At 46.2% G+C, this 71,658-nt stretch overlaps 1 protein-coding gene across 3 annotated transcripts; it reads left to right on the forward strand.

The window, feature by feature from the left end:
* Nucleotides 1-1,808: 1,808 nt before the first annotated feature.
* On the forward strand, nt 1,809-55,625 carry MMADHC (metabolism of cobalamin associated D). Of its 3 annotated transcripts, XM_030209343.1 has the most exons (8): nt 1,809-1,915; nt 5,369-5,513; nt 12,714-12,785; nt 12,873-12,931; nt 19,361-19,469; nt 39,160-39,293; nt 51,977-52,063; nt 54,625-55,625. In XM_030209343.1, the coding sequence occupies exons 2-8, from the start codon at nt 5,369-5,371 to the stop codon at nt 54,817-54,819; spliced, it is 801 nt and encodes a 266-aa protein (XP_030065203.1). In that variant the 5' UTR covers nt 1,809-1,915; the 3' UTR covers nt 54,820-55,625. The 3 variants fall into 3 exon arrangements, with proteins under 3 accessions (XP_030065203.1, XP_030065201.1, XP_030065202.1); XM_030209341.1 differs by having other exon boundaries at nt 12,714-12,931; XM_030209342.1 differs by lacking the exon at nt 1,809-1,915 and adding an exon at nt 2,174-2,255 and having other exon boundaries at nt 12,714-12,931.
* The last annotated feature ends 16,033 nt before the right edge of the window (nt 55,626-71,658 follow it).

The following is a 71,658-nucleotide window of genomic DNA, read 5'->3' on the forward strand; positions in this document are numbered from 1 at the left end:
TCAATATTGAGAATGTGGAATGAAATGAAGAATTAAGAATTTAAAAGTGAATTTAACTCGATAAAAAAAGAAAAAGATATGAGGATCGATGAGGATTGCGGTGGTGCCCCTTGAAATCTGCATGGCTCAGTTAGCCAAAACAGAAGCACACACACTAATCTGATGACCCCATATATATAAAGACAAGCCTATAAAAATCTGTATTGCATGTTATCTTGAGTGATTTGAAGAAGAGCAATGTTTGAAGATATTGATTAAAGCTCCCTTCTTTATATCTAATTATATATGCCGTTTTGTTAACATTGACTTGTATCATTCCATGCCATGACCAGACCAGGAATACTGTTTGTAATTCTGGTCAGCGCATCTCAAAAAAGATATAGTGGAATTAGAAAAGGTACAGAGAAGGGCAACAAAAATGATAAAGGGGATGGGGCGACTTCCCTATGAGGAAAGGCTAAAGCGGCTATGACTCTTCAGCTTAGAGAAAAGATGGCTGAGGGGAGATATGATAGAGATCTATTAAATAATGAGTGGAGTGGAACGAGTAGGCATGCATCACTTGTTTACTCTTTCCAAAAATACTAGGACTAGGGGGCACACAATGAAGCTACAAAGTAGTAAATTTAAAACAAATTGGAGAAAATATTTCTTCACTCAACGTGTAATTAAATCTGAAATTCATTGCTAAAGAATGTAGTAAAAGCAGTTAGCTTAGGGGGGTTTTAAAAAGGTTTGGCTAGCTTCCTAAATAAGATGGCCATAAGCCTTTATTAACATGGAATTCGGGACATATCCACTGCTTATTTCTAGGATATGCAGCATAAAATGTACGATTTTAGGATCTTGCCAGGTACTTGTAACCTGCATTGGGCACTGTTGAAAACAGGATGCTGGGCTTGATGGACCTTTGGTCTGTCCCAGTATGGCAGCACTTATGTTTTTATGTTAATAATGAGGGAAGAACTTCCTTCATGCAGTAGTTCTGGCCAGAGTCAGTCTAAATGTGTCAATATTGTCCAGTTCTGTTGTATACACTTCTTTCTTTCTTTCTGTATTTTTAAAACTCTTTGTCTCCCTGCTGTGTGTTTGTATATAGATGAGTACGATTTTTTATGAAGGCAAACAATATACCACCATAATACAGTAGTAGCCAGCAACACCTTAGTAAACAGGGCTCAAAGGTAATTATGTTTATTTTTATAATATACCAAAGCAGTCCAAAAAAAAAAAGGCGCTCTGCCCACATGCCATCTTTTTCTTTTTGATTCTAGGCACAGAGAAAAAAATTAAATGCTCCCAGGTTTATACCTAATTGATGTTTGATGTGGGATATATACATGTCATAAATAAGTAAATAAATAGACAGAAACTCTAAATGTTGAGCACCTGATTCTCATAGCATGATGTCTGTTTTGGTAGCCCTTTACCAGGAGAGAAAAATCTGTGCACGAATATAATATGTGCTAGGGTGTCCCTACAACTAGCACCTCCAAATGACACACTGATCACAATTTATAACAAATTACTACTCTACTACCTATGAAAAGCTATTATACTTCATCTGTGTACATCCGTATGCTGCTGGAGCTGGCATGTTTGAAAATATAAGTGCGATTAAATAAAAATGCTACCAACGATAAAGAACGACATGGATGCAGCATCTTATAGGTTTCTTTACTTTCTTTTGAGTGTACTGGGATGCCGGCTGCGCGGGGAAGGGGAAATAGAGACTATCCTTAGTAGATTCAACCTTTAGACGTCATCCCATCTCCTGTTTTCATCCCGCCGGGAAACAGGAAGTTACGTTTGATGGGTGGGACGCTGAACAAGGAAAGAATGCTCTGGGGCCGGTAGCACAGGAAATCTGTATGAATTGCTGTCGCTACCGGCAACCTCAAAAAGAATTTTGAAGGTAGGATGATGTTGTTGAGGGGAGGGGTTAAGAATGAGGGAGCGATAGGAAGTGGAGGGAGAGATACTGGTCAGGGGATGGGGAAGGAAGTGGAGAGAGACCTGCTGCACCAGATAGAGTTAGAGGAGAGGGAGACATACCATACTAGGCTCTGGGGGAGGGGGTCTGGGTCTCAATCTGTGTATGAAAAGGCATGAGGGTGGGCGACTTGCTATTTCTGTTGGGACGGTGCTGTGAGAGCGGTAGAAACCTGATTGGTCCAGGGCGGCTCAGCCCCTTCCTTTTCCTGTAGAAAGGATTTTGAAAGAAAAAAAACTATTTAAGCACTGTGTATTCAAAGGTAAGCGTTGAAGGTGAAACACAGGGAAAGAGTATCAAAGAGATGAAATTTTTTAAAATTAAATAAACAAGCTCCCTCTAGCAGATATAATTGTTCCTTTGGGTAATGGACCATTCCATGGCATAACCACCCTGCACTTATGCCAAAGTCATGAAACTGACTAAACATAGTTGACTATGGGGCTTTTTTGCAAAAGTGCCATAAGCATTTAGGAGGTAATTCTCAAAAGTCCCCGAAAGTTAAGTTCCAGGATGATATGTGAATTTTATATTAGCAATTACATGTGTAATTGCTGATATAGAATACTACTGTAAGTCCACAGTTTTGCACCTAAGTTTAGCCTTGAGCACTTATGCTAAGCTCAGTGGCTGTGTAAATGGTCATGCCTAACTGCTGTCAGATATGAGTGTGACTAATAGTATTCTATAACCTGTGTGCTGGATCCTTTTCAGTGAAATGTATAGGATCTGGCTCCCTTTTCTTGTCTACGTTTATCAAGCTACTGGCTCTGCATTGGGTCCTCTGAGTGAAATCTGACGCTCTCTTTTTCTGTACAAACAATTTACCCAGTTGTCCCCCAGCCCAGTGGCTATCTGAAGCCGTAGGACAATTGTGTAAACTGCGAGTAGAGAAGAAGAGGGAGATCCTCCAGAAAAAACCCAAAACAAGAAACCCTGCTTATACCATAGAACTTGTGCACTGACAATATAACAATTTTGACCACTATTTTCCTGTGTATTCTGTGCCCCCCTCCCCTCAATGCACTTTTTCTGGTAGGGAGGGTGTATTTTGGTGAAAAGAATTGGGCCCTGTTTACTAAGGTGCACTAGCATTTTTAGCGCATGCTAAAAATTAGCGTGTGTTAACTCTAGACACATGCATAGGGATATATGGGCGTCTAGCGTTAGCGTGCACTAAAAATGCTAGCTCGCCTACTGCGTGGCTTAATAAACAGGGCCCTACATGTGTTATTTTCTTTGAAAAGAGTAGAATAAAGTAATACTAGGAGAGGGTTGAATAAACTTTGAGTCCTGTTTACTAAGATGCGCTAGTCTCTAGTGTTAGCGTGCACTAAAAACTTTAGCTTGCCTACAGCGCAGCTTAGTAAACAGGGCCCTCTGTTTGTTTTCTGTAGGTTCCCTCTATTGAATTAGTACCTGGAAGTTGTTTAAAAAAAAAAATGATATTTGAACAAATTGAGTGTCCCATATCAATATAAGATCTCCCAGTTGTTGATTAACTCACTTACCACAATCTAAATACACCATTATTTATAAAAATGCTACTATGCTATAGACTGCCTTTCTCAGGTTTTATTTTGGCCAAGAAGTTAAATGCCATCAGCTTTGAAGGTGAGGGTTTTATAATGACCTCTGCCTTTCTACTTTACTTAGGTCTTAGGACAAAGAAAAATTTAGGGCCTTCTACTAAACTACAGTAGTGTTTTTGGCATGCGCTAAATGTTAGAGATGCCCATATATTCCTATGGGTACCTCTAGCTAATCATTAGCCCGTGATAAAAATGCTACCATGGCTTAGTAAAAGACCCCCTCTGTGCGTAGTCCAATTCAGACACCATTTCCTTTTTTTCTGTAGTTTCACATCTGGGTGTGCAAATGTCTTCACGTACTGTAGGTTCTCTGAACTTACTAGGGATGTCTAGAAATCATATCACAAATGTTTTATATTAGTTCAACAAAAAGTTGCTGCATACAACTTGTGAGCAGCAACTTGACTTAAACGTCAACATCTCAGAACTCTGTCTTCCAAAGTAAAAAAAAAAAAAAAAAAAAATCACCCAATGAGGTTTATGCTTCTTTTTTGTAACCTAAGGTTTAGGTCATTTTGAGTACAGTATGCTTTCCCTGCTGGGTGTTACTGACTACAGAGCTACATTGGCACCTCTAGAGGAACATTCAGCATGAATGGGTTTTGATGTAATCATGTTTTTTAATATTAACTGGTAAAATCTGGTGTTAAGCTACAAAAAAATATTAAGTGCAGACTCTAAACATGTGTGGTGATGGGCTAATCTTATTTTTATTGTCCTCTTTAACACAGGTGACTCCCTTTTTTTCCCTCCATGGTGTTCTGTGTAAAAGTTTTGAAAATTTAGCACATTTGATTTTAAAATTCTTTAAATATCTGTATGCCTTATTTGCAATTTTTTGGTGCTGGATTCCCCCATTAGAAGCCTTGGCCTGTCCCCACCCTAGGCCTGACATGCCCCAGCCTTCTCTCTCGTTAGGCTCAATCCTCTCTAGCTCTCTCTATCTGCTACGTAGCTCAAACCGTTTCCTATGATCTTCCTTTCTCTTCTTCAACCCCCAACTTTCTCTTACTGTGCCCTAGTTTTTTTCCCTCCTTGCTCCCCAGTTTTCTTTCTTCTCTGCTCCTCATGTTCTCTTTATGAGGAAGACCCCAGCTTGCTCGCTAACTCCTTGCAAGACCCCCCCCCCCCCCCCCGGTTCTCTTGGCCCAAGCAAGCCCTCCCGCTTTCTGCTTTTGTAATGGAAAAATCCTTCAGCATGTTCTTTCCATCCCTGCACCAACCTCTCCCATTCTCATTAAACATAGCCCTAGTTTGCTTATTTTTCTCAGTTTTATGTACTACCTGTCTTCTGTTCAAACTAGCAGTCAGGCCTGTTGTAGCAGAGGAGTAGGCAGCCTGGTAAGCAGCCGTACACCACCTCCTTGTTGCATATTGCCAACACAGCAAGCTGGGGTTGTAAATAGTGGAAATGAAGATGGGAGTAGTTGCCACAGGAGTGGAAAGCAATTCACGGGAAGGAAAATTCTGCACAGGAATGGAGTTCTGTATAAATTCTGGATTGTGCAGAGTTCCCGCAGGTGCATAAGTTATAAAATTCAAGTGCTTTTTGTTTAGTTCATTTAGCCACTTTGGAAATAGTGTGATATGAAACAGACTGATCTTTTAGTCTTTTCCAACAGATAGAAAATGTTACGGAGTTAATCAGTTTTCCAGCTTATGTTCCCAAAGTGCTGTGTTTGCTCTGTTTTGTTAATCTATGCCATTAATTCAATACTGTATTGTAGATAATAGCTAGTGACTATTTAACTTTTCTGAATTTTTTTTTTTTTTTTTTTTACAGATGCTTTGTGGCAGGGGCAGACTGGTTACTTATCTCCCAGGTTTTTATTCCTTAGTCAGACGAATTGCAAATTCTAAGGATTTTTCCACAGCAGGATCTTCAGGCTCAGACGAGCCTTCTGTTGCTGCCACACCACCTGATATATGTAAGTGAGGGTTAAATCTGAGAGCCATATTAAGATATTGTAATTGCATGTACTCATTGACTTCCATGTGTCTTCATCTAGATTATCACAACCCTTTTACTAATCAGAGGCTCCTGGTGGGAAAAATGTTTCCGAATATGTTGGTCAACTGACCCCTGTATTGTGACCACCTAATAATGACAGTTAAATGGATTACTACTGCAGGACCATAATAAAGGCAGACTATTAAAATGTGTATTTCAACAAAAATAATAATTTTGTCTGTCTTTTACCATTTTGGGGGTTGGAGAGCTGTATACTGTTCTGGTTTAGAACTGAGCTGTCAGTAGATAGACTCTATCAACTCTATCTCCTGATAGGCTCTGTCTACTCAGGAGATTAGCATGCACTTAACCAGATTATAGCACATCACTATGAAGACTCAGGACTCTTGAACCAAATCTTCTTTAATGCAAATTCAAACAAAGGGAAGTAACTTACAGTTCTGTAGTGGTGCACAAGAGTCTCTGCCCTACAGATTGGGAATCTGTTCTCAAGTAGCCCCCGTCCTCCAGCATGCATGGAGGGGCTAGGAGACCTAGCTTTATGCCGGGAGTGAATATTGTCAGTACTTTTAAACTTGTAAAAGCCTGGTTATTTACAGTAGCTTGAAGGAGTAATATGCAACAGGTACAGCAATCAGCTTACAGTCCTTTGAAAACCATGCCTCAGACACACTGAACCCCAAAATGGCAAGAGAAGGGGCGGGCTCCAACCCACATACACAGGGACAAGGCCAGCCAATAAGAAAAGTCCCACAAGGCATAGGGAACAGGGACAGGTGTTCAGGAAGAACCTATCACAAGAGAACTACAATTACATCACTTTGTAGTCCTATCGTACTTAAAGAGCACAGGACACATATAAACAACAAGCACCCTGCCCCCATGAATATGTGGGCAGAACAGTCTGTCTTAATGCATTGAAATGACAACCATGTGCAAAACCTGAGTGCAGATTTAGGGGCAGATTCTATAAATGGCACCAAAAATTTGGCGCTCAGTACTATTCTATAAAGGGTGCTTCTCCAAATTCGGCTCTCCATTTAGGAAAAACAAACAGGCCGTAGTGAAAGAACCAGTGAAAAGAATAGTATGAGCCAGAAAACAAATTTTATTTGTATTCTGCCTAAAACTAAGTGCATCACGTTTTTTTCTTCTTTTCCTTCTTTGTGTGTGCGCATTACGATTGACAAATATAAAATACTATATATCTACAGAGCTCACCATAAAAATATCACAAGACATTAAAAGAATATTTTATTTATACTCGTTTATACTACATTTTGAGCCACCTGGTGTAGCAAAGCAGTTCTTAAATGTTCCAGTAAGGATAGGAAGAAATAAAAGAGGAGGAGGGAGAAAGAAGAGGAGATTAGATGGAGATGAATATGAGAGAATAGGAGGGCAGGAAGGAACAATCAACTGCCCACCATACACCAGAACGGAAGGAAGTGGAGCAAATTCAGCAAATGGTGGGCTGGAGAAGAGCCAAGTCTTAAACCTCTTTCATAAATCTTGGGAGGGAAGGCTATTGGTCTAGTTGAGAGTGGAAGGGAATTCCACAGCAAGGGACATAAATAAGAAAAGAGTCATGAGAAATAGAGGCAAAGCCAAGAAACGGGAAGTGGCAGAGGCAGCAAAGAAAGCATAAGAGGAGCAAAGATAATGGCCAAGGACATAAGAGTAAATCTGTTAGGAGGGAGTGTTCTGGAAGAGGGCACGATTTACAGACCCAAGACTTTGAATATCATAGAGTGGATACCAGCTACCAGTGTGCCAAATACAATAGCAGCATAACATAATCACAGAAGGAAGCATTATGCAAGAGTTTAATTGCTGCAATTTAATCAACTGGAAACATTTAATAGACATCATTGGAAACCCATTGCAAAGAGCATTACAGTAATCAGTAAATGTGATTACTACTACTACTACTTAACATTTCTAGAGCGCTACTAGGGTTACGCAGCGCTGTACAAGTTAACAATAAGGACGGTCCCTGCTCGGAAGAGCTTACAATCTAACGGACGAAATGTCAAGTTGGGGTAGATAAGTTTTCTGAGAAGAGGTGTAGTGATTAGGTGCCAAACATATGTAGTTGACTGGAGGTCAGATATCATCTAATGACCTTGATAAAATGTATGATAAAGGAAGAAGAGCAAACAACTGCATTTGTTTTTTGAAAGCGAGAAGGAGTCGAGCAATATCCAAAGAACTTGCAGGGTGCTGAAAAGCAAATGCAATTCCATTCACTGTAGAACAGTGAGGAGTAAGTGACTGTAAAGAGGGTAGACTGGTTCACATTTTAAAATGTTAAGAAAATAACAGTGGTACCTCAGCCACTTACCCTCCTGCTGGAGGCAGGACTGTAGGGAAGTGATGTCTGAGGAAGAGGGGTCAAACAGTGAATCTGAATGTCATCCACATATTAGCAGGGGCTACAGCTAAGGAGCATACCGATGGAGGTAAGAGGGCCAGGAAAATGAAAAATACTAGAGAATAGGGGAAAGCAGTGAGCCTTGTGGAACACCTCCCAAAAAAGGAGTGAACCTTGGGAAAAAGTAGAATCCAAGGAGATCTGAAAGGAATGACTTACCTCAATGACACAACTGTGGAGCCAAGGCCTAGCTCCTGAGAGGAGGAGGGAATGATCTACCAGATCAAAGGAGGATGGAAGATCCAGTGATACAAGAATCACAGATTTGCTTTCATTCAATATGGTAGTGAGGAGAGATGCTGTGTTATCCAGCTCGGAAGCCTGTCTGCTTAGGGTGCAGCACAAGTAACTTGTTAAAAAGGTTGTAAGTTGAGACGGTATGACCTTGGTGTAGAAAAGAAGGGGAGGTTAGAGTGAGAGAGAACAGAGGAGTCCAGAGAAGGCTCCTACAAAAGAGGGAAAATCACTGTGTTCTCAAACTGAAGGAACTGCCCTGGGAGAAGCTAGATTGTGGCAGAGGCAAAAGACAGGCATCTGGAAGAGATTCCACACTGCATCACAGATCAAGAGAAGAAGGGTAGATCTAGATTGCAAGTTTATCTTGGCAAAATTGAGATAAGGGATGCAGTTCAGACCAGGAAGAAGAGAAGGGTAGAGGGTCAGGAGTAGGAACAAAAGACAAAGGAGAGGGGGAGACAGAAGTAGGGAGGGAGCTTGAAGAAGAGGAGGCATATAGAAAGGATTGATGAACAGTTGCAATGTTAGTGTTCCAGAAGACAGCAAACTGATTGGAGGAAGGCACAGCTGTAGCGACAGTTGAAAGGAAAGCAGTAAGAGGAGCCCAGGAGTTCAGGATGTCAAAGAGCTTTTGATGTTTAATTCCTCTTTAAACAATCTGGCAAAAAAGGAAGGCTCTCTTAACCTCTCTCACTGCTCTTCTGTAATCCAGCATCCGGGCTTTACAGTACTGAAGGAAGATGGGGAACGGTGTTTGCACCACAAATGCTCAGTATCAGGCGTGACTGACGCTTAAGGAGGCATAGGCCACCATGAACTGTTGAGAATGCAGGGGAGAGATGACAAAGATCTTGCATAAAGCAGCAAAATGATCACGCGCAGAGGCTAGAGAGGTATTTAGGAGCAAAATCTGTTCATCCACACAAGAGCCTGACGGTGGTGGGGGGGGGGGGGGGGGGGGGGGGGGACAGGAAAATCAATGGACTTCTGCTGATCTGTGTAAATTGAGGAGAAATTCCTGGAACAGCATGTTACCCCAGCTTAGTGTTTATCAAAGGACTAAGAGAAGACCAGATCCAGAGTATGGCCCTAAGTGTTGGTAGGGAAGATGACATGCTGACAAAAACCTGGGTTAGATAGAAAAGCCAAAAAAAAGTATCCAAAGGACCATTCCTACCATAATTAAGTGGAATATTGAAATCCCCTAGCAGAAGGATGGGGGAGCAAGCAACAGATCAGCAATGGAAAAAGAGAGTTCTTCCAGGGAGGAGGTTGAGGAGGGTTATAAATCAGCACATTATAGAACGTGGAAGAACCAGAGGAAAGCCATGCTACACAGGCTTCTGAGCCATAAGGGAGGAGCTAAATAAAACAGCTACCCTTTTAGACACATAATCTCAGTGTAAGAAATGAGCATTACAACAAAGTGAAACAAATACATAGGATAATTCTGTAACTGGGCACCTGTAGTTTCTTGCCCTTTTGTGTGTGTAGATTTACAGAGTATTAGCATTAAAATGCGTAAGTGCTACTAGTACCCAAGAGGTATTCTGTACGGGTGCACGTAAGTGCAGCATAATGCGTAGCTGCATGGGGAATATTCAATTATTTGTATAACTTGAGTACTATAAGTTATTTATTTATTTATTTATAGCATTTATATCCCACATTTTCCCACCCATGGGCAGGCTCAATGTGGCTTACATCAGTCTGCAAAACATACATCAATTCAGCAAACAATCAAAGTCATTGAAGTAAAAAGATTAGCGAGTAACAGCAAAGGAGAGGAAAAGGAGAAATAGTAATAGAGTTCAATATGTCGTTACGACTGCAGCAGTTCAGAAATTAGAGATGCTAGGCGGGTCTGTAGCGTAAGCTTTTCCAAATAATAGGGTCTTTAGAGATTTTTTGAAGGCCAAATGATCTTGAATAGATTTTACAGATTTTGGTAAACTATTCCACGTGTGAGCGCTAACATAGGAAAAGGTGGATGCGTAGGCAGTTTTATACTTGATGCCACAACAGGCTGGGTAGTGAAGATTCAAGTACGTGCGTGACGATCTGGAAGAGTTCCTAGGTTGTAAGCTGATAAGAGCATCCATATGTGCTGGAGCTTCACCGTAGAGAATTTTATGCACCAAGATGCAAACTTTATGAATATCCCTGCCAATTATGCACCTGCAGTTACATCAAGTCTATGGCTGGTGTGAATGTGAGGCACACTTATATCAGGTTGCACTAGTATTCTGTAACGGAATCTGAGCATACCACTTGTCTTCAGGGAGCCTAAGCAGAAGCGCCTAGCTATAGAATTACCCACAATATAGGGGGGGAATGAGCCAAAATGGGGTTGGCAGAGCTGTGGAGTAGAGACTTGCAAGGGAATGGGGTTCGCGGGAATCCCACGGAATCTGCGGGATTCCCGTAGGGACGGAAGCAGTTCCTGCGGGGTTCCCGTGGAAGTGTATGCTGCACCTGCGCCAGCCTCTCACCTACCGAGTACCAAGTTCTTTGAGTTCTGTCTCCTTCTCCTTGCTTTAACAGCACAGATGCAGAAAGTCTCCTTTAACGAGGTGGTAGAAATACAAATGGGGATGAAATTCAAAAACGCATCTCTAATAAGAAAATGGAAGTTATAAAAAAAACTAAACTTAAATGGCTGCATGTGTGTGGGTGTGCCGAGTGACACTTAGATGGTGACTCTGGCTGTAATGAACTAGGGCCTGTACGGTCTGTGTCTCATGGCAGTCTAGTTGGAAAGGGTTTAGACCAGGGGCGTATCTGCGTGGGGCCTCAGGGGCCTGGGCCCCCGCAGATTTCGCCCTGGCCCCCCCTACCGCTGCCAACCCTCCCCCTCCGTTGCTCGCCTACCTTCGCTGGCGGGGGACCCCAACCCCCGCCAGCCGAGGTCCGCGTCCTCCTGCCGCTGCCGCTGCCGCTGCCGGCTGCCTTTGGTCCTTTCATTTTTCCATTGAAGCTGGCGCCGACGAAAGTTTCTTTTGAATCTGACGTCGCTGCACGTTGTACGTGCAGGACGTCAGACTCAGAAATTGTTTCTGAGTCTGACGTCCTGCACGTACAACGTGCAACGTGCAGCGACGTCAGATTCAAAAGAAACTTTTTCGTCGGCGGCGGCGCCAGCTTCAATGGAAAAATGAAAGGACCAAAGGCAGCCGGCAGCGGCAGCGGCAGGAGGACGCGGACCTCGGCTGGCGGGGGTTGGGGTCCCCCGCCAGCGAAGGTAGGCGAGCAACGGAGGGGGAGGGTTGGCAATGGCAGCGGCGGGGGGGAGGGGGATCGGCAATGGCGGCGGCGGCGGCGGCGGCGGGGCTATAATGTGCCCCCTCACTCTGGCCCTGGCCCCCCCTACCGCCGCAGGTCAGATACGCCCCTGGTTTAGACAGTAACTGTAGTGGCTGGAACATGAGGACAGTGCTGGACAGACTTTTATGCTCTATATCCCGCAAATGAAAAGATGGAATAGGCTGGAGTGGGCTTCGAGGGCAACTCCAGCAGTTGGAACATAAGGATAGGGCTGGGCGGACTTCTATGGTCTATATCCCAGAAGTGCCACAGAAAGACCATAATCAAGTATATAATATCACATTCATTGTTGATTTAATCAGGAATTCATAACAACTGTGACTATTGGGCAGAGTGGATGGACCGTTCTGGTTTTTTTATCTGCTGTCATTTACACTGTTACTATTAATCCTCTCTGCTCCCGGGCTGAAGTGCAGACCTCAGCTCTGACATAGGCACAAGCATCAGATGTCACCTGACTTCCTGGTGTGTTCATATGGCGATCTCTTAGCACATAGTGCCAGTGAATCAGAGACAAGTTTTACATGTGCGCACCAGAGTGTTCCAATTTCCTTTCCTTCCTTGCCTGCAATGTTGCGGCTCAAACCCAGAGAGCAGACAGGTTAGATTCCTTGCAGGGACGGGTGGGGATGGGTTAGATTCCCTACGGGGACAGGTTAGATTCCCTACGGGGACAGGTGGGGACGGGTTGGATTTCTGTCCCCGTGCAACTCTCTACTGTGGAGTCAGTACACCAAATTTACAGCTTCCACTCATCTATTTTTCTACTATCCAACCCTGACTCTGACACATACTATATATAGTAAATATAAGACAAATTTGCTTAATTACAGAAACAGGATATTCTTTTATGTACAAAATTTATTTGAAGTTTGAACAAAGAACCTAAACTAGAAAAAAAAAAGTATATATATATATATATATAATGACAACTTTACTATATTGTAATGTTGTAAGTTTATTTTGAAGCTAAAGTCTGAGATGCTTCTGACTCTACAGCTGGAATACTATAACCATGGAAATGTGATCATCCTGTTCTCCCTTAGTACCTGTAGATGTACCCGCTTTCCCATTAAGAACTGCCTCAAATGTAGAGGAAAACAAAAAACATACTTGAAAATGTATTCATATTTTATGTACAGGTAATTTTTTGTTTTGCAGGGCCAAGGACCGTGTGGCCTGATGAGGTCATGGGACCTTTTGGTCCTCAGGATCAGAGGTTCCAGCTACCTGGTAATGTAGGTTTTGACTCGCATGTTAATGGTACTGCTGCTCAGAAGAAAATCCAAGTCCATAAAAATCTGTCTGATCTTTTAACAGAGCCAGCAGCAAGTGACAGGCATGAGTTTGTAACAGCACAATTTATCAATGAATTTCAGGTATGAAATCAATATGGTGTTAAGTGAGTACAATTTCAGGTGTAAATTTAAGGTTATAAATAGAAATAAAACAAAACCTGGAAAAGAAAATAAGATGATACCTTTTTGTATTGGACTTAATACACTTTTGGATTAGCTTTCGAAGGTAGCACCTTCTTCGAAAGCTAATCAAAAAGTATATTAAGTTGGTCCAAGAAAAACAGGTATAATATTTTCTTTTCTAGGTTTTGCTTTATTTCTGTTCATTACCTTTTAAAGGTGAACTATTACAGCTTCCACACCACTTTACTCAAGGTGCAAACTGAGAAACTTAAACTTTTACAGAATGTTTTAGTTCGGAAATAAATGCTAAATTTGTGTTAATTTGCTTTCCTTCTTTTTGTAATTTTCAGTCTTACTATTGAATATAATTGTAGGCTTTCATTGGGCATTACACAAGGATTTTTTAGACATTACATAAAAACAGATAAAATGATAGCAGATAAAGACCATATGGCCCACCCATACCATCTTTTTCTTCCTGGTTTTTAGATATCCCATGTTGTCCCATGCTTTCTTGAATTTAAATAGTCTTGGGGGAGTGGGGGTGTCAAAATGGGCTACTGTTAGGATGTGTTATTTTACTGTTAACCCCAGTTATTAGTAACTAGGTCTCATTACTTAAAATGGGACCAATGCTAAAATAGCACAAGTTAATGGTAAAGTAGCACATTTTATTTATTGCATTTGTATCCCACATTTCCCCACCTCTTTGCAGGCTCAATGTGGCTTACATTGCATCATGAATACTAGAAGTATGTAAGAAAATATACATTTAGTATTGCATATAGTATTTTCATAACTACACCCCCTATGCATCCACCACCCTTTCCTTAGATTATTCCTGAGTCTATCCCCTTTCACCTTCATTCCAGAGCTTCCTTTCAGCTGAAAGACTGGCCACGTTTATTTATGCCACAGGTATTTAAATGTTGCTAACTCACCTCTCCCACTTTTCTTTCAGTGTATACATATTGAAATCTTTGTCCTCATATACCGTTTATGAAAAGACTACTGTTCATTTTAGTAGCCGCACTCTGTACCAGCTCCTTGCTATTTAAGGTGTAGTCATAAGTACATAAATATTGCCATACTGGGACAGACAGAAGGTCCATCAAACTCTGCATCCGTTTCCAACAGTGGCCAATCCAGGTCACAAGTATCTGGCAAGATCCCAAAACAGTACAATACATTTTATGCTTCTTATTCTAGAAATAAGCAGTGGATTTTCCCCAAATCCATTTTAATAATGGTCTATGGACTTTTTCTTTAGGAATCCATCCAAACGTTTTTTTAAACCCGGATAACCTAACTGCTCTTACTACATTCTCTTGTAATGAATTCCAGAGTTTAATTGCACGTTGAGTAAAGAAATATTTTCTCCAATTCATTTTAAATTTGCTACTTTGTAGCTTCATTGCGTACCCCCTAGACCTAGTATTTTTGGAAAGCGTAAACAGATGCTTCACGTCTACCTGTTCAACTTCACTCATTATTTTATAGACCTCTATCATATCTCCTCTCAGCCGCCTTTTCTCTAAGCTGAAGAGCCCTAGCCGCTTTAGCCTTTCCTCATAGGGAAGTTGTCCCATCCCCTTTATCATTTTCATCGCCCTTCTCTGCACCTTTTCTAATTCCACTATATCTTTTTTGAGATGCAGCGACCAGAATTGAACACACTATTCGAGGTGCGGTCGCACCATGGAGCGATACAAAGGCATTATAACGTCCTCATTTTTGTTTTCCATTCCTTTCCTAATAATACCTAACATTCTATGTGCTTACATATTTTGAATGGTTCCCAGTTGGGACTTTCCTTACTCCTTACTATGGGTTTCAGAAGAATCCACAGTGGATTAGTTTACACCTTTGGCTTCTGAATCCTTTGCAATTTGTACTCGTTTCAGTCCTGCAGTAGGGTTTCTCTCCTCCCTGACTCTTAGTGGAACGTACATGCACTTTCCCTGTTCACTTCCCGCTGGAGTTTGCTGTGGTTTCAATTACCCGCATATAGACTGGGTTAATGTAACATCTGTACACGCAAGGGACATAAGATTTCTTGATGAAATCAAGGACAGCTTCATGGAACAGCTAGTTCAGGAGCCGACAAGAGAAGGAAAAATACTAGACTTAGTCCTTAGTGGTGCTCATGATCTAGTGCAGGGGGGTAACGATACGAGGGCCGCTTGATAACAGTGATCATAATATGATCGGTTTTGATATTGGCATTGAAGGAAGTGAAACTAGGAAATCAAGTACGCTAGCGTTTAACTATAGAAAAGGTGATTACGACAAAATGAGAAAAATGGTAAAAAAAAGACTGAAAGGAGCAGCTCGCAGAGTAAAAAACTTGCATCAGGCGTGGATGCTGTTTAAAAACACCATCCTGGAGGTTCAGGACAAATATATTCCACGTATTAGAAAAAAGGGAAAAAAGACTAAACGTCAGCCGGCGTGGCTAAACAGTAAGATAAAGGAAATCATTAGAGCCAAAAAACAATCCTTCAGAAAGTGGAGAAGAGAACCAACTGAAAGTAACAGGATAGATCATAAGGAATGCCAAGCCAAATGCAAAGCGGAGATAAGGAGGGCAAAAAGGACTTTGAGAAGAAATTAGCGTTGGAAGCAAAAATACATAGTAAAAATTTTTTTAGATACATTAAAAGCAGGAAACCGGCCAAAGAGTCGGTTGGGCCGCTGGACGAAAATGGTGTTAAAGGGGCGATCAAGGAGGACAAAGCCGTAGCGGAGAAATTAAATGAATTCTTTGCTTCGGTCTTCACCGAGGAGGATTTGGGGGGGACACCGGTGCCGGAAAGAATATTTGAAGCGGGGGAGTCGGAGAAACTAAACAAATTCTCTGTAACCTTGGAGGATGTAATGGGTCAGTTCAGCAAGCTGAAGAGTAGTAAATCACCGGGACCTGATGGTATTCATCCCAGAGTATTAATAGAACTAAAAAATGAACTTGCGGAGCTACTGTTAGAAATATGCAATCTGTCCCTAAAATCGAGTGTAGTACCGGAAGACTGGAGGGTAGCCAATGTTACTCCGATTTTTAAGAAGGGTTCCAGAGGAGATCCGGGAAATTATAGACCGGTGAGTCTGACGTCGGTGCCGGGCAAGATGGTGGAGGCTATTATTAAGAATAAAATTGCAGAGCATATACAAAAACATGGACTGATGAGACAAAGTCAGCACGGATTTAGTGAAGGGAAGTCTTGCCTCACCAATCTAATGCATTTTTTTGAGGGGGTAAGCAAACGTGGACAATGGGGAGCCGGTTGATATTGTATATCTGGATTTTCAGAAGGCGTTTGACAAAGTGCCGCACGAAAGACTCCTGAAGAAATTGCTGAGTCATGGAATCGGAGGTAGGGTATTATTATGGATTAAGAACTGGTTGAAAGATAGGAAGCAGAGAGTAGGATTGCGTGGCCAGTATTCTCAGTGGAGGAGGGTAGTTAGTGGGGTCCCGCAGGGGTCTGTGCTGGGTCCGTTGCTTTTTAATGTATTTATAAATGACCTAGAGATGGGAATAACTAGTGAGGTAATTAAATTCGCCGATGACACAAAATTATTCAGGGTCGTCAAGTCGCAGGAGGAATGTGAACGATTACAGGAGGACCTTGCGAGACTGGGAGAATGGGCGTGCAAGTGGCAGATGAAGTTCAATGTTGACAAGTGCAAAGTGATGCATGTGGGTAAGAGGAACCCGAATTATAGCTACGTCTTGCAAGGTTCCGCGTTAGGAGTTACGGATCAAGAAAGGGATCTGGGTGTCGTCGTCGATGATACGCTGAAACCTTCTGCTCAGTGTGCTGCTGCGGCTAGGAAAGCGAATAGAATGTTGGGTGTTATTAGGAAGGGTATGGAGTCCAGGTGTGCGGATGTTATAATGCCGTTGTATCGCTCCATGGTGCGACCGCACCTGGAGTATTGTGTTCAGTACTGGTCTCCGTATCTCAAAAAAGATATAGTAGAATTGGAAAAGGTACAGCGAAGGGCGACGAAAATGATAGTGAGGATGGGACGGCTTTCCTATGAAGAGAGGCTGAGAAGGCTAGGGCTTTTCAGCTTGGAGAAGAGACGGCTGAGGGGAGATATGATAGAAGTGTATAAAATAATGAGTGGAATGGATCGGGTGGATGTGAAGCGACTGTTCACGCTATCCAAAAATACTAGGACTAGAGGGCATGAGTTGAAGCTACAGTGTGGTAAATTTAAAACGAATCGGAGAAAATTTTTCTTCACCCAACGTGTAATTAGACTCTGGAATTCGTTGCCGGAGAACGTGGTACGGGCGGTTAGCTTGACGGAGTTTAAAAAGGGGTTAGATAGATTCCTAAAGGACAAGTCCATAGACCGCTATTAAATGGACTTGGAAAAATTCCGCATTTTTAGGTATAACTTGTCTGGAATGTTTTTACGTTTGGGGAGCGTGCCAGGTGCCCTTGACCTGGATTGGCCACTGTCGGTGACAGGATGCTGGGCTAGATGGACCTTTGGTCTTTCCCAGTATGGCACTACTTATGTACTTATGTACTTATGGTTGCGTTTCTTGGAGGCCATTCTCTATTTGGATGCATATCTTCTGCCTTTCCACATCTCCAGGACATTTTTCTCTTTAGGGCTTGGTGGTAGCGACACCCTTCCTTTGCAGTAGTAAGTTACAGGTTCCTTCATGCCTTCCTTTGGCTAGTTTGTGGCTCTTCTGCTTATGAGAGTCTGCCAGTCTCTTCCTGGATGCCTGATTTTTCTTCAGGTTTTAGGTTGACCCTTCAATTCTCCTAGAGTCATTTTCTTCGCACCTCTTGGAGTTTCAGAAGTAGTATCCTCTTTTGGCTTAGGGTAGGCATGTCTTCCTGTGGCTTTTCATCCAAGTTTAGTTCTACTTCTGGCCCAGGTCCTGGGGCCTGGAGATCTGTTTTAGGTCTGGGGGCAGTGGCTTCTGTCTTCGGCATTCTGACTTGTGCAAGATTCCCCATCAGGTCACTGCAGTGGTTCCAGCGCTACATCCTGCTATCATTAACGTATTTTTAAAAATGTCTTATGCCTCAATTTTACCATATTGGCTATTTTTTTTCCTTTTTCAACTTTGTTTTCCTGACTACTTTACCACCTCTTTTGTAGTTTATGAAGACTAACCTCTTATTCCTCACTTTTTCAGCTACTGCTTTTGAGAACCAAAGTGGCTCCCCAGCACCCCCCCCCCCCCACCCCCAGTGCATACAGTACCACCCTGGTGGTGTAGTGATGAGTAAGGGCAGAAAGATTCCCCACTCACTCCTGCCTGTGCCAGCTCCATGATCACTGCCGCTGGAAGTTGTGGCAGCCATTTTGACTGCAGAGACAACATAAGTAGGAGCCAGTGGTGATCACTCTTGCCCCAGCTCGCCTCTAGAGCAGTATGATAGGCCTGGGGAGGGAGAGGGGGTTGCTTCTGTTTGGGGGGGGGGGAGTGGGAGCTCTTTCAGTTCATGGGGGATGTGGCAGTGGAAGAGGGACACCATGGGGGAGGGAGGGAAAGGGAGGAATGCCGGACACCATAGGGGAGGAAGGGAAGAGGAGTGCTGGACACCATAGGGGAGGGGGAAGGCTTATAAGTAAACCAAAATGTGGTATTTGATGTGTGTGTGGGGGGGAGGGGGGGGGGGGGGGTTGCCAAAAAATCTGTTTATATTCGAGTGTACTTTTATCCCTTTTTATTGATGTTTTATTTTGGTTGGGCAGGATTAGTATTACAACACTAGTCCTCCAACAATTTTTATTCTCCCATATTCCCATTGCTATAGTTTGTATATTTTTTTGAATCCCACAAAGACTTATTGAAATAACTTCTGGCAGGGGTAAATGACAAGAGTCCGCTATAAAATTGTAATCATTCCTAGAGAAGATGGAGGGATTGGTTTTCCTGACTTGGTTATATTATTGGAACTCCTGTTTGAGGGACCTTTTATTTCTTTTGTAAACCTACAGGCCTATTAGACAAGTCTAGATGAGTATTAGTGTTCCCTTTATTTCCATTTGCATGTATCTGTGCAGAGTTTACGAAAAGAACAGCTAGACTTATCCTGAAAGCTCACTTCATTGAAGTGCTAGCCCCATTTCACCCATCAGCAGCAGTAATATAATGGGAAATGTGGATTTATGTTTACATGTTCCTTGATAGAAATAGCTTTATCAACTCGCCATCAGTGCTGCTTACAATTATTTTTATGTAATATCAATTTAGTTCTTAAGTTCAAATGCCATCTCAGTCAGTCAGTAATACTTCCAAGATGATGATGATATATCAGTGCAACAGTTTATTAAATAAAATAAACAAGCAAGATTATATCTTGTGAGCTTGAACATTTACCAATTTGTTTCCTTTTTGTTCTTTCCCAGGGCAATGAAGTCCCTCGTCAAGAGCAGCCCATTAGCAGCGTTGAAACGTACTTTGAAAATGCAAAGGTAGAATGTGCAATACAGGCTTGTCCAGAACTCCTACGTAAAGGTATCATTTTTAACTCTTAGCTGCCATATAAGGAAGTCATTTTAAAAGCCTTATGAGACTTTTACACAGGTAAATAGAGGCATTTCATTGGTAAATGGTTTCAGTATATGCAAATCAAGTTCATTCATATTCATTGTGGATATCCTGAAAACCTGACTGGCAAGGAGTACTCTAGGACTGGACTTGGGAAACACTGCCCCTAAAAGACCCACAGGATAGGAAGCTAGAAGGCTTACTGAAACAAGCCTTTGACGTGGCCTCATTGGGCCTTCAAGCAACAGTGTGGAGCTTGCTCGTGGCTAGACATGCCTGAAGTGCCACAACACAAGAAGGGTGCCATAATACTACACTAGAAGCAGGGTTGGCCTACTTGGCAGATGCTATTTATGACATTATGACCCACATTATGTCTTTGGCTGTCACGGCACGTTGGCAATTATGGTTGCAGTATTGGGAAGCAAATACAGCATTTGTCATGTCTGGTTAAATTGCTCTTTCAAGGCAAGTGGCAATTTGGAGAAGATCTCAGTAATTTGGTAAAGATTTGGGGGGAACCTAAGCCACAGCGGTTGTTGGAGGATAAGCTGAAAACCTCTGTTCGTCCATCTTCAGGGGGCTTTGAATCTCAATTTTGTGACAGCAGACGCTACTGGCCTGGTCATCAGCAATACAGTCAGAAGTCTGAGTTTCTCCTTACTGCATGTCTCCATAAATACTGAGGAACTGGACTGGATGTTTCAGCTCAGTGCTCAGTTTTCAGTTCTTTGTCTCCTTAATAGACACAACTAATCCCATAGGTTCTGGAATAGTGGGAAGGACTAATGGAAAGAAAATGTATCGGATAAGACCTAATTTCTTAATGTACGCTTGCTTCAATTGAAAAAATTGCTTAATAGGCAGAAACCCTTTTGAGCCTCATCTGTGACCTGGTCCTCAAATATGAAATGGTAGTCAGAATCACTGAGTATTTAAGTGTATCTGATATAGACTGCTAAATAAACGTGGGCTAAAGCAGAATGGTCAAGGTACTCACATATACCCCACATGCTGTAATTTTTTTCAATGTTTAAGATTAACCGATTATAGACATCGACGTAGGAATCCTTTCAGGGAACTGCTTCTATTGCTCAGGAGATCGAAACCGTGAGTACCGGAGGATTAACAAGACCAGCAGTGGTGACTGTGTGCACATTATGAGATGCCATCCAGGGCGTGAACAGTACTTTACTTTTGATGAATACTTCATTTAAGAGTGAAATAACTGATTTAAAAAAAATCTAATCAGGTATTGTTCGACCAAATTCAAGAGCAGAGTGTTAAAACTTTGAAAACAGAAGGAGAAATTGTGAAACTACAAAATTTAACAGAAGCTTTAATTAAAGAAAGAGAAATCCAGGAAAGAAAGCTAGAATTTCTAGAAAATAATGGACGAAGGAACAACTTGAGATTTCTAAATTTCCCAAAATCTCATTTGATAAACGCTGTAGATATGCTTAAAAAATACTTTAAGGAGGTATTGGGGATCCCTGAGGAGGCTTACCCCCCCCCATAACGAGAACTCAATATGTAACGGGAATATTAGGATTACCTAAAGATAAAACTCAAGCTGCTACTTCTAAAGATTTAAATCTAACAGAATTCCTGGAGACCTCTCTTGAACTGATCTCTGAACGGACGACATTATTGGTAACATTCGCACTTGAGCCTGATCGTAATAATATCTTATGGTCTTACTTCCGGCATATTAATGACTCTTGGGACAAAAGATACAAGTTTTTCCTGATTTGGCACGCACCACTCAAAAGAAAAGAATTCTTGACTTATAAGTCTAGGGTTCTAAAGTTAGGTGGTACCTTTACTTTGAAATTTCAGTTGGTGAACTACCTCTTTTTTAATCCCAAGAAATTATTAGAATTTATCGAATCAAAGGAAAAAGTTGTACCGCCTCTGGAGGTACTTCCGTAATTTTGAGAATGCTGTTAAATCGGCTGTGGATGTCTGTCTCTCCCGTCCGCTAGTAGATTATATGAATATTTCCTGGTGTTATTTCTTAGATCTTGATTCACATAATTGTGGACAAAAGTAATGAAAATTTTTCTTTATTGTAATTCAGGTATAAGGTAATGCCTTATAATGTTTATTTCTGATATTGCCATACATTTATGTTGTTAGATATAAATGTAAAATGAATAAATAAAAGCTTTAATAAAGGGGAAAAAAAAAGATCCGATTATTCTTCAACCAAGTGGAAACAGCATCCAGACAATTTTGTAAAGGTTGTAAATCTAAAGACAAGGTCAGTACCTTCACCAGTAACAATGAGTCATCTGCATAGCAGTAGACAATAATTCCAAATTCCTATGTAAAAGAGATCAAAGGGCTCAAACAATATTAAATAGGATGGGGGAGAGAGCTGGTTCCTGTGGTACCCCACAATCCAAACAGTAGTTTTTGGATTGTTATTAAACGAAACTGCATAGGTACAAACAGCTAAGAATGATTGAAACTATTGTAGTAATATGCCTGAAAGACCCATGGATTGTAGCCGAAAGTAAGAAAACATGTAGTCAACTAAATCAAAAGTGAACATGAAATTGACTGTTGTCTAAAGTGCAGTGAAATTCACTAAGTAGTGCTGCCAGTAAAAGTTTCAGTACTATGACTTACCTAAAATCCTGATTCTTGGGTGGAACACGTCAGTGGCTCCTATTAAAATTGTTAGGTTGAGCTACAGCTGTCTTCTCCACTACCTTAGATACAAATATAAATTGGAAATCAGTCTATAATTAGTTGGTAACATAAAATCTACAGTATTAGCCTTCAAGATGGGATGTACAATAGCCACTTGAAAGACTAAGATTAACCACCAATAATGAGGTAACACCTGTTTTCTAGGTAATTAAATCCATTCAGATGGAAGTGGATCCAGTTGACAGTATGTAATGTGCATAGATGATGATACCTTAGATAATGATGATTATTTCAGGTCTAATACACATTTATGGATGTAGGCATTTACACCAGCTCTGCTGCCGGTATGTCAGCTAGCTGTTATTTTGGAACTGGCATTTGCACCATTAATTGAAGGAGCAGTTGAATTTAGCCCTCTGGTTAAACCCCCCTTAAATTCCCTATAAATTTTTCACTCAACTCGTAAATGACTGATCCTGGATATCCAGGTTTGTAAAGCTAGTACATGTTGGCACTTACACATGTAAAACTCTTGAGTGATTCTGTTTGGTAGAACATTTGGTAAGCTGTAGCACAAATGTCCAAACTTGGGACATCCCATTTTCCACCTAGAAAATGCAACGTCTGCATTAGGAAGATTCATCCTTTCCTGTATAGCTTACCAAACAAATTTATCTTGCACCATAACATTTTTCTTAAGAATTTTCTGGGACAGTGTAGAATTCATGGTTCCTTCAATATTGGCAAGTTTTCCAGGTCCTGAGGCAACAGAGCATCCCCACACCATCAATGAACCACCACCATGTTTGTCTGTATGATGTTCTTACTGTGGAATGCATTATTTGCTTTGCATAATGGGACCTGTGTTGTCCAAAGATTTCCACTTTTGACTCATCTGTCCATAGAACATTATCCCAAATGGCTTGGGGATCTTCCAGGTGTGTTTTTGCAAATTTGAGTCGCGCATTGATGTTACTCTTGGAGAGCAGCAGTTTCTGCCTTGCTACTCTCCCATGAATCTCCTTTTTACCCAGTCTTTCTCAGTGTGTAGCCATGAACATTAACCTTAGCTAGACAGGCCTGCAATATTTTGGATGTTCTCCTGGGATGTTTTGTGACTTCCTGAATGAGTTACTGCATCCTTGGATTAATTTTGGCCAGAGACGCCGAGAGGGGGAGTGGGGGGAATTCCCCGGTTCCGGCCTCCAAGGGGTGGCCCTGTGCCTTCAAGCATCTTCCTGCCTGCTTCCGGGTTTGTCCTCTCCTGCGTGCCACCCAGGACCCGAATGATTGTATTAGCGCAATATTGCGTTAATGTAATCATCCAGGGTCCCGGTTCTCTACACAGACAGGAGCAGGAGAGGACAGACCTTGGGAGCAGGCAAGCATGAAGAGGCTTGCTGGCGCTGGGCCCAGACTCCCTCCCCCCCCCCTTGGAGGCAGAAACAGAAAGGTAAGGAGATGGGTGGGAGCGGTGGGGCGCACACATGGTCCAGTTCTGCCCCTGACCCGGCAGTGTGTTTCGGTGGCCCTGATTATGGCTGACAGGCCGGCCACTCCTGGAAAGATATCACCTCTATTCCAAGTCATCTCCATTTGGAGATAATGGCTCTTGCTGTAGTTTGGTGGAGTTCCAGAACTTTAGAAACGGTTTTGTAACCCTTTCCAAATATATTTCAACAATTTTTTTTTGTTACTGTTTCAGTCTCATGTTAAGGCTCAATATATAGGGCCCCCAAAGGCGCATTAGTGGTTTTAGCGTATGCTAACCATGTAGCCGCCCATAGGAATATTATGGGCCTCTACACTTTTAGCGCTCTCTAAAATTACTAGTGTGCCTTTGTAAACAGGGCTCATAGTGAAGTTTAGATTTCAGCAGGACTGGCTGCAGTCAAGCCTGGCTTTGACCAGTCAGCTGAATCTAATTATTCATTTTATATTTGGTTAATTGGTTGATTAAGGGGGCAGTTAATTTTTCACATGGGTGATATCGGTGGTGTTGGATAACTTTGTTCCTTAAATAACAGTTTTTAAATTATTACTTCCATTTATCTGTTTACTCAGATTTTCTTTGTCTCATATTAAATTGTGTTTAGTCTGAAACCATTCAGTGTTGCAGACACTGCAGTAATAGGGGAAATTAGGAGGGAGAAAAACTTTCACATCACTGTAAATAAGAAGTTAATGAACATAGCATAAGAATAGCCATACTGGGTCAGACCAGTGGTCCATCTAGCCCAGTATCCTGCTTCCAACAGTGACCAATTCAGGTCACAAGTACCTGACAGAATCCCAAATAGTAGCAAGATTCATGCTAATGATCCCAGGGTCAAACAGTGGCTTTCCCAAGTCTATCTCAATAGCAGACTATGAACTTCCCTCCAGGAAGTTTTCCAAACCTTTCTTAAACCCAGATAACACTAATCACTGATACTACTTCCTATAGCAATGAGTTCCAGAGTTTAACTATTAGTTGAGTGAAAAAATATTTCCTCTTGTTTGTTTTAAAATTAGTGTCATGTAACTTCCTTGACTGTCCCCTAGTCTTTGTACTTTTTGAAAAAATAAAAAAATCTATTTATCTTTACCCATTATACACCACTCAGTATTTTGTAGATTTCTAAAGTATTCCTTCCTCAGTTGTCTCTCTTCCAAGCTGAGGAGTCCCAACCTCTTAAGCCTTTCCTCATATGCGAGGAGTTCCATCCTCTTTAGCATTTTGGTTGCCCTTCTTTGAAACTTTTCTAATTCTGCTATATATTTTTTTTTTTTTTATTGATATGGCAACCAGAATTGCACACAGTACTCAAGGTGTGGTCGCACCATGGAGCAAGACAGAGACATTCTAATATTTTTCTTCCATATCATCAAGCTGATCAATCCATAAACTGGTGGGTTGTGTCCATCTACCAGCAGGTGGAGATAGAGAGCAAACTTTTGCCTCCCTATATGTGGTCATGTGCTGCCGGAAACTCCTCAGTATGTTCTCTATCTCAGCAGGTGGTGGTCACACACAGCAGCAGCTCTGGCTAGGCCTCCAAGCCTAATTCTTAGGTTTTGTTGAGTGCCTGGGGTTGAGGGCTCTTTTGAGCAAGTGCAAACCTGGTGGTGCCAGGTCCCTCCTTTTCTCCCCCCTCCCGCTGGCTCCGTAAAAAAAAAAAAAAAAAAATTTTGAACATCCTTAAAGGCGTTTATTTCGACGTTTATTTAAACGTTTATTGCAGCTACTCACTGGGACACCAGGTCGTTACAGCTCGGAGCGGCAAGCAGGTAATTTTTACCTTTTTATAGCGGGCAGGGGGTTCCCCGATTCTTCTCCTCGTGGCATATGGCGTCGGAGGGCGAGGGCGCAAAGAGTCGCTCCCCGGATCGCTTGAGCGCTTCTAGAGGGGATGCGGGTGGTCTTAAAGCCTGATTCGCCCTTGTTGGGTGACAGTTTCGTGACCGATGAATGTCCCGGTCCTTCCTCCGGCGTGGCGGTTTTTCCCGCCATAAACGCCCATCCCCCGCTCCTCGCCTCCGCCATCTTGGCCGGCCACGCGGCTCGGACGGCTTCTTCTTGGGCCGCCCTTGAGGTTGGAGACATTAATGCCATGAACGCCCTTAATTTGGGCGACGGCACAAAGCGGCTAAAGTTAAGCGCCGTTCTTCCCCGCGCGGCTCCTTCGCGGAGTGTCGCGCCGGACGCCATTTTGGATGCGCAGCATGTCTCTCCCCCGCTCTTGCGAGCGCCGGTTGAGGGTGCGTCTAGGGCTGTAGCCCAGGCTGCGGAAGTGCACAGTCTGGGGGTTTCTCCCCCGAGTTTGTTTTGCTGCTGCATCAGGCCTTCCTTATGCAAAACGCTGCCCCTGCTCCCTCGTCTGGTAAAGAGGTTGAGGTTCCCAGAGGTAAACGCCCTCGGGTTGATTCCCAGGCCTTGGAGGACTTTGTCTCCTCCGATGTAGATGAGGGCAGCGTATCTGAGTTCTCCCAACGGTCCTTTGCGGATTCCTTGGAGGAGACGGATCCCCGCTCGGATGGAGCGGATGACCCCTCTGCAGCGCGGCTTTTTAGCTCAGAGGATTTGCCCAACCTGTTGATACAGGCCATGGACACTTTGAAGATTTCCTCTCCGGAGGACGTCTCTCCCTCAGCCCCTGTTGGCTCTGCCATTAGCTGGGGACGAAGCGCCCGCCTAGAACCTTCCACGTGCATGATGCCATGCACACCTTAATTCGGCTCAATGGGATGTCCCTGAAGCGAGCCTAAAGTGGCTAGGGCTATGTCCCGCCTCTATCCTTTGACTGAAAGTGAACGTGAGGCCTATCTGTGGCCTACCGTGGATTCTTTAATCACTGCGGTGACTAAGAAAACGGCGTTGCCGGTGGAAGGTGGCACGGCCCTAAAGGACGCCCAAGACAGAAGATTGGAGGCGGCCTTAAGGTCGTCCTTTGAGGCGGCTGCTTTAAGTTTGCAGGCCTCAGTTTGCGGCTCCTATGTGGCCAGGGCGTGCCTGACTATGGTGCAGCGGGCTTCCCCCTCGGATCATTCCTTGAGGGCTGATTGGCCGGCCCTGGAATCGGGCTTAGCCTATTTGGCAGACTTGCTGTATGATGTCTTGAGGGCCTCAGCTAAAGGCATGGCTCAGACAATCTCTGCGGCGGCGGTGGCTTGGCTGAAACATTGGTCTGCTGACCACGCCTCTAAATCCCGCCTGGCTAGATTGCCTTTTAAAGGCAAGCTGCTCTTTGGGGTCGAGCTGGACAAAATCGTGACCGATCTCGGCACGTCTAAGGGCAAGAAGTTACCAGAGGTCAGGGCTCGGGCTAGTACTCGTCCCGGTACCTCCAGAGGACGGTTTCAGGAAGCCCGTCGGTACCGCCCGGGCAGGTCGGGTTCCTCTACCCCCTCTTCCTTTAAGAGGAATTTCTCCCCCCAAGCAGCATTCCTTTCGCAGAGACCGCCGTCCCGGAGGTGCTCCCTCCGGTCCTCCCCCAGGGTCTCGTACCCAATGACGGGGCCTTGGTCCACGCCCCAGTGCAGATTGGAGGACGGCTGTCCTCGTTTCTGGGCGAGTGGACCACAATAACTTCAGACGCTTGGGTGCTGGAAGTCATCAGAGACGGCTACAAGCTAGAGTTCTGCCGACCCTTAAGAGACGGGTTTGTACTCTCTCCCTGCAAGTCTCCGGTCAAAGCTGTGGCAGTGCAGCAGACTTTGGACAATCTGATCCGCCTGGGGGCGGTCGTTCCGGTGCCAGAAAGTCAGCTTGGCAAGGGGCGTTACTCCATTTACTTTGTGGTACCAAAGAAAGGAGGTTCTGTCCGGCCTATCCTCGACCTCAAAGGGGTCAATCGGGCCTTGAAAGTGCGGCACTTTCGCATGGAGACTCTCCGCTCTGTTATAGCGGCAGTGAAGGCAGGAGAGTACCTGGCATCCTTGGACATCAAGGAAGCGTACTTGCATATTCCCATCTGGCCTCCTCATCAACGCTTTCTGCGTTTTGCAGTCCTGGGCCGACACTTCCAGTTCAGAGCCCTCCCGTTCGGGTTGGCTACTGCTCCGCGGACCTTTTCCAAAGTAATGGTGGTCATAGCGGCCTTCCTGCGAAAGGAAGGAGTACAAGTCCATCCTTATCTGGACGACTGGTTGATCCGAGCCCCCTCTTATGCAGAGTGCGGCAAAGCTGTGGACCGGGTAGTTGCTCTTTTGAGCTCCCTGGGATGGATCATCAACTGGGAGAAAAGCCAGCTGCGCCCGACTCAGTCCCTGGAGTATCTGGGAGTTCGATTCGACACCCAAGTGGGCAGAGTGTTCCTGCCAGACAATCGGATTGTCAAGCTTCAGGCTCAGGTGGACCAGTTCCTAGTAGCCTCTCCTCTTCGGGCTTGGGACTATGTGCAGCTGTTGGGCTCTATGACGGCCACGATGGAAGTAGTGCCCTGGGCCAGGGCTCATATGAGACCACTACAACAATCTCTGCTGCAGCGCTGGACTCCGATGTCGGAGGATTATGCTGTGCGCCTTCCCTTGGACCCAGCAGTGCGCAAGGCGCTGAGCTGGTGGATGCAGACAGACAAGTTGTCTGCAGGAATGCCTCTGGTGACCCCGGAGTGGATTGTCGTCACGACGGACGCCTCTTTGTCGGGCTGGGGAGCCCACTGCTTGGGAAGGACAGCGCAGGGGCTCTGGTCTCCTGCAGAGGCAAAGTGGTCTATCAACCTCCTGGAACTCAGAGCCATTCGGTTGGCGCTTTTGGAGTTCATCCCGGTACTGGTGTTGAAGCCGGTACGGGTCCTGTCGGACAATGCCACGGCTGTGGCCTATGTCAACCGTCAGGGAGGTACCAAGAGCGCCCCTCTAGCCAAGGAGGCTATGAATCTATGCCAGTGGGCAGAAGCGAACCTGGAGCAGCTGTCAGCGGCCCACATTGCCGGAGTCATGAATGTCAAGGCGGACTTTCTCAGTCGCCATACCTTGGAGCCCGGAGAGTGGCAGCTATCTGCTCAGGCGTTCTTGGACATCACGAAGTGCTGGGGCCAGCCGAGCCTAGATCTGATGGCGTCATCGGCCAATTGCCAAGTGCCGCGCTTTTTCAGCAGAGGACGGGACCCTCGATCCCTGGGAGTAGATGCTCTTCTCCAACAGTGGCCGACTCAAGAGCTTCTCTATGTGTTCCCGCCCTGGCCCATGTTGGGCAGGGTGCTAGACCGGGTGGCAAAGCATCCCGGCAGGGTAATCCTGGTGGGTCCGGATTGGCCCAGACGTCCCTGGTATGCGGACTTGATCAGGCTCTCAGTCGACGATCCTCTGCGGCTGCCAGTGGAGCAGGGCCTGTTACATCAGGGTCCCGTGTTGATGGAGGATCCCTCCCCCTTTGGTCTTACGGCCTGGCTATTGAGCGGCAGCGTCTGAGAAAGAAGGGCTTCTCAGACAAGGTCATCGCCACTATGCTGAGAGCGAGGAAGCGCTCTACTTCTACTGCTTACGCCAGGGTTTGGCGTATATTTGCAGCGTGGTGTGAAGCAGGCTCACTTTCTCCCTTCACTGCTCCAATTTCTTCAGTGTTGGCGTTCCTGCAAGAAGGTCTGGAGAAAGGCCTGTCGCTCAGTTCCCTTAAAGTCCAGGTAGCGGCTCTGGCTTGCTTCAGGGGCCGCCTGAAGGGTGCTTCCCTGGCTTCGCAGCCAGATGTGGTGCGCTTTCTCAAGGGAGTTAATCACCTGTGCCCTCCTCTGCACTCAGTGGTGCCTGCGTGGAATCTCAACCTGGTGCTAAGAGCATTGCAGAAGCCGCCTTTTGAACCCTTGTCGAGGGCATCTCTGAAAGACCTGACGTTGAAAGCAGTCTTTTTGGTGGCTATCACTTCAGCCAGAAGAGTTTCCGAGCTCCAGGCACTCTCATGTCGAGAGCCCTTTCTGCAGTTCACTGAGGCAGGAGTGACTATTCGCACAGTGCCTTCCTTCCTGCCCAAGATTGTTTCTCGCTTCCATGTGAATCAGCAGCTCTGTCTCCCTTCCTTTCGTAGGGAGGACTACCCAGAGGAGTACTCTGCTCTTAAATATCTGGATGTGAGACGAGTCATCATCAGATACTTGGAAGTGACCAATGAGTTCCGGAAATCGGATCATCTGTTTGTCCTGTTTGCAGGTCCTCGTAAGGGTCTGCAGGCTGCTAAGCCTACAGTGGCAAGATGGGTCAAGGAAGCCATTGCAGCGGCTTATGTGGCCGCGGGGAAGGTGCCGCCTATCCAGCTGAAGGCTCACTCCACTAGAGCTCAGGCGGCCTCGATGGCAGAGGCCGGGTCCGTCTCCTTGGAAGAGATATGCAAGGCGGCAACTTGGGCTTCGGCTCATACATTCTCCAAGCATTACCGCTTGACTGTGGCTGCACGGGCGGAGGCCCGGTTTGGAGCTTCAGTGTTGAGGTCAGGGATTTCAATGTCCCGCCCTGGGTGAGTACTGCTTCGGTACATCCCACCAGTCTATGGATTGATCAGCTTGATGATATGGAAGGTAAAATTATGTATCATACCTGATAATTTTCTTTCCATTAATCATAGCTGATCAATCCATAGCCCCTCCCAGATATCTGTACTGTTTTTATTCTGGTTGCATTTCAGGTTCAAGTTTAGTCTTCAGTTACTTCAGAAAGACTTCGTGTTCAAGTTTTTTCACTTGGATTCTTCAAGAGTTGAGACGAGTTTGTGTTACAGTGAGCTGCTGCATTCCTCTCCCCTCCGTTTTACGGGGCTGGATTGAGATTTAAATTCTGCCGGCACTCCCTCCCGCTTCGTGCGGCTGTAGGGCAGCTTTGTACCCCTCCCGCTTCGGCGGTGTTAGGGTCAGTCAGCTCCTCCCGCGGTTGCGGTTGCAGGATAAGCCAGATCCCCCCGCATCGGCGGGTGTGGTGTCCCTCCCCCGCTCCACGGGGATGAGCTGGACGGATTCCCCTCCCCCACTTGTGTGGGGATGAGCTGGGTTAATTCCCCTCCCCCGTTTCGGCGGTGGTGAGCTGGGCAGAGTGTCCCTTCGTGGGTGTAATTCTCTAAGTGCTGAGTCCTGCGGATGGAGCTTTGATATCGACATACTGAGGAGTTTCCGGCAGCACATGACCACATATAGGGAGGCAAAAGTTTGCTCTCTATCTCCACCTGCTGGTAGATGGACACAACCCACCAGTCTATGGATTGATCAGCTATGATTAATGGAAAGAAAATTATCAGGTATGATACATAATTTTACCTTATTTTCTATCCCTTTCCTAATAATTCCTAGCATTCTGTTTGTGTTTTTGGCTGCCGCCACACACTAGGCAGAAGATTTCAGCGTGTTGTCCATGATGATTCCTAGATCTTTCTTTGGTGCTGACTCCTAGGGTTGAACCTAGCATCAAATAACTACGTTTTGGATTATTCTTCCCAATGTGCATCACACTTTGTACTTGGCCACATTAAATCTTGGATGCCCGGTCTTCCTACAATTTTTTCTCAATCTGCATGCATTGGTGTGGAGGAGTAGCCTAGTGGTTAGTGCAGTGCACTTTGATCCTGGAGAACTGGGTTCGATTCCCACTGCAGCTCCTTGTGACTCTGGGCAAGTCACTTAACCCTCCATTGCCCCAGGTACAAATAAGTACCTGTATATATATGTAAACCACTTTGAATGTAGTTGCAAAAACCACAGAAAGGCGGTATATCAAGTCCCATTTCCCTTTCCCTTAACAACCTTGAATAGCTTTGGATCATCTGCAAATTTAATCGCCTGACTGGTCGTTCCCATTTCCAGATCATTAATAAATGTTAAATACCACCAATCCCAGTACAGATCCTTGGGGCACTCCATTATTCATCCTCCTTCACGGAGAGAATTGGCCAGCCAGACCCTCTTTCTTTCTATCCACCAATTCCTAATCCACAACAGAACATTACATCCTTGCTATGGGTTTTTAATTTTCTCAGGAGTCTCTCATGAGGGACGTTGTCAAACGCTTACTGAAAATGTAGATATACTACATCAACCAGCTCACCTTTATCCACATGTTTATTCACTCATTCAAAGAAACAAAGCAAATTGGTGAGGCACGACTTCCCTTGGCTGAATCCAAGTTGATTAGGTCCCATTAAACCATGTTTGACTGTGTTCAGTGATTTTATTCTTTATAATAATTTCCTCTATTTTGCCCAGCACTGACGTCAGGCTTACTGGTCTGTAATTTCCCAGATCGCCCCCTGGATCCCTTTTTTTAAAAAAGGCATTACATTGACCACTCTCCAATCTTCAGGTACTACAGACGATTTTAACAGGCTACAGATCACTAACAGCAGATCTGCAGTTTCATGTTTGAGTTTAAGTACCTCGGAGTATATACCATCTGGACCAAGTGATTTACTACTCTTTAATTTGTCGATTTTGACTCAGTATATCTTTCAGAGTCACTGAGATTTTTTTCAGTATCTCAGCATCATCACCTTTGAAAACCATCTCTAGTACAGGTAGAGCTCTTACATCTTCAGTAAAAACCAAGGCAAAGAACTGAATCAGCCTCTCTGTTATGACCCTGTTCTCCCTGAGTGCCCCTTTTACTCCTTGATGATCTGACGGTCCCATGGATTCCCTCATAGGCTTAGTGCTTCTGATAAGCTCCAGTGTTACATTCCTTAACGACACTTCAATTGTTTCGCATAATTCTGCAAAATGTAATCCATAACCAATCTGTAACAAATTGTATTTCCAACATTTAACTCATATTGTAAGCCACACTGAACCCGCAAAAAGATGGGAAAATGTGGGATACAAATGCAATAAATAAATAATATACCTGAAAAAGTTATTACCATGAGTTTTTGCATCCAAGGTAAGTTTCTCTTTGTGATTTAAAAAAGGCTAATGCAGTGAATTGGTCCATGATCTCTTTTTGGTAAAACTGAATTCATCAGCTGGAAAATGGATAGGTGAAGAAAGCAGAGCCCTGACCTGCAATCTATCAGGTTAAAAAAATTAAATCTACCTACCTGCCTACCTCATGAAGGGTTGAGGTCATCTCCTTTTGTTCTGGAGTTTCCTCTTGATGCTTTAGGACTCCAGCTCAGTTAGATCCAGTATCTGCTGGACTGTCACACCATATGCTTTTATTTTCAAGAGAAACAGGATTTTCTCTTATTTTGATGTCCTTTCAATTTGGTATATAACGTTCTCCGAGGACAAGCAGGCTGCTTGTTCTCACGACTGGGGTTGACGTCCGCGGCAGCCCCCACCAACCGGAAGAAGCTTCGCGGGACGGTCGGCACGCAGGCCAGGCCCACCGCGCATGCGCGGCCGCCTTCCCGCCCGTGCGCGACCGCTCCCGCCAGTTCCTTTTTTTCCGCGCCTGGAGAGAGTCGTGCTTTGCCGCTCTCTCTACTTCAGCCGCCGGACTCTTGCGATCGCGTATACGCGGATCGCGCTTCGTTAATTTAATTTAATTTCCTTTTATTATCTTTTCTTTTACAAAAGAAAAAAAAAAAAAAAAAGACTGCGCGTGTGGAGCACGCGCTCCCCTTTTCCCTCGCTTCTAGCGGGGACGCCTCGTTGCGGCCTAGTGGCCGCTCGGTCGGCTAGTTTTTTCGTGGTGTGATTTTAGCCACCATTGCCGACTTTGACTTCGCCGACGCGATTTTTCCGTCGATGTCCTCGAAGGTCCCGAGTGGATTTAAAAAGTGTGGTCGCTGCGGCCGGCCGATCTCGCAGACCGACACCCACGCTTGGTGCCTCCAGTGCCTCGGGCCGGAGCACAATCTCAAGTCGTGCGCGCTGTGTCTCGGTCTCCGGAAACGGACTCAGGTTGCGAGGCAAGTTCTGCGGGACCGTCTTTTTGGAACTTGCGCCGGCCCCTCGACGTCGACCTCGACGGCATCGGTATCGAAGGCCGGATCTTCGGTACCGGTATCGATGCCCGAGACATCGGCACCGATGGCAGCGACCCCAGGAGAACAGGTCCCGTCGGCCCGCCGGTGAGAGTGGGGTTGAGAGGCCGCGTGGGCTGTCGGCCCCGGTCACTCCCTCAGCTCGTGAGCCACGGGACCGAACCCTGTCGGACCCGGTACCTCGAGACCGAGGGGGATCGACCTCCTCCTCCTCCATGCCCTCCGGCGCCGGTGACGTGCACCGGAAAAAAGACAAGAAGCGCCGTCACCGGGAGCCCTCGGTGCACCCTGAAGGGGAGTCGACGCCGAAGCGTCATCGCAGAGAGGAGAGATCTCCGTCGGTGGTGGAGGTACCGACGCGTCGGGGTTCCGGCACCTCGGTGCCGTCTCCTGGCCCCCAGCAGCTTCTGGCACCGACACCCTTACCGGCCCCACCGCCTTTCCCGGCAGTGGGCCTGGACGAGTGCCTCAGAGCCATCCTTCCGGGGATCCTGGAAGGGCTGATGCGCCAGGCTGTGCCGGCGTCGGGGGTGCTTGCGCCCCCGGCGCCGATGACTGTGGCGCCGGCGAGCTCTAGCCCGGCGCCGGGGCTGTCGACACCGCCGCCGCTTGCGGTGCCGGTCTCGACCGCCACGCAGGTGGAGTCCCCGTCGACGTCGATGGAGGGAGCTCCGTCCCCGCCGGCGCGGGAGTCCACCGCTCGACGACACCGAGGCCTCGGTGCCTCGACGTCGAGCCGGGCCCGGTACCGGACTCAGCTACATGAGCTAATGTCCGATACCGAGGATGAGGACTCGTGGGGGGAAGAGGAAGACCCGAGATATTTCTCCTCAGAGGAGTCTACGGGCCTTCCCTCGGACCCCACGCCGTCACCGGAGAGGAAGCTCTCACCTCCTGAGAGTCTCTCCTTTGCCTCCTTTGTCTATAAGCATTCCCTTTCCCGTGGTCTCTGTGGAAGAGCCGAGGGCCGAGATGCTCGAGGTCCTCGACTATCCATCACCACCTAGAGAGTCCTCCACGGTACCGCTGCACAATGTCCTGAAGGAGACGCTGCTTCGGAACTGGGTGCGACCACTAACTAACCCCACCATTCCCAAGAAAGCAGAGTCCCAGTACAGGATCCACTCTGACCCAGAGCTCATGCGGCCCCAGTTGCCCCATGACTCAGCGGTCGTGGATTCTGCTCTCAAGAGGGCACGGAGTTCGAGGGATACCGCCTCGGCGCCCCCGGGGCGGGAGTCTCGCACTCTGGACTCATTTGGGAGGAAGGCCTACCAATCCTCCATGCTCGTGACCCGCATCCAATCTTACCTGCTCTATATGAGCATCCACATGCGGACCAATGTGCAACAGCTGGCGGACCTGGTCGATAAGCTCCCGCCGGAGCAGTCCAGGCCATATCAGGAGGTGGTCAGGCAGCTGAAGGCGTGCAGAAAGTTCCTGTCCAGGGGGATTTTTGACACCTGTGACGTGGCATCTCGTGCTGCGGCCCAAGGTATAGTGATGCGCAGGCTCTCATGGCTGCGTGCCTCTGACCTGGACAACCGCACCCAGCAGAGACTGGCTGACGTCCCTTGCCGGGGGGATAATATTTTTGGCGAGAAGGTCGAGCAGATGGTTGACCAACTGCATCAGCGGGAAACCGCTCTCGACAAGCTCTCCCACCGGGCGCCTTCAGCACCCGCCCCCGCGGGCGGGCGTTTTTTCCCGGGCTCGGCAGGCTGCACCCTATTCTTTTGCGAAGCGTAGGTACAACCAGCCGGCCCGAAGGCCTCGTCAGGCACAGGGACAGCCCCAGCGCGCTCGTTCCCGTCAACAGCGTGCGCCTAAGCAGCCCCCTGCGCCTCCACAGCAAAAGCCGGGGACGGGCTTTTGACTGGATCCACGGGAACATAGCCGCCCTACAAGTGTCCGTACCGGACGACCTGCCGGTCGGAGGGAGGTTAAAATTCTTTCACCAAAGGTGGCCTCTCATAACCTCCGACCAGTGGGTTCTCCAAATAGTGCGGTGCGGATACGCCCTGAATTTGACCTCCCTGCCTCCAAATTGTCCTCCGGGAGCTCAGTCTTTCAGCTCCCATCACAAGCAGGTACTTGCAGAGGAACTCTCCGCCCTTCTCAGCGCCAATGCGGTCGAGCCCGTACCACCCGGGCAGGAAGGGCAGGGATTCTATTCCAGGTACTTCCTTGTGGAAAAGAAAACAGGGGGGATGCGTCCCATCCTAGACCTGAGAGGCCTGAACAAATTCCTGGTCAAAGAAAAGTTCAGGATGCTTTCCTTGGGCACCCTTCTGCCAATGATTCAGAAAAACGATTGGCTATGTTCCCTGGATTTAAAGGACGCATACACTCACATCCCGATACTGCCAGCTCACAGACAGTATCTCAGATTCCGCCTGGGCGCACGGCATTTTCAGTATTGTGTGCTGCCCTTTGGGCTCGCCTCTGCCCCACGAGTGTTTACAAAGTGCCTCGTGGTGGTAGCGGCCTACCTACGCAAGCTGGGAGTGCACGTGTTCCCATATCTCGACGATTGGCTGGTCAAGAACACCTCGGAGGCAGGAGCCCTCCGGTCCATGCAGTGCACTATTCAGCTTCTGGAGCTGCTGGGGTTTGTGATAAATTACCCAAAGTCCCATCTCCAGCCAACCCAGTCTCTGGAATTCATAGGAGCTCTGCTGAATACCCAGACGGCTCAGGCCTACCTTCCCGAAGTGGGGGCCACCAATCTCCTGGCCCTGGCTTCGCAGACCAGAGCGTCTCAGCAGATCACAGCTCGGCAGATGTTGAGACTTCTGGGTCATATGGCCTCCACAGTTCATGTGACTCCCATGGCTCGTCTTCACATGAGATCTGCTCAATGGACCCTAGCTTCCCAGTGGTTCCAAGCCACCGGGAATCTAGAGGATGTCATCCGCCTCTCCACCAGTTGCCGCACTTCACTGCTCTGGTGGACCATACGGACCAATTTGACCCTGGGACGTCCATTCCAAATTCCGCAGCCCACGAAAGTGCTGACGACGGATGCATCTCGCCTGGGGTGGGGAGCCCATGTCGATGGGCTTCACACCCAGGGTCTGTGGTCCCTCCAGGAAAAGGATCTGCAGATCAACCTCCTGGAGCTCCGAGCGATCTGGAACGCACTGAAGGCTTTCAGAGATCGGCTGTCCTGCCAAATTATCCAAATTCGGACAGACAATCAGGTTGCAATGTATTACGTCAACAAGCAGGGGGGCACCGGATCTCGCCCCCTGTGTCAGGAAGCCGTCGGTATGTGGCGTTGGGCGTGTCGGTTCGGCATGCTTCTCCAAGCCACGTACCTGGCAGGCGTAAACAACAGTCTGGCCGACAGACTGAGCAGAGTCATGCAACCGCACAAGTGGTCGCTCCATTACAGAGTGGTACGCAAGATCTTCCGAGAGTGGGGCACCCCCTCGGTGGATCTTTTCGCCTCTCAGACCAACCACAAGCTGCCTCTGTTCTGTTCCAGACTTCAGACACACGGCAGGCTAGCGTCAGATGCCTTTCTCCTTCATTGGGGGACCGGCCTCCTGTATGCTTATCCTCCCATACCTTTGGTGGGGAAGACCTTACTGAAGCTCAAGCAAGACCGCGGCACCATGATTCTGATAGCGCCCTTTTGGCCCCGTCAGATCTGGTTCCCTCTTCTTCTGGAGTTGTCCTCCGAAGAACCGTGGAGATTGGAGTGTTTTCCGACTCTCATTTCGCAGAACGACGGAGCGTTGCTGCACCCCAACCTTCAATCCCTGGCTCTCACGGCCTGGATGTTGAGGGCGTAGACTTCGCTGCGTTGGGTCTGTCTGAGGGTGTCTCCCGGGTCTTGCTTGCCTCTAGGAAGGATTCCACTAAAAAGAGTTACTTTTTCAAGTGGAGGAGGTTTGTCGTTTGGTGTGAGAGCAAGGCCCTAGAACCTCGTTCTTGCCCTGCACAGAACCTGCTTGAATACCTTCTGCACTTATCAGAGTCTGGCCTCAAGACCAACTCAGTAAGGAATCACCTTAGTGCGATTAGTGCTTACCATTATCGTGTGGAAGGTAAAGCCATCTCTGGAGAGCCTTTAGTCGTTCGATTCATGAGAGGCTTGCTTTTGTCAAAGCCCCCTATCAAGCCTCCTACTGTGTCATGGGATCTCAACGTCGTCCTCACCCAGCTGATGAAACCTCCTTTTGAGCCACTGAATACCTGCCATCTGAAGTACTTGACCTGGAAGGTCATTTTCTTGGTGGCAGTTACTTCAGCTCGTAGGGTCAGTGAGCTTCAAGCCCTAGTAGCTCATGCTCCATATACTAAATTTCATCACAACAGAGTAGTGCTCCGCACTCACCCAAAGTTCCTGCCGAAGGTGGTGTCGGAGTTCCATCTTAACCAGTCAATTGTCTTGCCAACATTCTTCCCCAGGCCGCATACCCGCCCTGCTGAACGTCAGTTGCACACATTGGACTGCAAGAGAGCATTGGCCTTCTATCTGGAGCGGACACAGCCCAACAGACAGTCCGCCCAATTGTTTATTTCTTTCGACCCTAACAGGCTAGGGGTCGCTGTCGGGAAACGCACCATCTCCAATTGGCTAGCAGATTGCATTTCCTTCACTTACGCCCAGGCTGGGCTGACTCTTGAGGGTCATGTCACGGCTCATAGTGTCAGAGCCATGGCAGCGTCGGTGGCCCACTTGAAGTCAGCCACTATTGAAGAGATCTGCAAGGCTGCGACGTGGTCATCTGTCCACACATTCACATCTCATTACTGCCTCCAGCAGGATACCCGACGCGACAGTCGGTTCGGGCAGTCGGTGTTGCAGAATCTGTTTGGGGTGTAAATCCAACTCCACCCTCCAGGACCCGAATTTATTCTGGTCAGGCTGCACTCTCAGTTAGTTGTTCTTCGTAGGTCAATTTCTGTTGTACCCTCGCCGTTGCGAGGTTCAATTGACCTGGGTTATTGTTTTGAGTGAGCCTGAGAGCTAGGGATACCCCAGTCGTGAGAACAAGCAGCCTGCTTGTCCTCGGAGAAAGGGTATGATACATACCTGTAGCAGTTGTTCTCCGAGGACAGCAGGCTGATTGTTCTCACCTACCCTCCCTCCTCCCCTTTGGAGTTGTGTGTTTCATATTTTATTGCTTGTCATTCAACTGGCGGGAGCGGTCGCGCACGGGCGGGAAGGCGGCCGCGCATGCGCGGTGGGCGTGGCCTGCGTGCCGACCGTCCCGCGAAGCTTCTTCCGGTTGGTGGGGGCTGCCGCGGACGTCAACCCCAGTCGTGAGAACAATCAGCCTGCTGTCCTCGGAGAACAACTGCTACAGGTATGTATCATACCCTGTCACAGCAACAGTCTGCAGCTAAGAGGTACAAGCCACAACTCCCTCAAGAATCTGGCTAGCATGGATCCTAAGTGTGGTCACTAGGTGTCGCAAGGCAGCAGAGGTCTAGCCCAGAAGCAAAACCCAAGTACTCCTTGCCACTGAATGCTAGATGTAAAAGGTCATTTTCAACAAGGTTTTGCTGAAAAGGAGAACAGATTTCATGTGTTTTGTTTAAACAAGTTTTAATATGTAATATGGATTTCATAATGGCATCCTTTTACTGTGGGTTTTCCCCTAGATTTTGAATCCATGTTTCCTGAGTTGCCTAAAAGTAGTCTGATGATGATACTAACTGTAACGCAGAAAACTGAAAATGATATGACGTCGTGGAGTGAAGAAGTAGAGCATGAGCGAGAGATGATGCTAGAAAAGGCAAGTACTACATTAATGAAATTCTATAGTACCACATTTGTAAACCTGTAGAACCCAAGTTAACTATCTTCACTAGAGTAAAGAATATTTATACAAGCAGAGGTAGTATTTGGTGTACATTGGGATTCTATGAGGCATATTTTCAAAGCACTTAGCCTTCCAAAGTTCCATAGAAACCTATTTCAAAGTATTTGAAATATTAACAAATAAAATCCCAGTAGAGTATAATATGTATCAAATAAAAACAGTTTTCCCTGGGAGCTATCAATGTTGTCCACCTGCTAGTGTAGACACACTGAGACTCCCCATCCTCAGTTCTGTTTCCTCTTGTATACCTTTTCTTCCTTTCTTTATTATCTTAATTACCCTTCCTACCTAATGAATATCTTTACAGAACATTTTATTTCCTTTAATGGTGAATCCTGTTCCAGCACTTTCTACCATCTTCCAACTCTTCTCATTACTTCCCGTATTGCATGGACAGTTTAAGGCCTGTCATGTTCATAAGCATACATTTTTATTAGATAATGGTTGACCTATGTCCCAGTTATGCATAGTCACCATGATAGTGCCCATACCCTCTTGCCGAAGCTACAATTTCACCCAAACCCACTTACTTCTCATTTTGATTGTTTATCTGGATACCACAGGAGAAAAATTGGGGGTGGAAAGTTAGGATGAGTGTGCTATCTGTTCCCTTCTCCACTACTGCCAACTCCAGACTTCGCGCCTTCTGTCTCGCTTCACCCTACGCCTGGAATAAACTTCCTGAGCCCCTACGTCTTGCCCCATCCTTGGCCACCTTTAAATCTAGACTGAAAGCCCACCTCTTTAACATTGCTTTTTTTTTTTTAATATCAATAATTTTTATTAATAAACATCAGAATAAACATATCTTCCTTAATACAAAGTATACACTTGTATATTTCCTCAATGGTGTACAATTCTATACAGCTCTCACCGTAAACATTCTCTTTTATCAATCAACTATAAATCTGCAAATGTGCAAAGACAAACATTAGTTTTCATTTCTCCCATCCCCCATCCCCCCCCCCCCCCCCCCCCCCCCCCCCTCCCCATCAAACACCTATTACTAACTCACTTGGGTCATGGCTCTAATGTGTGTCCAAAGTTCATCATTCATATTATAAATTCCCAACCGTTTATCGGTTAGTTTCTCCATCTCCTCAATTAGGGAAAGCTTTAGGATCCAGTCTTGCTCTGTTGGTGCCACCGGCTGTTTCCAAAACCGAGCAATGACACTCTTTGCAGCTGTCAAACACATCCTCTTCAGACGTCTTTGCCATTTGACTCCTCGTCTGTTCCCTAAGCCCAACAGGCACCACTGAGGCTCACATAGAAAGTTCTTGCCTGTATGGGCAGTTATCTTTGCAGTTATAGTTTGCCAATACACTTGTAATTTCCCACAGGACCACCAGATATGTAAAAAAGTTCCCACATCCGTTGAACATCTCCAACAATACTGTGAGGCCCCTGGAAACATCATATGTAATCTATATGGGGTAAAATACCATCTCGAGAGTACCTTGAAGGCATTTTCTTTTAACAACACGCATGTTGATGCCTTATTAACTTCCACAATAATGGCCTTCCACTCATGAACTGTCAATTCCTTCTCCAAATCTTTTTCCCATTTAGTCATATACAAGCATTTCTCAAAACTCACTCCCCTTATAAATTTATACAGCCTGGATATAACTCCCCTCATTGTTCCCAGTGAGCCCCACATGTTTTCTAATACCTCATAATCCTCTGGATCGTTTCTTAGCCATCCTTGTGTGTAAATATAATGTTGGACCTGCAGATAAAAAAATCTGTCCCTATCCAAAACCCCATAATCGTCCTTGAGCTCTGTAAATAATCTCATTTTCCCATCTTCCAATAAATCTCGAAACCTCAATATGCCCCTCTCCGCCCACCTCTTTGCTATCGGATTTCCCAGCCCCACTCTAAATGTAGGTTCCCCCCGAATACAAGCATATGTAGATGTGATTCTATTTTTCCAAAAGCGTGACCTAAGGGAACCCCATAGTGTCAATAAATGCCCTACAAACGGGTTGGTAGTAAGCCTGCCCACAGTGGGGTAAGTTGAAGATGCCCATAGTACTGACTGCAGGCTATGCCGCTGCACCATCTCCTGGTCCATGTGTGCCACCACCGACCATCTTTCCTGACCCCACATGGATATCAGTTTCAGTTGTGCAGCCCAGTAATACCATTCAAGGTTCGGGACCCCTCTCCCACCCATCTCTGTTGAACGCCAGAGCAGCTTCCTGCTGAGCCTGGGAGCCTTGCCCCCCCAAATAAACTTCACTATAGCTTGTTGTAGAATTCTCAACTCCCTCCCAGGGATTGCTACCGGTAATGTTTGAAACAAAAACAAAAGTCTGGGCAATATATTCATCCTAATCGATGCTATCCTTCCCCACCATGACAGCCACTTACCCGTCCAGCCCTCCATATCCTTGCGTATTTGATGGAATAGCGGTATATAATTTAGCTGATATAGCTGAGGAATCTGAGCAGGTATTTGAACTCCTAAATATTTAATTTTATCCCTCCTTAGTTTGAAAGGAAAACTTCGGGAGAGCTCTTCCATCCTAGGTTGTGCTATAGACACCCCGATCATTTCCGATTTGTCATAATTTATCTTAAAACCAGAGAGCCTACCAAACTCCTCCAACTCTGCCATCAATATAGGAAGATGCATCCCCGGGTTGTTTACAAAAAATAACACATCATCGGCAAATAACGCCAATTTGTGTTCAAAACCTCCTATCATTATTCCTGGAATGTCCACCGATTCACGCACCCTCTGAGCCAAAGGCTCAATCGAGATTGCGAACAACAGTGGTGACAGCGGACACCCCTGTCTAGTGCCCCGTTCAATCTGAATAGCGGATGTATACCCCCCGTTTACTTTAATTCTTGCCACGGGTTTCTCGTATAAGCGTTGTATCCAACCTATCAACCCCTGGCCAAACCCCAGATGTTCCAAAACTTCCCATAGATAAGGCCAGTCCACCCTGTCGAACGCTTTTTCTGCGTCCGTACTCAAAAGAGCCACAGGGATCCCCCTCTGTTGGGCTACCCATATAACATGTAAGGAGCGTCTAATGTTATCTGCCACCTGCCGCCCCATGACAAACCCAGATTGATCAGTATGAATCAGTGCAGGCAGAACCTTTCCTAACCTATCGGCAATTACTTTGGATAAAATCTTAATATCTAGATTTATTAGAGAGATGGGGCGATAGGAGCCACACACTGCCGGGTCTCTTCCTGGTTTTAAAAGCAGAGAGATCCCTGCTTCATGCATACTCCCCGGCAAAGAATGGCCCGCCAAACATGCATTCCCAACCCTCAACAACATGGGCCCCACCTCCCCTACAAAAGTCTTATAAAACCTGGCAGAATACCCATCCAGGCCGGGCGCCTTCCCTCCTTGGAGACCCTTAATCACCCGTTGGATCTCTTCAAGATGAAATGGGGCCTCTAACTGTTTGCGTTCCAAACTTGACAGCCTTGGAAGACGCAGCTTTCCTAAGCTCTTCCTGATTTCTTCCCCCTCTACCCCCCTTTCCCTACAGTATAAGTTCTGATAAAATTTTTCAAACTGATCTCTTATTTCTCCATCTCCATAATACATCTTATCGCCCGCCCCTTTTATTTTTGTTATGGTGCGGCTCCTTTGTCTATGCCTCAAAAGATTAGCCAACATCCGTCCAGACTTATTACCGAATTCATAAAATTTCTGTTGGAGTTTCGTATGTAAAAACTCCATATGTTCTACTTGCAATTTCTCTAGTTCTGCCCTACACTGTCTCATCTCTCCCAGGACTATCCCAGAACCTCCCTCCTGGTGACAGCATTCTAGTTTCACTAATCGTGCCCGTAAGTCCAGTTCCCTCTTTTCTCGTAGCCTCTTTTTCCGCACTCCCCATTTAATGAGGTGACCCCTCACCACAGCCTTTAGGGCATCCCACAGTGTACTATCCAGAACCTCGCCAGTGTCATTCACCAACATATAATTCTGAATGATTTGTCGAATATCCTCCCGCACCCTACTATCCCCAAGAATCAGTTCGTTTAATCTCCAAAAGAGTTGGCGCCTTTCCTCCGTCAGACCCTTGAGCTCAAGCTCCACTGGGGCATGGTCAGAAATAGAAATAGACCCAATATGGGATTCGACCACCTGATCCCATAACTGCCGGCTACACCACACCATATCAATTCTTGTATAAGTATTTTGAGAGTGGGAAAAAAACGTATAAGACCGCTGGCTCGGATGCCTAAGCCTCCAGACATCTACTAAATCTAGATTGGAGACAAGTGATTTTAACTGTACACAGTGGGCTGAGGACTTGTCAACCAACCCCTTTGAATGATCCATGGATGTCGTACTGGTGTTAAAGTCCCCTCCCAAAATCATCCCCCCTTTCTGGAACTGGAAGAGTTCCTTATAAATCCGAGTAAAAAATTCTCCTTGTCCTGAGTTAGGGGCATATATATTTACTATAGTCACATCCTTACCATACAGCTGTCCCCGGATCGCCAAACACCTTCCCAGAGTATCCCTATATACCTCTGCTATTACTAATGGGATATGTCTATGGATATAAATCACCAATCCTCCCACCTTGCCCCCTCTAGCATCAAAGTGTGAGATACATTCACTGTATCCCCTATGTTTAAGTAGGTGTGCATCCCTCTTTTGAATGTGTGTTTCCTGCAATAATATAATATCCCACTTAAGTTTCTGCAATTCCCTATGTATCAAACTTCTCTTCTGTGGAGAGTTCATACCATTAACATTCCATGACCCAATGTGTATTCCCTTGATCCCCTTCCCTCCCCCCCCTCTCCCCCCCTGCTGGACTGTGCCAATAGCCGCCAGCCTATAGTAATGAGGAAATCACTCCCCGCCGGAGCACATCACCTTCTTCCCCATAACAACAGTTCCCGGACCCCTCCCCCCCTATTTCACAAATTTCTATTTAACTCCCAGAACCCTTTCATTCAGTAAATAGACATCCTGTAACAATTCCAGTACTTTACAAATCCCATCAACTGCTTTCCATACTTTTAACATTACCCCATCAAACCCATGATGTAGCTGAAGTCATAAATATCTCTCACGTCCATTCAGGTTACTTTTGTCTCTGTTGCTAGCTGTGAAATGTTCTCTCTTCGTGGGCGCACTCTGCGCCAGGATGACTCTTTCTTTATCTTTGCTGGCATACTTGATCTCCCCTCAGAAGCTGCCGCAGGCAGATTTGTATATCCCAGCTCAGTGAGGACCTTCCAAGCCTCTCCTAGCGTAACCACTCGTCTGGTTATCCCTTCCGCTGTAAACTGGAGACCAAAAGGGAAGATCCATCGATATCTGAAATTAGACTGCCGGAGATATGTTGTTAATTCTTTAAATTCTCTCCGTCTCTGAAGGGTTCCCAGCGCCAAATCTTGAAATACCAAAATTTTTTTGTTGTCCCAGAGTATCTCACCCTGGGATCTAGCTTTCTTCCATATCTTGTCTTTGATAGTATAGTCTTTAAAGCATACAACAATGTCTCTTGGCTGCTGGTCTCTCCTGGGGCCCAAACTCCGATGTACCCGATCAAATCCTATTTCAGACTCCTCCATATTGGCCTGCCCCTCCATACCTATATCCAATATTCTAGCGCAAATTTCTCGGATCACCTGTGCACAGTCTTTATTCTGGTCCGTTTCTGGGACCCCTTTAAATCTCAAATTGTTCCTTCTGGAACGATTTTCCAGGTCTTCCACCTCTAATTGCAATTTTGCTTTTTCAGCTTGCACAATCGTGAGAGCAGTGCGCAGGCCCTCCATTTCTCCCTCCACGTGCTCCAGCACATCTTCCACCTGCTCCACCCTGCCTCCGATCTCTCTCACCTCTTTTTGGATGTCAGTGACCGCCTCCCGGATGGTTTTCCGAACTGCCGACATTTCAGCCTTTAAGGCTTTAAACCACCTCGCTACCTCCTGTTTTGTCAGCTCGGTATCGCTTTCTAACTGTTCTGCTGGGTCCTCCGTTTCGGAGCCAGAATCCGCGGCGGCCATTTTGTTATTGGCTTTCTGCTGGGAGCGGCTCGTGCTCGCCGCCTCGTTTTTCTGTGTTGCGGCGAACTTGAACTTTTCCAGCCGTTTTCTTGTCGCCATCCCTTCTCTTTATCTGTGATCTCAAAACCGCCAATCTCGGGGGTTAGTGAACCGGGAAATAGCGCAAATTTCTTCGCTGCTCCTACGGAGCTCTGGATTCAGGCTGCCATACCCGACGGTGACGTCACTTCCTCCCTCTTTAACATTGCTTTTGACTCGTAACCACTTGTAACCACTCGCCTCCACCTACCCTCCTCTCTTCCTTCCCGTTCACATTAATTGATTTGATCTGCTTACTTTATTTATTTTTTGTCTATTAGATTGTAAGCTCTTTGAGCAGGGACTGTCTTTCTTCTATGTTTGTGCAGCGCTGCGTATGCCTTGTAGCGCTATAGAAATGCTAAATAGTAGTAGTAGTAGTAGTAGTAGCTATGATGTATAGAGCTTCTCATGTGAGCTGTTTTTGCGGAATTGTGACTCACTGAAGTAGTTTGGGCTGAAGGTTCAGCCTATACTGAACTCCCCATTTCACCCATTACAAATTATAAAATTAATAACTACAAAACTAAATTGATCTACTACTGTTCTGTTTGGAGCCTGTCATCGAGGCCTTACATTTTGTTTGGGGGGGGGGGGGAGGAATTGTCTTCTTTACTAGTCTTACTTAGTTGTTTGTCTCTCCCCTGGGGGTTCTTGTAGTGCCATATATACTGAGCCAGCCAGCCTACTTCTCCAGTATTTTCTATCTCATCTCCAGCAGGTGGATGGTCATGCCTTTCTGCCCCTGGTTCTGAGGCCTTGCTCCTGTTCCAGTTGGTCAGCTGGTCTCCCAGTCGAGCCTAGCGGGTGATGGTATACTGAGAATCATATCTGGGGGTGCCAGATACCTGTCTCCAGTCCCCGCAGATCCCTACACTCTCTGCCTTCCCCTCTGCTCTCTAGTGCTGCCTGACAACTTTGAAGCTGTGTAAAAAAAAAAAAAAAAGGCTGCGATTTTTTCCCGGCTCTCTTTATTGCAGCAGTTTCCTGAGACATGGAGCAGGCAGTGCAGGACTGTACTCATGTGCAGCTCCAGTTCAACCCCCAGTCAGGGGGCTAGGGGGTGAGAGAAGGCTGGAGGTGGAGTCTCCTGCCTTGGAACCACAATTATGAACTTCCAAGGCTGATTTCAATTTTTTTTTTTTTTTTAAATGGTGCGATGTTTGCCCGCCTGGGGTCAGAGGTTTTAGCACAGCAGTGTCTTTTCTGAACTTCCCTTTCGATTGGTTATTAAAAAAAAAAAAAAGCAACACCTTAGTGCAGGCGCTGGGTGCACTGGCGGGGGGGGGGGGGGGGGGAATTCTGCTGCCAGACTGGGACCATGGAGCATGGGTGCAGCTCCTGACTTGCACAGTGGCGCGCCTTCCTTTGTCTGTGGCTCCCCTGCCTTTGGCAGTGCTGGGTGGACACTGGGATCAGTCCCAGTGGTGCCAGGTTCCTGCCCTCCTTTCTTTGATCGGGGCCAGAGGTGGATCCTGGGTGTGCCTTGGAGGGCCGGCGTGTCGCTAGTTCTTCTGGATAAACAAAAAGCAAGCAAAAAAATATATAGATATATATAGAATAAGCCCCACATGATAAGCTGCGTCAGTCTCCTCTTTGCAGAGTTGCAGACGTCTGTGAGGCTTCACAGCTATGGTAGTCTCTTCAGAGATTCCTCAAGGGCTTCACAGCTATGGCAGCCTCTTCTTTGGAGTTGCAGATGGCTCCTGGGCTTCACGGCGTCTCTTCTTCAGAGTTGCAGACGCCTCCTGGGCTTCACAGCTACGGCAGTCTCGTCGTCGGAGTTGCAGACACCACCCTCCCGGGCTTCACAGCTATGGCAGCCTCTTCTTTGGAGTTGCAGAAGCCTCCCAGGCTTCATGGCAACGGCAGTCTCTTCTGCGGAGTTGCAGACACCTCCCTCCCGGGCTTCACAGCTACAGCAGTCTTCTCTTTGGAGTTGCAGGCACCTTCCAGGCTTCACAGCTAGGGCAGCCTCCTCTTTGGAGTTGCAGGCACCTCCTGGGCTACACACCTACGGCTGTCTCCTCTGTTTGTGGTGGCAGTCGCTTCCTGGCCTTCTCAGCTGCAGAAGTCTCTATTTTGGGGTCGCATATGCCTCTGGCCTCAGTTTCCGGCAGTCCCTTCCCTTCAGAAAGGCAGTTGCCGCCTGGTCTTCTGGCTGCAGTGGTCTCTGTACTTCAGCATTGCAGTCACCACCTCATCTTCACCGTTAAGGCAGTCTTCTCTCTTCGGAGTGGTAGTCTCATCCTGGACTTCTCAGTTGCAGCAGCTTCCTCTCTTCAAACTTGCTGATGCCTCCTGGGCTATCCAGCTATGGTGGGCCTCTCTCGTCAGACTTGCAGTCTGCTCTGGTGATCTTTAGCCTCGGCAGTCTCCCTTCCTAGAATTCAGTGGTTTTCTCCTCCAGGTGGCGCTTCTTGAGGGCTGCACACAGCTCGGGGGGGGGGGGGGGTCCTCACCGTTTGCAGTCTCCTGTCTTCGGAGTTGCAGCCCCTGCTTTTGGTTATAGCTTCCACGGTTGCTGCTATTCTACATTGATACCGTGGATGTTAACTCACCCACAGGCTTCCTGGCTGCATACAGTCGGCTCCAGTAGTTCACAGCAGTGGCTGCGGCAGTCTGCTTTCTCCAGAGTGGCGGACACCGCGCGGCTGGAGGTTCAATCGGTTTCTGCAGTCTTTGGACTTGGGCTGTCCTCGGGATCGGCTGTCTCGTGCTGCTGCTGCGACCGGCATGTTGGGCTATTGACACTCGGGTGAGCGCGTTGCCTCGTGGTTTTGCAGCTAAGGCTATCGGTGAGGCAGTTCCATCTGCTGCTCAATGTGATGCATATTAGAGTCTGGGACTCTGTGCTTGTCCTGAGGTCTATGCCGTGGCTGGGAACGTGGCTCCCTGGGGGAGGGCATATCTACATCCATGGCGATTCTCCCTTCTCTGTTGGTGATTCCCGGTCTCCCAGGATTTTAGCCAGCGGTGGCCTTGGGGCCAGTCAAGGCATACACTGGGGGTTGTTCCTGCAGACGCCCTTCCTCAGAGTTCCATTTCTCATTGTGCTATGGGAGCTGTGAACCATAGATGCCATCCTTTAGGGTGACTGTCTTTGCCCTGCTGCTGAAGGATCCCCCAGTGTCTGCACTGGGGCAGAAACAGTGGACTACTGTTTCTCACAGAGGGGTCATGCTGCACTCTGCTGGCTTTAGGGGCTAGGCTGTTCCTGGTCTGGGCGCAAGAGCATCTGCTTTTCTGTCGGGCACACTGGGAGGGGGCCCTTTGCATGGTGGCGATTTTCCTCAGCAGGTCCTCTTTTAATCTGAAGCAGGGGACTTGTCTCATGGTGTCTTTCAGCTTCTCGTGAGTCTCCGGGGGGGGGATCCCTGTGCTCCATCTCTTGGCACCTAGGGTCATTCGTAGATTCCGCAGTTTTTCTGTTGCTAGCAGGAGCGGGTGCTCTAGGTCTGGCTATGCTGCTTTAACAGGTGCCGGTTGTGGGGCTGCTGTTTGTCTTCTTCCAATGATAGGCCGTCCGTGGTGGCATGTGGCTTGTCACAAGAGGGGACAGGTGGTCTTGGTCACTCCAATCTGTCCGCACCGGCCTTAATGCACAAATGGTGTGGTTGTGGGATGCTGTTCCACTTTGTCTTCCGCAGGATCGGAGCCTGTTTTTGTAGGGAATGGTCCTCATGGTAGTTCCCTTTCCTGTTGGTCTTTTGGCTTTGCCCTTGGTTGACTAGGAGGGGGTATAGAGCCCTGGCCTAGTGGGTCAGGTGCTTTCCTTTGAGCTGCATGTTATGGGTTCAGCTCCCACTTTTTGGGAAGCTCCACGTCCATTCTGTTTTTTGTGCTGCATGTCTGTGGGCGCTCAGCTTCCTCTGCATATGCCCAGGGGTGGCGTATGTTTGAGGGCTGGGGTAAGGAGCAGAGTTTGTTTCTCTTCTTTCACTCAGTTCTTGGCGTTTCTTCACCAGGGATCCAGAAGGTGTGGCCTTGAATTCCTTGCTGCTCCGAATGGCTCCCTTGCCTTATTTTTGGGGTCAGCTGCAGCTTTCATCCTTGGTTTTTATTGCGGAGGTGGTCCTTTCTTGGAAGGGCTGGGTCACCTTCGGCAGCCCCTTTCAGGCTTTGTGTTAGGTATGGTCTCTACCTTGTGCTGCATACTCTGCCGCGTCCCTCCTTTGGTCCTTTCCGGAAGGCCAATGCGAATCTTTGCACATTGGTTTGGCACTGGCAATACGGGTGTAATTCTATAACATTGAGCCTATATGGCACCTATTTTATAAAAGAAAGTAATGCCTACTTTCCTTTATAGAATACTAGTGTACCTGGGTATATATGTGCATGTATAGTAAGGTGTGAGCATTTATGGCAGCCATAGAGCTGATGTTAAGTGTTTGTGCCTAAATTTTGAGATACACATGCAACCTATAGTATTTTCTAAGTTTTATATTCATGTAAGTCCCACTTATTTTTCACCCAGTCTCCGCCTTTGTCCATGCTTATCTGTAAAACACATGTTGTGTAAAATACACCCGTACTTCTAGAATAGCACTTGGGGGGATTTTTGGCGTTTACATGCATATGTGCAAAAAGACTACTGGGCTATTGAGTGATCCAAGCAGTAATGTTTCGAAAATGTTTGAAAAGAAGCCCATGTGGCTGCTTTAGAAACGTCTTGAATGGAATATGCATAAGATAAACTTTGTAAACAAATCTGCTTCTTACATATTCATTGGGAATATCCTGAAAATCAGACCTGTCTATGGCATTTGAGGACCAGACTTGCCAATCACTGGTCTATGACAAGTATCTGGTAGATCCCAAAATGTATTGTGTAGTGTTCTTATAGTCTAGACCAAACTGTGCGCCGTGGCACCCTGGTGCGCCGCAGCAAATCCCGACCTTCCTCCCGCCACCACCCGAACCGCTACTGCAGACAGCAATGGCAACAAAAAAAGAAAAGTGTAGGGCTGCAGCAGCCTTCAAGCATATGCTGTCAGTTATGCTGGTCCTCTGCCCCCGGAACTGGAAGTTGATGTCAGCGGGGGGCAGAGGACCAATAGAGGCGACAGCGCGTGCCTGAAGGCAGCTGTGGGTCGTGCTTGCTTTTTTTTTTTTTTGTCACCACAACTGAGGACACAGAACAGACGGCCTTTGGGACTCTTTTGCTGCCAAAGAGGTTGGATGTAAACAGGAGACTGGATGAAGTCAAAAAGTTGAAGTCAGTTGGGCAGTGTCTGATTTCCCTTCCATTCTAAACAAAGCAAGCAAGCCTATGAGCTGCTGCATCCATGTTGTCATTCTTTATTGTTGGTAGCATTTTTTATTTAATCTCGCTTATATTTTCAAACATGCTGGCTTGTGCAGCACACAGATGTACACAGAGGAACTATAATAAAGGAATAACTTTTTATAGGTAGAATAGTAATTTGTTATAAATCGTAATTAGTGTGTCATTTGGGGGGGGCTGGTTATAGGGACACCCTAGCACTGTTATAATTGTGCAGAGAAAAAGATGGAGACCTGGCGGGGGGGGGGGGGGGGGGGGGGCAGAGATCAGAGTGGCTGATAATGGGGGGGGGGGGGTGCCATGAAAATTTGCTTGGGCACGAAGGGTGCTGTGAACTAAAAAAGTTTGGGAACCACTGGTGTAGACCTTATCTCTCTTATGAAACATGACTGTGGTAATATCATTGAGCATTATTTCAGAAAGTGAAGGGATCCAGTTGGCACCCTCACCATCCCCTTGTTTTAGTTCAGCTATTGGTTGCTATTCAGATAGAGCAGTTTCTTACGGTGAGATGTGCATGATCTTTTTTGGAGTGGGGAGGGAGGTCCTATATTGTTTCATTAGTCAGGCACCTCCTGACAATAATCAAGGGAGGGAGAGAGGGAAGGGAGAGGTTGCTTAATTAATTAGTGACATTTATATCCCACATGATCCCAAACAAGTTGGGTTCAATGTGGCTTACAATAAACAGTATAGGATACATGACAAAGATTAATGCATAAGAAAGTAATTTTTGTAAGAGCCCAATTATACAATACAATACCTACATAGACGTACTGGGATAGCTATAGTATTTAACATTAGAAAATCTATTATGAATGAGAAATTGTACATGACTTATACTAATGGTAGATAAAATAATAACCAATTCAGGTAAGAATTAGTTATTTGAGATATGGTTGTTCTTTGTATGTGTATTCTATTTAAATAATGTTAAAGTTGCATATTTTGTACTGTTATGTTTAAATTAATAAAACAGATTTGAATTAAAAAAATAATCTTTGACTAGTGCATAAACTTTGAAAAGTATGTGGTTGCTTTAGCATGAATGATTTGTACTTATTCTTTTAAAATAATGGATTTCCTTTCCCATATTCATATGGAGTTTAAATATGGAATTCACACGGATTCTAAAGCAAGAGAAGTATTTTATTGGCTTGCAGAAAATGTACTAAAAGGGTTTTATGTGTTTCTTTTTTTTTTTTTTCTTTTTTAGTTTATTAATGGTGCCAAAGAAATTTGCCATGCATTACATGCCAATGGCTATTGGGCAGACTTCATCGATCCATCCTCTGGCTTGGCAGTGAGTGATCTTTTATCTGTAAACTTAATAACCATGCAATAACTTGCATACAGGGGCATTGCCCATATGGGGCTGTAATGATAGGTGTCTCAGGTTTACAGGTTCAGGTTTTTTGTTTGTTTGTTTGTTTGTTTTTTCTTTTTTTTTTAATGAGAAACCTGTTTGAGGAAGCAGCAGACCTGATAGTGGATACAAAGGGGTGACTGCCCATGTCATTGTTGTAGCTATGCATTGTGAGTTAATTCTGGTTTCTTAAAATACAATGGAAAGCATTAGAATGAGTTAACTCAGATTGCACCTTTCCCAGGATTGTTTGGGACCTGGTCTGTTCCAGGTAATAGACTTTTATAAATTACAGGAGTTCATCTAAAGAGCATCGCATGGTTCACAGTTGATCAGAGACACAGAACCACATGGGAAGGAAGGAAGAGTAGGTTACAGAAGAGCTGTAATGGAACTCAGATAAGATACTCTGATTTACTGTGGGTTTCAGGTGTCAGTGAAGAAAAGCATAAAAAGAACCATTAAGGTTGAGTTTAGCTATGAATGGCTTTCATAATTATTTTTATACTGTATAATTAAGTACAGCAAGAGGCCCTCACTGGATGCCCACCGGAAGGGTGGAAGGCCAGATTTTAGGACTCAGGCTGTAAAAATACCAGCTAGGTTTAAAAATCTATGACTGGCTGAGCAAGGACTTGCTTTTCCAGTAAGTTAATATGTGTCCCAGCTTGAGACCCATCCACTAGAATAGTGGTGGGCCGAGTTACATAGCTTAAACTGCTGAAAAGCACTGACTAGGCCTAAAAATCTGATGATGGCCTTGTTGCTGAGCACCTGCAGAAGCAGGGCTGCTTGATAAGCCTTATTAGAATTTAGTGTGACATTCAAAAGCAGTACAAAAGCCAAAAACAAAGAATTAATGGCTAAAATCCTAAAATGTTAAGCTCACAAAATGGAGGCTGATACAGGTAAAATGGCAGCCAGAGTCATAAGATATGGAACTGATCTCTTCATCTTAGAAGAGATGGTTGCACAAGATTAGGAACAACAGTCCATATTAGGAGTTGACCATATTAGGAGTTGTTTACAAGACAGGAAAAGGATTAAGAAACAGGTGGACACCTGACCTGTGGTTAAGATAAAAAAAGTCCCTCTCCATAGACTTGTATGGGGACCAAATACTATATAAGAAATGCAAATCTGAGTTGAATTCGGAGTCTTTCCCCAACGAATCTCAGAAGGCGAAGCTCTGGCCGGTTGGACCCAGAATCTGACTGATGTGTGTACCAACTTGAAGTCCTGATTGGTGAGAATAAAAGACTATTTCTATCTCAATATTCTCTAGTCTCTGTGTTAATTTCTCTGTTTCATTTCACACCTTATATCACATAAATAGACTATCTTTTAAACTCTAGTACATCATGTGGGAGAATAGATGCCCTAGGATGTCCTTGGAAATTAGGAGCCAGAAAACAGAGGTCATATTTAGGAGACTTATTATGAGCCTTCTGAAACCCTCTCTCCACCTCCATGGGCAAGGGTCCTGCGGGGGTCTAGAGAGGGGTAATTAAAAACAATACCTTTACAGTTTTTTAGACTGAGCCATAAAACTGAGTTGCCCTCATTGGACTACAGAAAAATTTTCTTAAGAGCTAAGGGGGAGGGGGATCCCTTAAATTTCCCCATATGTTTAAGAGTAAAGAGAGCCAAGTGCGGGGAAAGGGTTTTAGTCATTTCTTTTTTTTTTAAATTTGGGTTTATGATGCATTTTCAGTATTAGCAAGTTACATTCAGATGCAGTATGTGTTTCCTTCTCTCTGGAAAGCTTACAATCTGAGTCCCTTGTGAACACGCTAGAATCGGGACTGCTACCATGCACTAAGCCCAGATTTAATATGGCAATTTACAAGGATTTTTTTAAGGCCCTATGCTAATTTTTCCATTAGCTCATGGGACCTGCAAAAAATTAATGTAGGAGCACTTACCACCTCCTATTTAGGAGGAGCTGAGTGATCCAGTGTTAAGTCTGCCTTATCCAGTTAGCGCATGCTGATTATAACGCTCTATAATTTCACATCCATTCCCCACTCATGCCAATGCCTCCAAGCAAAGCTTTTTACAAAAAATAAATAGCATACATTTAGCACGTGGAAACAGGCATGCTAAGTGTGTGTTAGGGCTTGAAGCCCTTTAGTAGAAGGGCCCCTTAGTTTGTACCTAAAGCAATAAAGGGTTAAGGGACTTGGAAGGAGCAACAGCAGGATTTGAACCCTGGCTTTCTTGGTTAATAGAGCTTGCTGTTTCTTTAGTCAAGATATATTATTCTGCAAGATATTTGGGAATAATCTAGTCAAAATGGAGTTGTTACATACTGCTATGGCTGGATTACATGCCAGTGTTTCTAAGCATGAGCATAAGATAATATGCATTCATGTAATATTTATTTTGATAGGTTGCCTACATTGTTTTTGTTAGTATTATTAGTAACAGAAATGTACTTTTTAAATAAAATGTTTAAAAGGTTATTTAATGTTTGGTGGGGTTTTTTTATCTTCTAGTTTTTTGGACCTTACACAAATAATACACTCTTTGAAACAGATGAACATTATCTCCATTTGGGGTTCTTCATTGATGATCTCGGCTGCTGTAAAGTTATTCGCCACAACCTTTGGGATACACATGTCTTTGTAGGAAGCATTTTCACCAATGCCTCACCAGACAGCCATATAATGAAGAAACTGGCTGAAAACTGACTCCCTTTACCGATCCAAGTGTCACCTAAGTTTTTATTTATACTTGATAATTTGACTCTAAGCATGGTCAAGAGCCCCAAGAGAACTGCTTTCTGCTTAGACTGAAGATTATGGAGGACAATAGCTACATAACTGTAATTGCAAAAATCCTGAAAATGGAAAATATTTCAATGCTTTTAACCAAGCTAACATGAAGAATCTTTTTGTTTTCTAGTCAGGGCATCTGTGGTATACAATAACCCTAACTTTTGCAGGGACCCATTGAAAATAAACCTCGGTACACTGGTCTTGCTCAGAGCTTTTCTTTGATTGCTTTGTAAGTTGCAGAGATGTTTGATATTTAAAATTACAAAACACTATTGCAGTTGACATATACAGAATTGATTATGTAGTATAGATCCTTATTGAAAGTACAGTTAAGTGGAATGATTCACACATTGTTAATTAAGCTGTATATCCAATTTACCTAAAATGTTTAGAAATGGAACATAGAGAGACATGTTACTTTAGCACCTTAAATAAACAAGATTGTCATGCTCCTAGGGGTTGTATACTGCTACTCTCTTTCAGAGAAAACTGCTTCTATTACGTAGCTTCCCACTATTCCAGAACCTGTGGGATAGTTGTGTCCATCAGCCAGCAGATATGTCTCCCTTGGCACCCAGTCCAGCTGGTCCCCAGTTGAGTTTTGCAGGTGGCTTGAGTCAGCAGAGTCATATCTACAGGTCTTCAGATCCCAGCCTCTGGTTCCCCTTGAATTTACTTCTTCACTTCCTTCTCTTCTGCCCTGTTTCCTGTGGAGCTCTCCTTTCTCCGAGGACAAGCAGGCTGCTTGTTCTCACTGATGGGTGACGTCCACGGCAGCCCCTCCAATCGGAAACTTCACTAGCAAAGTCCTTTGCTAGCCCTCGCGCGCCCGCGCGCACCGCGCATGCGCGGCCGTCTTCCCGCCCGAAACCGGCTCGAGCCGGCCAGTCTTCTTTTGTCCGCACTCGGTACGGTCGTGTTTTCGCCGTGTCGAGCCCGGAAAGTCGACCTCGCGCGTCCAATTTGTTTGAACGTGTTTTTTTCCTTCGGGAAAGCTTTGTCCTAGTCGGGAAGTGCTCCGCAAACCCCCCGCCGGGTTTCGTGTAAATCCTCCCCGTACTTCCAGCTTTTTTGCCCCGGTAAGTTTTCTTTCGTCGTCGGGGTAGGCCTTTTTTCGGCCTCGGTCGAGATTTTTTCTCCCTCTAAATTTGGTGCTTCGAATTTCGCCATTTCGGCTTTTGATTTCGCCGGCGTTATTTTTCCGCCCATGACATCGAAGCCTTCCAGCGGCTTCAAGAAGTGCACCCAGTGCGCCCGGGTTATCTCGCTCACTGATCGACACTCGTCGTGTCTTCAGTGTCTGGGGGCCGAGCACCGCCCTCAGAACTGCAGTCTGTGTTCCCTGCTTCAAAGGCGGACTCAGGTAGCGAGACTAGCCCAGTGGAACGTGTTGTTCTCGGGCTCTTCGTCGGCATCGGCACCGGGATCTTCGAGTGCATCGACGTCGTCAGCGTCCAGACCATCTTTCTCGGCCGCCCCTGCATCGAGTGCATCGAGGCATCGGGCCTCTGCATCGGCGCCGAGACATCGGATAGCTGCATCGACGTCGGTGGTACCAGGACCTCGTCTGCTGATGTCGTCGGACGGTGGTGCATCGGGTGGAGTGCAGGTGAGGGCTGTCCATTCCCCTGCTGGTGGCGGTGAGCCCTCGGGTGGGTCTCCGCCTACCCTGAGGGCTCCTGCGGTACAGCCCCCCCGAGATCGACCTTCTTCAGTCTCGGCCCCGAGGAAGCGACGGGTGGATTCGACGTCCTCCTCGTCGGTGCCGGGGAGCTCCGGTGACATGCTTCGGAAGAAATCGAAGAAGCATCGACACCGGTCTCCTCCCCGTGTCGGCACCGAGAGCTCTGGGTCGCCGAGGGATTCGGCACCCAGCAGGCATCGGCACCGAGAGGGACCGCTCACCCGCTGTTCAGGAGGTGTCGATGCGCTCCGCTCTGGACAGCCCGGAACAGCCTCCACGCCCGGAACAGGTACTGACGTCGACGCCTGCATCGACCTCTCAGCCTTTCTCTACAGCCGCTCTAAACGAGAGCCTCCGGGCCGTTCTCCCAGAGATTCTGGGAGAGCTGTTGCGCCCTACCCCTCCGGTACCGGCGGTGCTTGCGCCACCGGTACCGTCGAGCGTGGCGCCGGCTGGCCCATCGCCCAGGTTGAGGTCCCCGACGTCGGTACCGCGTGCGGTACCGACCGCGGCCACCTCCCAGGAAGGCTCCCCGACTACGTCGGCGGAGGGAGCTTCGCCGATGCGGGCGAGGGAGTCTACCTCTCGACGCCCCCATCGTGGACAGGGTTCCACGGAGTCGAGCAGGGCGAGGTTGCAGACACAGGTCCGTGAACTTGTGTCTGACACCGAGGGTGAGGCCTCGTGGGAGGAAGAGGAAGATCCCAGATATTTCTCTGACGAGGAGTCTGGGGGTCTTCCGTCTGATCCCACTCCCTCTCCTGAGAGACAGCTTTCTCCTCCCGAGAGTCTGTCTTTTGCCTCCTTTGTCCGGGAGATGTCTACGGCCATCCCCTTCCCGGTGGTTGTGGAGGACGAGCCCAGGGCTGAAATGTTTGAGCTCCTGGACTATCCTTCTCCACCTAAGGAAGCGTCCACTGTTCCCTTGCACCATGTCCTGAAGAAGACATTGCTTGCGAACTGGACCAAACCATTAACTAATCCCCACATTCCCAAGAAGATCGAGTCCCAGTACCGGATCCATGGGGACCCAGAGCTGATGCGCACTCAGTTGCCTCATGACTCTGGAGTTGTGGATTTGGCCCTAAAGAAGGCTAAGAGTTCTAGGGAACATGCTTCGGCGCCCCCGGGCAAGGACGCTAGAACCTTAGACTCCTTTGGGAGGAAGGCCTACCATTCCTCTATGCTCGTGTCCAAGATCCAGTCTTACCAGCTCTACACGAGCATACACATGCGGAATAATGTGCGGCAGTTGGCGGGCTTGGTTGATGCTCTTCCCCCTGAGCAAGCCAAGCCTTTTCAGGAGGTGGTCAGGCAGCTGAAGGCGTGCAGAAAATTCCTGGCCAGAGGAGTTTATGACACTTTTGATGTTGCGTCCAGGGCCGCTGCTCAAGGTGTGGTGATGCGCAGGCTCTCATGGCTGCGTGCCGCCGACCTGGAGAATAGAGTCCAGCAGCGGATTACGGACTTGCCTTGCCGGGCGGATAACATTTTTGGCGAAAAAGTCGAGCAGGTGGTAGAGTCTCTCCACCAGCGGGACACCGCATTCGACAAGTTCGCCCGCCGGCAGCCTTCAGCTTCTACCTCTACAGGTAGACGATTTTTCGGGGGAAGGAAGACTGTTCCCTATACTTCTGGCAAGCGTAGGTACAATCCTCCTTCCCGACAGCCTGCGGCCCAGGCTAAGCCCCAGCGCGCTCGCTCTCGTCAGCAGCGTGCGAATCAGCAAGGCCCCGCGGCTCCCCAGCAAAAGCAAGGGGCGAGCTTTTGACTGGCTCCAGCAGAGCATAGCCGACATCCAAGTGTCAGTGCCGGGCGACCTGCCTGTCGGAGGGAGGTTGAAAGCTTTTCACCAAAGGTGGCCTCTTATAACCTCCGATCAGTGGGTTCTCCAAATAGTCCGGCAAGGATACACCCTCAATTTGGCCTCTCAACCTCCAAATTGTCCACCGGGAGCTCAGTCCTACAGCTTCCAGCACAAGCAGGTACTTGCAGAGGAACTCTCCGCCCTTCTCAGCGCCAATGCGGTCGAGCCCGTGCCATCCGGGCAAGAAGGGCTGGGATTCTATTCCAGGTACTTCCTTGTGGAAAAGAAAACAGGGGGGATGCGTCCCATCCTAGACCTAAGGGCCCTGAACAAATATCTCGTAAAAGAAAAGTTCAGGATGCTTTCCCTGGGCACCCTTCTCCCCATGATTCAGCAAAACGATTGGCTATGCTCTCTGGACTTGAAGGATGCCTACACACACATCCCGATACTGCCAGCTCACAGACAGTATCTGCGATTTCAGCTGGGCGCACGCCACTTCCAGTACTGTGTGCTACCCTTTGGGCTCGCCTCTGCGCCCAGGGTGTTCACAAAGTGCCTAGCTGTGGTAGCAGCGGCGCTTCGCAGGCTGGGGGTGCACGTGTTCCCATATCTCGACGATTGGCTGGTGAAGAACACATCCGAGGCAGGAGCCCTGCAGTCCATGCAGATGACTATTCGCCTCCTGGAGCTACTGGGGTTTGTGATAAATTACCCAAAGTCCCATCTTCTCCCAGTGCAGAAACTCGAATTCATCGGAGCCCTGCTGGATTCTCGGACGGCTCGCGCCTATCTCCCAGAGGCGAGGGCCAACAACTTGTTGTCCCTCGTCTCGCGGGTGCGAGCGTCCCAGCAGATCACAGCTCGGCAGATGTTGAGATTGCTGGGCCACATGGCTTCCACAGTTCATGTGACTCCCATGGCCCGCCTTCACATGAGATCTGCTCAATGGACCCTAGCCTCCCAGTGGTATCAGGCCGCCGGGGGTCTAGAAGACGTGATCCACCTGTCCACGAGATTTCTCGAATCCCTGTTTTGGTGGACGATTTGCTCCAATTTGACTCTGGGACGTCCCTTCCAAATTCCTCAGCCTCAAAAAGTGCTGACCACGGATGCGTCTCTCCTGGGATGGGGAGCTCATGTCGATGGGCTTCACACCCAAGGAAGGTGGTCCCTCCAAGAAAGCGATCTACAGATCAATCTTCTGGAGTTGCGAGCGATCTGGAACGCTCTGAAGGCTTTCAGAGATCGGCTGTCCCACCAAATTATCCAAATTCAGACAGACAATCAGGTTGCCATGTACTATGTCAACAAGCAGGGGGGCACCGGATCTCGCCCCCTGTGTCAGGAAGCCGTCAGCATGTGGCTTTGGGCTCGCCGTCAAGGCATGGTGCTCCAAGCCACATATCTGGCAGGCGTAAACAACAGTCTGGCCGACAGGTTGAGCAGGATTATGCAACCTCACGAGTGGTCGCTCAATTCCCGTGTGGTGCGACAGATCTTCCAGGCGTGGGGCACCCCCCTGGTGGATCTCTTCGCATCTCAGGTGAACCACAAGGTCCCTCAGTTCTGTTCCAGGCTTCAGGCCCACGGCAGACTGGCGTCGGATGCCCTCCTCCTGGATTGGGGGGAAGGTCTGCTGTATGCTTATCCTCCCATTCCTCTGGTGGGGAAGACTTTGTTGAAACTCAAGCAAGACCGAGGCACCATGATTCTGATTGCTCCCTTTTGGCCGCGTCAGATCTGGTTCCCTCTTCTTCTGGAGTTATCCTCCGAAGAACCGTGGAGATTGGAGTGTTTTCCGACCCTCATCACGCAGGACGAAGGGGCTCTTCTGCATCCCAACCTCCAGTCCCTGGCTCTCACGGCCTGGATGTTGAGGGCGTAGACTTTGCCTCTTTGGGTCTGCCAGAGGGTGTCTCCCGCATCTTGCTTGCTTCCAGGAAAGACTCCACTAAGAGAAGTTACTTCTTTCATTGGAGGAGGTTTGCCGTCTGGTGTGACAGCAAGGCCCTAGATCCTCGCTCTTGCCCTACACAGACCCTGCTTGAATACCTTCTCCACTTGTCTGAGTCTGGTCTGAAGACCAACTCCGTAAGGGTTCACCTTAGTGCAATCAGTGCATACCATTACCAAGTGGAAGGTAAGCCGATCTCAGGACAGCCTTTAGTTGTTCGCTTCATGAGAGGTTTGCTTTTGTCAAAGCCCCCTGTCAAGCCTCCTACAGTGTCATGGGATCTCAATGTCGTTCTCACCCAGCTGATGAAACCTCCTTTCGAGCCACTGAATTCCTGCCATCCGAAGTACTTGACCTGGAAGGTCATTTTCTTGGTGGCAGTTACCTCGGCTCGTAGAGTCAGTGAGCTTCAGGCCCTGGTAGCCCAGGCCCCTTACACCAAATTTCATCACAACAGAGTAGTCCTCCGCACTCACCCTAAGTTTCTGCCAAAGGTTGTGTCGGAGTTCCATCTGAACCAGTCAATTGTCTTGCCAACATTCTTTCCCCGTCCTCATTCCTGCCCTGCTGAACGTCAGCTGCACACATTGGACTGCAAGAGAGCATTGGCCTTCTATCTGGAGCGGACACAGCCCCACAGACAGTCCGCCCAATTGTTTGTTTCTTTTGATCCCAACAAGAGGGGAGTGGCTGTAGGGAAACGCACCATATCCAATTGGCTAGCAGATTGCATTTCCTTCACTTACGCCCAGGCTGGGCTGGCTCTTGAGGGTCATGTCACGGCTCATAATGTTAGAGCCATGGCAGCGTCGGTAGCCCACTTGAAGTCAGCCACCATGGAGGAAATTTGCAAAGCTGCGACGTGGTCATCTGTCCACACATTCACATCTCATTACTGCCTGCAGCAGGATACCCGACGTGACAGTCGGTTCGGGCAGTCAGTTCTTCAGAACCTGTTTGGGCTTTAGGATCCAACTCCACCCCCCGAGGGCCCTGTTTGTTCTGTTCCAGGCTACACTCTCAGTTAGTTGGTAAATTTTTTAGGTCAATCTCAGTTATGTCCTCGCCGTTGCGAGGCCCAATTGACCAATGTTGTTGTTTTGAGTGAGCCTGGGGGCTAGGGATACCCCATCAGTGAGAACAAGCAGCCTGCTTGTCCTCGGAGAAAGCGAATGCTACATACCTGTAGAAGGTATTCTCCGAGGACAGCAGGCTGATTGTTCTCACCAACCCGCCCGCCTCCCCTTTGGAGTTGTGTCTTCCCTTGAACTGTATTGTCTTGCTACATACTGGACTGGCCGGCTCGAGCCGGTTTCGGGCGGGAAGACGGCCGCGCATGCGCGGTGCGCGCGGGCTAGCAAAGGACTTTGCTAGTGAAGTTTCCGATTGGAGGGGCTGCCGTGGACGTCACCCATCAGTGAGAACAATCAGCCTGCTGTCCTCGGAGAATACCTTCTACAGGTATGTAGCATTCGCTTTTCCAGCACAACAACCTTAAAAGAAAAAATGAGGCTTTCTGGAGAACATGGGACAGAATATCAATCCTGAGCCTCGCACATCTGTGGTAAGACTTATGGAGACACTGATCCTTGGGAGAGCAGCCAGCAGTGGTAAATCTGACTAAAGTTTGACTCTGAACTGCTTGGAAGGCTGTAAGTTCTGCTTGTTCTGGGGGAGGGATCCTGACTCGCTGCTTGGGACATATGTTGCACTTGTGACAGTCTGGGTGAACGGTGACTCCCATGTACCCAGTTAAGTGGTCCCGCTGTGGTACTTGCCAACTGGCGTCAGGGCGTTGGCAGTGTGTTCAAGCCAGGAATCCCATGGGACATGGAGGAAGCGGTTGGCGGCAGCACTCTTTGGATTTAGTGCAGCATCTGAATATGCCAAGGTTGACTGGTGTGCAGATTGATTCAGGAGAGTTCAGAAACAGATGCAATTTTGTTGGGGCCAACTGGCAGTGAGGAGCAGAGGTTGCCATTTTACAGCCTCAGGGCCTGACAGAGCATTCAGCTGCATCGGGATCTTTGTTTTCTCCGGAGTTTATATTGCTCTTACACTAGACCTGTTAACTGAAGCAGGGATAAAGTTGCTGCAAGTTGCTTCAGTTTCTGGTCCCACTGCCCCTCTGGCTCCTTAAGAGATCTTGTTTAGACTTCTAGGAGTGGTCTTCTCTCCTCATGTTGCTCCTCTGATGTGGCTTAGATCTATTCAGAGGAGCCATCATTAAAGGAGCCATTAGAAGAGCTCCCTCCTGAGGAGGGAGTTCATCCGAAAGTATTGAGGTTATTTCATAAAGTTGGGCTCCGTGCTGTTATTTCTGAAGCGCTGGCAGCGGTTTTTGGCATCAGGAGTTCTATCTTTGTTGATCGTGAGGGGCCTTAGAGGTCCTTCTAAGGTCTTTCTGATGCATTCAGACATTCAGGACCTGATTATAGCAGAATGGGGCATGGGACTGAGAGTGGGAAGATCCATGGCTTGCCTCTATCTTTTAGTTCTGGAGGAGAAAGGTAAATTGCAGCTTCCCTGGCTGGGCTTCCTGATTACCACATTAACTAAGAAGACTACATTGCCAGTGGAAAAAGGCATTGCGTTAAAAGACCTACAGGATAGGAAGATAGAAGTGTCACTGAAACAAGCCTTTTGAAGTGGCTTCTTTGGGACTTCAAGCGACGGTGTACAGCTGGTTCGTGGCAAGAACATGGGTGAAGTGGCATCAGCAGTCGGCAACTCAAGATGGGCCCCATAACTCCCAGCTGGAAGCGGGGTTGGCCTGCTTAGAAGATGCTATTTATGACATGTTGCAGGTTACAGTCCACGGTATGTCTGGCTCTCCCAACACATCGGCAATTCTGGTTGCAGCATTGGGCAGTAGAGGCAGCATCAAAGTCATATCTAGTTAAACTACCCTTTCGGAGAAAATGGCTATTTGAAGAAGATCTCAGTAACTTGGTGAAAGAACTGGGAGAAACTATGCCACAGTGGTTGCTGGAGAATAAGCTGAAAGCTTCTGGTTGTCCATCTTCAGGGGATTTTTGATTTTGAGACAGCAGACAGTACTGACCTGGTTGTCGGCAATATGGTCAGAAGTCCCACTTTGACACATCAGTCTCCCTTTTCTGCGGACAGGAAGTTCTACTCTCAGTCAGCTAGAATGCCCAGTGCCTCCAGATATTCATCTTCCTTAGATGCTGGTTGCCAGATGGAGTATGCAGTGGTGATTGACCCCCAGAAATTTGACTATCGGAGCTCACTTTTCCGATAGCACGATGGGAGGTGGTGACAACACCAGCAAGTCATGTTAGGGAGCTCATTACATGTTCCATCGTGGGCAGTGCACCTGGACGGAACAGGAATCTCAATGGCCGATATAAATTGATTGGTGCTCAGGGCAGTACGGAATGCCTTACGCAACTTTGTGCCCTTTCTGGCAGAGGCCACAGTCCGAGTTTTCTCCAACAATGTGATGGTGGTGGCTTATGCAAAAAGCAGTGTGGGACCTGCAGTCTTCCAGTGACAGTGAAGGCGACCTCCCTCATGAATTGAGAGGAGAATAATCTTCTCTGTCGGCAGCTCAAGTTGCAGGGTCCTTGAATGAGGAGGTGGTCTTCCCAGCAGGTACTCCTTGGTCCCAGGAGAATGGGAACTATCCAGCCAGTGTTTTCAGCTGATAGTGGACTGATGGTTCTCTGCTTCTGGGCTTGATGCCCAAGTTCTTCAGCCATTGGAAAGAACCGGGCTCGATGGGGATTGATGCCCAACTGCAGTCCTGGCTGTAGGCACATCTACTGTATGTCTTCCCTCCTTGGTCCACAGTAGGCTTCATGTTGAAAAGGATCATACTCTACCAGAGTTGAATAATTCTCCTAACCCTGGATTGGCCATGAAGGCTGTGGTATGCAGACCTGATATGACTACTGGATGGGGATCCTCTCTGTTTTTTGCAGATACATGGCCTACTGAAGCAAGGTCTGGTTCTCAAGGAGGATCCATGCCCATTTGGTCTTACGGCTTGAACATTGAAAGGGCTCAGTTGAGACGAAAAGGTTATTTTGACTCGGTCATTGCTACCTTACTTCAGGCTCTGAAACGCTCTACATCCATGGCGTATGTTAGAGTGTAGAGGAGGCTCGAGGGCTGGTGTTCTGAATACAGACTTTCTCTCCTTCTCTGCTCAGTTCGCGCACATCCTAATGTTTCTCCAGGCAGGCCTTCAGAAAGGATTGGCGTTGGGTTTTCTAAAAGTTCAGGATGCAGCTTTGGCTTGTTTGAGCAACTGACTATAGAAGACATCTCTTGTAGCTCGCCTAGATATTGTTTCATTCTTGCAGGGAGTGGGTCACTTGTGGCCTCTCTTTCATATACCATGTCCAGAGGGGAACCTTCATTTTGTCCTTTGGGCTCTTCAGAAGCCACTCCAAAAGGCCGTCTTGAAAGATCTTGCGCTAAAGGTAGCATTCTTTGTGACTTTGGCATCAGCACATAGGATTTCGGAGCTTCAGGCTCTCTTTGTTGGGATCCCTTTCTTCACTTTACAGAGGCAGGGGTCTCCCTACACTCAGTTCTTTCCTTTCTTCTGAAAGTGGTATCAGCATTTCATCTCAACCAATTTGTGGAGCTTCTGTTCTTTCGCAGAATAGTTTTCTTCCTTGAGGCTTCTCGATGTGTGTAGAGTCCTCATTAGATATCTAGAAGTCACAAATGAGTTTTGTAAATCCAACAGACTGTTGTAAACAGAAGCTTGGCCTCATGGCTTCCAAGCTCACAATTGCTAAATGACTGAAGGAGACTATTGTGTCAGCTTATTTGCTTGCAGGCTCATTCTATGAGGCATATAGTGACATCCTAGGATTATCTTATGGTCTCGGGTGGATATTTGCAAGTCGGTAACCTGGTCGATGCTGTATACCTTTGCCAAGCACTACAGGGTGGATGTTGCGGTTTAGGAGTAGTGGGACACTACGTAATGAAAGGAGAAATTAGGTCTTACCTGATAACTTTCTTTCCATTAGTCCTTCCCAGTATTCCAGAGGCCCGCCCAAGTTTTCTGAGATGTTTAGTTGGTGCAAACTAATGGGTCAAATAACAACTTTCACCTTGCATGCTGCTTCCTGCATATCTCTCGTTCTGTACAAGTTGTCTAGAGATGAGAAGTCCACACACGTTTGCTTGTTTGGTTACTGTTAGGTTAACAAGTTTTTTAAAGTTGTTGTGTTTATTCTGAGTTTCTCCTTACTGCTTGGGTACATAAATACTGAGGAGCTGGACTGGATGCCAAGAGAGATGTCTCAGCTCAGTATTCAGTTCTCTATCTCCTCCTGCTGGTTGATGGACACAACTATCCCACAGGTTCTGGAATAATAAGAAGGACTAATAGAAAATTATCAGGTAAGACCTAATTTCTCTTTCAAAGTAGTTCTTTCTTGACATTGGGAAGTATTGTTTCCTAGTAGCTCATGCCTGTCTGTACCATAACCTCCTGCAACAAGAGAACACAGGTGCTTGAGCAGTTCTGCTGGGATTTAAGTGCTGATGACGAGCACTTTATGAGGGTAATATATAAAGAGGTCAGCATTCAAAGTGAATGGCCAGAAATGGCTTCTGGCCATTTAAAGTGCTTGTCCTGGGGCTAATCAGCCATATTCAGCAGCACTTAACCGGGTAGTGCTGCTGAAAATGCCCGGTTAGCTCCTTAGCCAAAACGTGCTACTTTGTGGGTGTTCTGGGTCAGAGTCAACACTTGGAGGCTCATTTTCAAAGCACTTAGACTTACAAAGTTCCACAGTAACCTATGGAACTTTGTAAGTCTAAGTGATTTGAAAATATGTCGCTTAGCCAGTTAAATGCCGATATTCAGCACTTAACCTGGTAGGATAACCAGTTAAATAAGACTGTGTGTTATGTGGCGCTATTTATGCAGATCATCATATCACACTTAACTGGCCAAGTTTTATGCCCAGATATTCAGTGCTGGTTCCTAGATATGCCCTGGCATTGAATATCCAAGCATAAAGCCGGCAGCTGAATATCTATCCCAAAGCTTTTTTGCATATACAGACTATTTTACATGGAGAAAAAGGCTTCTGTAAATCTACATAACTGCATATGTGCACCAAAATAAGCGTATGGAAAACATGTGCCTATTTTAGGTCTTCCCATTTGTGTACATCTGGTGGCAAAGGTACACACACATTTGCACTTTTTTTGTTTGTTTTTTTTTCCCTTAGTGAGCAGGTGTGTGGAAATTTCGCATAGTATTGCGACTGGTTTTGGAAGCCTATTTAATAAAGGCTTACAGGTATCTTATGCTGTCTTTATGAAATAGGCACCCTTTGAACTTCTTTGAAGCCCTGTTATAAAATTACGTCTCGTAGAAAGCAATCTTTAATTTTCAATTTGCCTTTTGATTGTATATAACACTATACATCATTGGGAGCATATCAGCTGTTATCACTTTCAGAGAGCGAGATTAAAACAGATCTTTAACACAACTACATTGTTTTTGTTATCCCTCCCATCTGTAAGTTATATGAAAACTGGCAGAGTAGACAGTAGTTCTCTGATTTTTAAGATGTTTATTTTTGCATAGGTTATACAATGTATTTAATTTAGTCTTTGTAATAAATGGATTCACCAATGACTTTTCATTATCAATGAATTGAACAACAAAAGCTGCTGTTGATTTTTTTTTTTTTTTTTAACAACTTGATTTGGCTGTCCGTATTTAAGAGCAGGTAGTCATCGCCAGCCACACCTCAGAAAGATGTCTGCTACCTTGTTTTAATACATTGTAGTTTGAATTTGACAGGTTTCGCAGTGTATCCTGATCTTGGTAATCATCCTTCCCCACATTACTAACAAATGTTTTAAGGTTTGTACGTACGATAATATTTTCAAGTACAGCCCTGTAACTCACAGAAAATAACATATCAAAGGCCAAAGAATTTTACATAATTGAACCTAACTACCAGCTTAAATCTTATTCTATGTAGTTTGCAAGGTGACAGAATTATAATCTTCCTATCAAATTACATAATGTTTACAAATGGTGTCAGTTGTTTGGGCTCAGGTTGTAATTTCTCTCTGGAAAGTTGGCTTGAGAGGGATCTCGAATATTTATAAACTAATGCCCACCCAAGCATACGTTTTTCTAGTGGATAATGTCCTTGGTTCAAGAGGTGAGAGGCAGATTCAGTAAGTGTTGTACACACTATCTTCCATTCAGGTGCTATTAACAACTGTGAATGCTGAAAGGATAGAGTTGCTAGAATGATTTGTTGCTGGGGCCTTTTTCTGAGCCTTTCTGTCCACTACAGCAAACAGTAGGTATAATTGCTGTCAGTGTACCCCAGCTTGCTGACTTTCTTTTACTGTTATAAATGTAAAAATAAACTGGTTGGTTCATGTACAGTAATACAAATTTGTTGGCTGATTTCTTGGTTAACAACAAGAACAAACAAATAAAAGCATTTTTAAATGTCTTTTTATTTAGTCATTGAATCACAAGTCCTTTGTGTCTTTAGCCCTCATTCATCAAGACAAACTTAAATTCTCTACCATTCATTGTTGCTACTGGAAGGGGTGTGCAGCCAAAATAATTTTCATTTTATTTAGTTTCTCATATCATTACAGAAATTTATTTTGCGGTTCTGTTTTCTTTGTGTGTGTGTTTTTGTTTTACAGCCAGTATCATAAATAGTGTACGCTCTTTTTGGAAAGAGTGTGCACTATTCACAAAGGTTCCCTTTTACAAAGCGGCAGTAAGCCCAACTGTGGGCTCACCACATGCTAATCTGGCGCTACCATTGGCCCAACGTGGGTGCCAGCAATAGTTTCAGCCCTGGCGCATGCAATTTCCCACGTTACCTGGTTACCGCTGGGTTAGCATGGGAGCCCTTACCACAGCCTCAGTGGGAGGTGGGTAAGTGCTCCCCATCGTATGGCCATGGCTATTTTCAGCTTTTTTTTTTTACCCGCTGCAGTAAAAATGGCCCCCTCCACTAGCACAGGGCCTTTTTTTTTTTTTTTACTGCAGCTTGGTAAAAGGATCCCAAAGTTTTTCCAACACAGGAAATAACTTGAACCCCCCCCTCATTTTGTGCTAGAAATGTGATAGACAATGTTTTAAATGAATGTACAGTATACTGGAAGAAAGTATACTATAGGTGCGGTGCGCGTGACTTGAGATCCTCTTATCTTTAGAAGAAGAAACTCACACTTCTCAATTTAAATGTGAGAGTTTTTGTAAAGCGAATTTCACATTTTCTTTATATTAAATCATATAAACAAAAGTATGTTTAAAACATGTGTTCCCTTAAACTGCAGCTTTGTAGCACAGCAGTGGGTTAAGATAGAAATGAGATCACAACTAAGATTTATTAATGAGAGGGAAAGGGGATGGGATTTCATATACCACCTTTCTGTGAGTAAAATCAAAGCAATTTACATATTATATATATATATATATATATAATAATTTTTTTATTTTTTTTTTGTACCTCGGGCAATGGAAGGTTAAGCAACTTGCCCAGAGCCACAAGGCACTGCAGTGGGAATAGAACCTGGTCCTTAGGCCACTGTCTCCTGTTCATTTTAAGTCCCCTTGCCACAATTCAGTCTACTGATACCTCATTCCCTTTCTACACAGATGATATTCTTCTACTCTTTCCCCACTAATCCATTCACTCCATCTATTTGTCCTTTCCAAGACTGTGTAGTTTCTAATTGGCTTTCTGAGCACAGACTAGTTTTAAACAAAAAGTGGCCTGCTGGTTTCCTGGAGGTCTCCCTACTCCAACTGCTACTCTAAACCTTTTGGGAATTCTATCTGTAGATTCTTTTAACTATTTAGGAATTATTCTTGTTTCACAACTGTTGTGAATTGAGGGGCCCCGAGCCCCCCAAGAAGGCTGGAGTGACCTTAAATCTGACTCCATCTCTAAATAGCACTAGTACTGGGGTAATCAAGGAGTTGTGAAGTTCTAAAAGGAATTGCCACTGAGAGAGACGTTAGGTCTAAGGAAAAGATACCAGCCTTATGACAAACTGGATTTAGATTACAAGTTATAGAATACAGTGAAAGACAGCCTGATACAGCAAAAGCATTTATACTTACAGCCTTTGAACATTAAGTGAAGTCCACAAATCATCATTTGGAATGAGGAGTTTATTTGCCAAGGTACAAGTCAAATAAGTGATTGACAACAGGCACGTACAATCAATTAGTTATAGGAATATAATAATCCAGCTGCAAACAGGTATTAATTAGTTCCTAATCTTTTATAATTTCTTTTACCAATTAGAGGTTTTACAAGGGAAAGCAATTAGGTAATTTGTAAATTCTGCTGGACACATTGGTTTCCCTTGGAGAGAGAGAGTGCCAACCCTTCTCTCTCTAACTTAAACCAGGAAATACCCTGATTTTTATAGGTGCCCTCAGGATATGGATAATATGACAGTAGATATACCTGATTGGATCTATGCTAATGTCATGGTTGTCACTGATTGGCTCATGCTAATGAGTAGCTTCTATCTTGCTAACATGGTTTTGTCTTTAGCTCGCTTGACCACAAATCTTAAGCAAGACCCTGCATCCAGCTGCACCTGGCATGACTCACTCATTTCTCAACTTGTTTTTCTAACTTACATTAGAGAAAATTCCACTTTGTAACAGATACGGGCTTCCATTTTGTGCTGAAATCCTCCATTTTGTTTCCATATCTATTGACCTAACTTTTCCTAATTTAGCTTATTTAGGCCTCAATCCGGGCTACAAACTAGGCCATACTTTTCCAGTAAGCTCCCAGTTATGCCAGCCATCAGATTTCTGACTCGGCCAAGGTCTGTAACAGCCTGAGCTCTATGACTGGGCCCACCACCATTCCAGTGGGGGGGTCTTTGGCTGTACCATAATTATACACAACCCACCGTTTTCCACAGATATCTAACCTATGTACGACTGGCTTTTTTATACTCTGACAAATGTGTTCAGTTAGACAATCTTTTGACCATGTCACATTTCATTCTCTTATTCTCTTTACTGGTTACCAGGCTAGTCTATTGCAATATAGTATACCTAGGGTGTTCTTGTGCTAATTTAAAAAACAAAACAAAAAAAATTCAATCCATACAAAATATAGCTATTAGATTATTATTCACATTCAGAGATTCAGTTGTGTTTCCTCACTATTACAAAACCATCACTGGCTTCCTATTGAACAGTGAATAACATTCAAAGTACTGTCACTTACTTTTAAGGCCTATAGGGTGTATAATTATAGTACAGCAAGAGGCCCTCACTGGATGCCCACCGGAAGGGTGGAAGGCCAGATTTTAGGACTCAGGCTGTAAAAATACCAGCTAGGTTTAAAAATCTATGACTGGCTGAGCAAGGACTTGCTTTTCCAGCAAGTTAATATGTGTCCCAGCTTGGGATCCATCCACTGGAATAGTGGTGGGTCAATTTACATACCTTAAACAGTTTAAACTGCTAAAAGGCACTAACTAGGCCTAAAGATCTGATGATGGCCTTGTTGCTGAGCACCTGCAGAAGCAGGGCTGCTTGATAAGCCTTATTAGAATTTAGTGTGACATTCAAAAGCAGTGCAAAAGCCAAGATCAAGGAATTGATGGCTAAAATCCTAAAAAGTTTGGTTCAGAACATGGAGTCTGTTGCAGTTAAAATGGCAGCCAGAGTCACAAGATATGGAACTGATCTCTTCATCTTAGAAGAGATGGTTGCACAAGATTAGGAACAGTCCTAATTTTGGCCATATTAGGAGTTAGTTGCAAGACAGGAAAAAGATTAAGAAACAGGTGGACACCTGACCTGTGGTTAAGATAAAAAAAAATCCCTCTCCATAGACTTGTATGGGGACCAAATACTATATAAGAAGTGGGCATCAGAGCTATCGTTGGAACATTTTCCCCAACGAATCTCCGAAAGGCGAAGCTCTGGCCGGTTGAATCCAGAATCTGTCCGATGAATGTACCAAACAAGTCCTGATTTGGGTGAGAATAAAAGACTATTTCTTTCACTAAACTGTTTCAGTCTTTGTTTCAATCTATTCTCTCTCCTCCACCTGTTTCACAGAATACTACACACACAAGTAAGATTCTTTCTTTTTCACTCACATAGATTTCATGTGGGAACATAAATGGCCAAAGATTCACTTGGATCCAGATAGACAGAAAGCTGTGGTCATGGGAATTAGATTTGAACTGCGCCTTCTGTCACCCCCCCATGCCTCCATGACCGGAGGCGCTCCTTAGAACCCCGAGACATAACGCCATGGAATGGGGTGT

Source organism: Microcaecilia unicolor, chromosome 7 (genome assembly GCF_901765095.1).
Source record: "Microcaecilia unicolor chromosome 7, aMicUni1.1, whole genome shotgun sequence".
Lineage (NCBI taxonomy): Eukaryota > Metazoa > Chordata > Amphibia > Gymnophiona > Siphonopidae > Microcaecilia > Microcaecilia unicolor.

What these genes read in the sequence shown, in the direction of transcription:
- MMADHC (XM_030209341.1), top strand. Translation starts at nt 5,369, where the DNA reads ATGCTTTGTGGCAGGGGCAGACTGGTTACTTATCTCCCAGGTTTTTAT. An exon ending in TGCCACACCACCTGATATAT is followed by an intron (nt 5,514 to 12,713) that starts GTAAGTGAGGGT and finishes TTTGTTTTGCAG; the next exon opens with GGCCAAGGACCGTGTGGCCT. An exon ending in GAGAGATGATGCTAGAAAAG is followed by an intron (nt 39,294 to 51,976) that starts GCAAGTACTACA and finishes TTTCTTTTTTAG; the next exon opens with TTTATTAATGGTGCCAAAGA.